The following is a 72089-nucleotide window of genomic DNA, read 5'->3' on the forward strand; positions in this document are numbered from 1 at the left end:
TAAGTTTAGGTATTTGATCGATTTTTTAGTTAATTTTGTGTATTGTTGGAATATCTGCTGGATCTATTAGGTTATGGTGTTGTTCAAATTCTCTATTTACTTATTTATCTTTTGTCTGGTTGTTCTACCCTTTATTGAGAGTGGAGTATTGAAGTCTGCAACTATTATTTTAGAAGCATCTATTTCTACTTTTAATTCTATCACTGTTGTCATATATTTTAGGGCTCTATTAAGTACATATATGTTTATAATTATTACATCTTCTTGCTATATCAAGTCTTTTATCAATATATAATGTCCTTCATCTTTGTAAACTATTTTGACTTAAAGTCTATTTTGTCTGACAATGTCGCCACCCAGCTCTCTTTTGCTTACTATTTGCATGGACTACCTTTTTCCATCCTTTTACTTTCAACCTCTCTGTGTCCTTATATCTAAAGTGAGTCTCTTGTAGACAGCATATGTTAATAGATGGATCCTTTTTTTTAATCCAATATGCCAATCTCTGCCTTTTGATGGGAGAGTTTAGTCCATTTACATTTAATGTGATTACTGGATTAATAAGATTTTATTCTGCCATACATGTTTGTTTTCTGTATGTCTTATTTTTTTTGTTCCTCAATTCCTCTATTCTTTGAGATCATTTATGATTTAATATTTTGTCATATATTAACTCCCTTATTTTCTTTTCTGTATATTTAAAAATTATTTTCATAGTGGTTACCTTGGGGATTAAAATTAACATCTTAAACTTATGAAGACCTACTCTGAATAATACCAATTTAACTTCAACAGTCTGCTCCTATACATCTCTGTTCTTTCCTCTTTATATTCCGTTTTCCCCGAAAATAAGACCTAGCCCGGCAATCAGCTCTAATACGTCTTTTGGAGCAAATATTAATGTAAGATCGGGTCTTATCTTAATTTTTGCTTAAAAAGACCCATTAGAGCTGGTTGTCCAGCTAGGTCTTATTTTTGGGGAAACACGGTTGCTATTGTCACAGATTACACCTTTATACATTGTATGTCCATTAACATAGGTTTATAATTATTGTCTTATGTATTTGTCTATCAAATAACATAGGAAAAAGAAAAGCTACAAACCATACCAAAAGTACAATACTGTTTTTTATATTTACCTATGTAGTTAACTTTACCAATATTCTTAATTTTTTTCCTGTCTTTGAGTTACTGTCTAGTATCCTTTCATTTCAGCCTGAATGACTCCCTTTAGCCATTCTTGTAGAGCAGGTCTGCTAGTAATGAATTCCTTAAATTTTTGTTTGCTTGGAAATGTCTTAATTTCTCCTTCAATCTTGAAGGAAAGTTTCGCCAGATACAGAATTATTGGTTGAGTTTTTTCTTTCAGGGTTTAAAATATGTTGTCCCATTACCTTCTGGCCTCCATGGTTTCCAAAGAGAAATTAGCTGTTAATGTTATTGCGGCTTTCTTGTATGAGTCACTTCTTTTTTGATGCTTTCAAAATTCTCCATTTTTCTCTCTTTTGGTTTTGACGATTTGACTATAATGTGTCTTAGTGTAGATCTATTTTGAGTTTATCGAACTTCTTGAATATGTATATTCATGTCTTTACTCAGATTTGGGAAACTTTAACCATCATTTCTTCAAATATTTTTTCTGCACCTTTATGTCTCTTTTCCCCTGGGACTCTTATTTCTGAGACTCCTATAATGCCTATTTTGGTATTTTTTATGGTGTCTCACAGGACTCTAAAGCTGTTCATTTCTCTTCATTCTTTTTTCTTTTTGCTCCTCAGACTGGATAATTTCAGTAGTCTTATTTTTAAGTTCATTGATCTTTTGTGTGCTCAAATTTGATAGTGAATACCTGTAGTGATGTTTTCTTTTCACTTATTTTACTTTACAGCTCCAGAATTTTTTTGGTTCCTTTTTATAATTTATATCTCTTTACTGACATTTGTTCTAGTTTTCCTGATTTCCTTTAGTTCTTTGCCCAGTTTCCTTTAGCTCATTAAACATATTTAAGACAATTGATTTAACTTCTTTAATAATTCCAAAGTCTTGGTTTCCTTAGGGTGGTTTCTATCAAATTATTTTTTTCCCTGTGGTTGGGCTATACTTTCCTGTTTCTGTTTCCTGTAATTTCTATATTGAGGACTAGACATAGTGAGTGTTATGTTGTGATAACTCCAGAACTCTAATTCTCCCACTCTTCAGGGATTGCTAAATCTTGTTTGTTGGGAGCTAGAGCCATATTTGTAACTTTCAAATTATTTTTGTAAAATGTACATTCTTTGTTGTGTTATCATTGAAGTTTCTGTTCTTTTATCTCTGTAGTCAGCCAGTGATCTGACAAAGATTAGTGATTATTACTATCAATAGTAGTAATCATCAACACACAATCCTGATTATTTGGAGGACAAGGTTCTTATTGCCCACTCTGGCTCCAGGAAGCTAGATCAGCCAGGAATGTGGGCCACTGTCTCTCCTCTCAGCTGCCTACTGTGGGGCTGGGAAGTAGGGGATGGTAACCACCATACGAAAGGCTAAAATTCACTAGAATTTACTGAAACTTACCAGCCTCTTCAAGCTCTACGCTAGTCATTCCAAGTGTTCAACTAGCAATACCTACAGAGGTGTGAAATTGATGGACACATTGATGTTTTAATATTAACGCTGCATTCCTGGAATAAACCCTACTTGGTTTAATATTATCTTTTTATATATTATTGGATTCAATTTACTAGTATTTTGTTAAAAGATTTTGCATCTATATTCATGATATTGATCTCTAATTTTTTGTAATGTCTGTCAGGTTTTGGTATAATGGCCTTAACAGTTTCCTCCTCTATTTTCTGAAAAGGTTTGTGTAAGATCAGTGCTATTCTTTCCTTGAATGATTGATAGGGAAACTGACTCGTTTTCTCTTTGGGAAATTTTGATAAATTCTATTTCTTTGAATTCAGATTTCTTGATTTTTGTGTTAATTTTGGTTGTTTATCAATAAATTTACTTCACATTAAGTGGTCAAATTTGTTGGCATAAAGTTGTTTGTGGTACACCTTTATTATCCTTTAATGTCTGTAGGATCTGTGGTGATGACTTTTTTATTCCTGATATTAGTGATTGTTTTCTGTCATTTAAAATAATTTTTTCCATTCCAAAGAATCAGATTTTGGCTTTAATTTTATCTATTGTCTGATTTCCATTTCATTGACTTTGTTCTTTATATTTCTTTTATTTCATTTGGGCATACTTTGCTTTTCTTTCTCTCACTTGTTAAGGTGAAAACTGTTTCCCTCTAAGCCATGACTGTCCTGTAGATCTTTGCAGTGATGGAATATTCTATTTTCTGCTGTCCAATACAATAGCTATGAACCACATGGCGACTGAGCATTTGAAATGTGGCGTGTCTGAGGAACTTTTTAATTAATTTAAATTTAACCACGTGGCTGTGGCGACTGTATTGAGCAGTACATCTCTAAGTACTGCTTTACCTGCATCCACAAATTTTATGATGTAATTTTCACTAAATTTAAAATATTTTCTAATTTCCCTTGTGATTTCTTCTTTGACCCATAAATGTGCTATTTAATCTTCTTTGACCCACAAATGTGCTATTTAATTTCTGACGTTTGGGGGTTTTCTGGTTATCTTTTACTGATTTCTAGCTTAATTCCATTGGTCAGAGAACTCACTATGCATAATTTTAATACTTTTAACTTATTGAGACTTGTTTTACAGCCCAGCATACGGTCTATCTCAATGAATATACCTTGCATACCTGAAAAAACTTACTATTCAATACACTCGCTTCTGCACTTGACCATTAGTATGTGAGTATTTTCAAAAAAGGCATTAACAACTAGTCAAAACAGTTCATTTGGGATAGAATAAGCATTAGGCAGTTTATAGGACAGATGTACCAAATTGCAAAGGCTTTAACTCAAAAGCCTAAGAAGATAAACCCATTGATAGTCACAAGGAAGATATTAGTGTCTAAGGTGTTAAATTCCAAATAAAGGTATATCTTCCAGATAACCAGATTATCTTCAAATATTTGTTTAGCGCTGTCTCCTGGCCCATTACCTTCCACACAGGCACTTCCTTCTGTAGAATACAGCAAATTATTGTCTTGCTCCTTTTTAAGGCTATGCATGTGACTACTAAGTCTGACAGGAGAAAGTTTGGACACAGGTGAAGCAATTAAAAGGCTTCCCAATTGTAGTGGCTGCAATTCCTACAATTATACTGAATACTGGCTGGCATTTGAACCAACAAAATTAAATTGTGTAATGGCTTTTTGGCAATTGCACAGTAGAAAGCCTGTAGAAAAAAACCTTTACCAATTGTGCCTTTTGCTATAGAGCAGCAGTGTCTACTATCCACTAACCATAAGTAATGAAGCATTTGAAATGTGGGTAGCCCAAATTGGGATGTGCTATAAGCACAATCGATTTTGAAGACTTAGTATGAAAAAAAGTAATGTAAAATAGCACAGCAATAATTTTTAATGTGTACATATTGAAATGATAAATGGGATTTATTGAATTAAAATTTATTAAAATTAACTTCACCTGTTTCTTTTTAGTTTCTTCATGTGCTACAAGGACATTTAAAATTACATAGGTAGTTCATATATATTTGGGGGGGATAGTCCTGCTAGAGTATTTTTAACAAAAACTAATGACCAATTGGAATACCCACATGCAAATAAAAAAAAAAAAATGAATCTAGACACAGACCATACACCATTTACAAAAATTAACTCAAAATGGTTCATAGACCTAAATGTAAAATGCATACCTATATAACTCTTAGAAGATAACAGAGGAGAAAATCTAGGTCAGGGTCTGACAATAACTTTTTAGATACAACACCAAAGGCACAATTCATGAAATAAATAATTGATAAGCTGGACTAAGTTGAACTGCATTAAAATTAAAAACTTATACTCTGCAAAAGATAATGCCAAGAAAATGAGTAGACAAGCCACAAATTAAGGGGAAAGTATTTTTAAGATGCATTACCTGATAAAGGACTGTTACCCAAAATACACAAAGAACTCTTAAAACTCAACAAAAAGAAAACAACCCAATTAAAATGGGGCAGATCTGAACACCGGACCAAAGATACACACTTAGTAAATGAGCATAGAAAAAGATGCTCAATATCACATCATCAGTGAGATGTACATTGAGATACCACTACAAAGCTACTAGAATGGCCAAAACCCAGAACGCTGACACCACCCAGTGCTGGCAAGGATGTGGAGTAACAATGACTCATTCATTGCTAGTGGGAATGAAAAATGGCACAGCCACTTTCAGAGAGTCTGGCAGTTTCTTACAAAACTAAACATACTCCTACCATATGATCCAGCAACTGCACCTTTGTATTTACCCAAATGAACTAAAAACATGTCAACATAAAAACCTGTGTGTGTGTGTGTGTGTGTGTAAGCTTATAGCAACTTTATTCATAACTGCCAATATTTGAAGCAACACAGATGTCCTTCAGTAGGTGAATGGCAAATAAACTTACATCCAGATAATGGAATATTATTCAGCACTAAAAAGAAATGAGCTATCAAGCCATGAAAAGACATGGAAGAACCTTAAATGCATATGCTGTGGAAAAAGCCAATCTGAAAAGGCCACATACTGTATGATTCCAACTACATGACATTTTGGAAAAGGCAAAACTATGAAGACAGTAAAAAGAGTGGTTATCAGGGGTTAAGGGGAAGGACAAAGAGACAGAGCACATAGGATTCTCAGGGCAGTAATAAAACAATTGTGTAATGTACTACGGTGGTGGACATGTCATTATACGTTTGTCCAAAGCCATAGAACGTACACCACCAAGAGTGAACTTTATTGTAAATGATGGTCTCGGGGCAATAAGGATGTGTTAACGTAGGCTCACTGACTGTAACAAATGTACCCTCTGGTGGGGAATGTTGATAGTGGGGGAAGACAGGGGGTGGGGTGTGCAGGCAGGGAATGTATGGGAACTCCTTGTACTTTCTGCTCAATTTTCCTGTGAACGTAAAACTGCTCTAAAAAAATAAAATCTGTTAAAAAAAATGTCAACTCAGTGTTCAAGCAGTTTATTAAATCAGATAAGGAATCTCCACATTGTTGCACATACCAGCTTGTATACAATTATAAGGACATTATCACTTGTTTACAAAGATAGAGCTGAGCAGTAGTTTGGTAAGTCTAATAAGCCATCTTCAGCCAAGTAAAATTTCAAGAACATTCAAAGAGGTAACACAGTAACGGTCAGCACACTCATTTTATCCTTTACCTTCAAAATGCAGACAAAAATCTGAAGACCAGCACGTCATCACTAGTCAGATATACACTTTATTCAGGAATATTAAATCTCTTACCACATATTGGCTTGTTTGATTGGAAATCACTTGGAAGAGATTACTGTTGTAAAATGTGTACCCATTATTCATATTATGCCTTGAAGTCACTGAGCTTTTATTAAAGTATGATATTCAAACCAGGAATCCCAGCAATGACCTTTTTACTCAACTACACTAAAATATCAGTTCAAGATAAAACACTTCTGTGAAGACTAAATAGACTGAGTAGTGAAAAAACTCAGTGAGGCTGTAATCTAGATCTATTTTAACTTGAGTACATGACATTAAGTTTAAGAACCTTAAGAGACTCGAAGAATTTTTTCTTAGGTGACAGTATTGAATAGCCCTATAACAGCTAATTATCAGGTTTATAGTGATGGTTGAATAGAAGAAAGTCTTTACTCATGTAGCCTCAAACTTAATTTTTCACATCTACATTTAACTTTTGACCACCATATACTATCAGGTAGGTAGTCAGACATAATCAAAGATCCTTTTGCAAGCTTTGGCTCCCCATAGACTTCCCTCCCCCTCCCCCCACAACTCCTATACAGGTTTCCCCTGCTTTAAGCTAAAAGGTCAGTTCTGGATTCAAATTTGTATAAACTAAGTTTAGAGGAGATAACATGCATATAGGGGATAAAGTTAAATTCATTTGTCAACAGCAAACATTATAAATGTATGCCACTATCCCGCTAAACAGAAGACCCAGAGGAGTCACAAATATAACAAAACACCCCATCAGGTTTAAAAACAACCCTGAATCTATCTTTACGTTTAAATCATGAGATTTAAAAACCTTTGAATCAGCAAGAAGAATCTTGAAGGAAGTAATTTTATTTTACCCGCCAAATGTTTAATGACCACAAAATGTTTCTGCAACTAAAACTAAACGATAGAGAATTATAGGGAGCTGGAAATCCATGTTAGATACTAACGATCTTCAAGCTTTGAAGATGTCATTGCATGAAGAAAATTATGGGAAACACTGTTCCCGATAATTATGTACACCCTTAGTGTAACATATGGAGATCACTGTCTCCGATATAGACACTGTGGTAGGCAAAAACTACCTTGTTCTTTATACATTATGGAAGACACTGCTCCCGATAATGTGAGTTAGGTTTGTGACAAAGGTACTGGAAATTTTGCAAAATTCAAATTCAAGTTACACCTTGGATAAAATGAGCTGTAAAATTTTGCACATGAGCACGATCACAGCCTTTAAGTGACAGTAATTTATAACTTGGTCACAATTCACTGCATTTAGGAAAACTAACATTTTTATTTACTTGGCTAAATAGAAGTCTAACTTGATTAGAAACTCCTAATAAAATTTAATTCTTCTATAATACTTAGCTTTAAAATTTTATTTAGCTTGAGGCTGTTGTCTAAAACCCTCAAGTATTGACCATAAATGCAAAACTTCCAGTATCTGTTGGGTTTTATTAGCAGATGCTGCTTTTATTATTTTAAAAAAAACAAAAACGACAGTATAACTGTCATAATTATGGAAGGCACTGCTTCCGATAATTATCTTCTATAAAAAAAACACCATTTATAGTGAACTCTGTCACTGATAAATAAACAATAAATATCTCAGTGCCAAAATGATAGAAAGCTTTTCCAAAAAATTAACACTTTGGCCAAAATTTGGCAGTGTGTTATTTAAAGTCTGACAAACTGAGTTTGAAATTAAACACCTAAAACTGGTTCTCTTTCGAAATACCTTGGAAAACAACAACAAAACACTAAACAAAGGCTTATGGGGGAGGGGGTAGAGGAAAAAAAAATGTACTAGGTCTTTGGCTTCTGGTCTCCTCTTTTCATAAATGATCTGAGGGTAACTCCTGCAATAAACAGTTGAGCCTTATTTTACCCAGCTAAAGGACCTCTATTTCAGACCTCATTGGCAAAACAAGTCGTATCACTTCTGAAAGTTAACTGTTTCATTCAGGGATGTGGAAACCAGCAAAATCCTTAAAGAAGGCATGTATCTCACTTGGAGGATAAGCTCTTACAACTTGGTATCTCCTATCTAGCATCAAATGAGGATGGAGGATTACACACTTAGCTAAGACTTTAACCTTCAGCAGGTATCACCTTGCTCCTCCCACTCAAAAGATTACCAGTTCATGTCCTAAGGATGTACAGCAATAGGTCACATAACTGGTTCGGACATTTTCATAACTGTAACAGGAAAGAGGCAGTTACCATTATAAAGCACTTAAACTTCTAGAGAAAATGTTCTATGATGAACATTTTTAAGTGGTTATTCACTTTACCTTGAAGTGCAGGTACCTATCCTGTATTAAAAGCTGCTGCTTAGACATCTAGAAGTACCAAGAGGATTGGGTAGAATTTTAACAATACTAGGTTTTGTAGTCCTACTGAATATTGAGCACAACCAGCACAAGTCTAGAAACCATACTACCCTGATTAAGTTATGGGTATATCACATTTAAAACTCATTGTCAATGTCCCAGATGTCACCAGAGAGGGCATTTGCAGCTCCCTGAATGGTCCAAGTTGCTAGAGCCAACTGGTTTTTCAACAGTGTTTGATTAAAAGCACCGTTATTTTTCTGACGCAGCTTCAAGTGCTCTAGTAAGGCTGACAGAGTGTGAGAGCCAGAGCCCCAGAAGATATGTCGGAAAGGAGAATCTCTTGGCGAGACATAGGGCGAGAGGAAATGATATTCCACCTACAAAAACAAAACATACAAGAGAGCTTACAGTGTTATGACTTCTGTTGTGAGGAAAGGACCTGATACAGTAAAACCATTGTCATTCTCCCACTTCAAATGTTAAAATTTTCCTGAATTCAAGAATGTTGAGAGCCAGGCTACTAATCTTCTAATGTTAAAAATTGTAAAGCAAACTGTCAATTCCTTTGTGAAAGTAAACTCTAATGGTATTGGGTTTGTTTCTGGGTTTGGTGTTGGTTGGAGCACATATATGAAGGTTTACAACAAGTTTCTATTGTAACAGTCTTCTAATTCTTCCAAGCAGACTACGATAAAAGCAGGTAAGGGCTAGATTAGACAATAGAAATACAGAAAAAATGACAGCTAAAAATTAATGATCTCTTCTTCAAAATGTTTTTAAAGCCTAAAATAATACTAGGTCAAATGTCTCCTGTATTAACAGTTTAGATATATTGGTTTTAGATTGTGTAAGAGTTAAAAATCTCTGAATTCGAAAGCAGCAAAGGATTCTAGGCTCTTAGAGTTATTACTGTTCTTTTTAGAAATGCAAGATTTCCCAACTAAAAACGAACATGTTTTAGTTCCTCCTTTTCTAAGGGTTTACTTACTTTCATGATACGGTCATTGATTTCTTTCATGACAAATCTGTTTGTTCTCTCAGCATTCTTACTATCTGTTGTTAGTTTGGAAGTAGCACGAAAAAAGTCTCCACGAGCAGAATACAACCACTGTAGATTCAGACCCATCTCCTGAGCAGAAAGACATTACATTCACTGCTAGATGTTATACTTGCAAGGATGTTATTCTATATACCTTTCTAACTTAGGTATAGCAACTAAGATTCTGATAAAAGGGGGTGAACTCACAGATAAGCCCAAGACCCAGAAAAGGCTAGACTTAAGCGCCTTGTAATTATCATTCTTAGTCTCATAAGAAAACTATCTTTGTCAAAAAGTTTAACAACCTACTTAGTCAAAGTATATAATCCTCTGCATTATATTGTTCTCAGTTCAATTTCCCTATTGGGAGAACATAAGGCATTTTGGTTCAGCGAACTTCAGAATCTAATTATTTCCATCTGTTAGGTCCCATTTTCTGATCAGTTAGTTTCAAGTTTCAAGAAAGCCAAAATAGTTAAGATTTGGTTATTAATTGGAAACCACTTTTGATTTTATCAAACATTTGAGTATTAGACACACAGGATCAATACTAAATAAGACTGTAACTCTTGGCTATGTTCTCTCTCCGTCCATGTCATCTCCAAAAGGCATATACAGCCAGACACATAGGTTCATAATCATGGTTGAGTTCTTTAGTCCCCGGGTCTTACACCTCTTTATGGGTTTGCTTGGAATACGTGAACAATAGAAAGCATAGTTCTAGGTTCTGAAATACTTGCTGTCGTCTATCCCAGATCTATAACCCATAGTCTCCCTACTTCCTGGATTTCAAATGAGTTAATGGATTCTAAGCAAAATTATACCTCAGTTCACTTTAAAATGTACGTTGGTTAGCAATCACATCTTTCCCCAGAAACAGCTAAATATCATTCTTCAAACTCCTTAAACTTCAGCAATAAGAACCTGATTTTAATGAGTGCTCACCTTTATGTCTGTTCTAAATTGGTTCATATCCCTCACAAATGAAAGTATCTTGTCATTATACATCTCATAGTTCAGGTTCAATTCAACGCCATAGGTAAGTTTAATCATGAGCTGACCAGCCACTTCTGCTGCTGCACGTGCCATTTTGTTCAAATCAGGAATATTCTTAACCAGTACCTCATAGGTATCCAAGGTAGTACCTAAATAAGGATAATCTGTGTCCTGGAAAACAAAGCTAGGTTAATGTACGCAGATGGGTTACAAGAGTAGGAGCCTCATATTCCAGTTTCACCGCCAAGGTCCTAGTAACCGCAATTCTTCCCTTGCTTCTAATATATTCCTAACCCCAATTTTATCTGTTATCCACCACTTGAAGTCACCACTTTTGCCACTATCTCTGACCCTAACCTACTACAAGAATGACTACTTTCTTCTATCCCTGTTCTATCACATCAGATACTCTGAACAGATTTCTAGCCAAATTCCTTGAGGTTATACCCTTGTTCTCTCTTTGGGAAGTTTGGTCCATATCAATAAGGAAAGAGCATGCATGAAATGTACTTTCAATATAGTGTTACTCTTAGACAAAAATTTACCTTCTTAATCACACAGCACTTGATCCTTTCATACAATGTTCCCTTTCTAACAAGAATGTTTGATGCTCACAACACTTCTTTCACCTTCATTAGACAACTTTAGTAACTATGTCTTCAGCTCAATCCATGGTGGCAATCTCATTGACAACTCCTTGGTCTGATCTCAATTCTTTACTTTCGGACTGTACATTTCTGTATTATTTGTACCTCTGAACTAGCACTGCCAGGTTTTTGACATCTAGGAAGTCATTATGATTTTGAAAAACATAACTTCTGAAGGTCAACAGAAATCATCTACAAATTTCCTCCACCCTAAGATAATGACACACAGTTCTTCCCAATGTACTAAGTAGACACCATGACCAGCTGTTTCAATACAATTCACACTGCTCCTCTAGCAGGTCGAGGGAATTCTAGCTATGTTAATCTCCAAATCCAGACCTTACCGTCCCTGGCTAAAACACCCAGTGATAAGAAGTCTAATAAGGACCTGGCCTCTACTTGATCAACAATTTGATGCCAAAGTCAACAGCTACCATGCTGATCCTAATACTAACTCGAGGATCTCTTCACCCCTTGGAAGAGCCCGCTACAGAGCTGGTTTTCCTACTCCAGCGCTTTAGCACAGAAGCCTTCATCATTCTGTTCACTGCCTTCTAATTGGCTGTTGTACCAAGTTAATCTTGTTTTCCTACAACTTGCTCAGTTCAAAGTTATCTCATCAGTCGTACATCAGTTTGGTTTCTGTGCTTTTACCTATAATCCTTGCATAAGAAACTAACATTTCTGGACAAAAATCTAGGACTGTATTTCAACAGGTATCAAGAACAGCATTGTCCAGTACAACTTTCTGTTTGATGAAAATACTTTGTACCTACACTGTCCAATAGGTAGCCTTGTTATTAAAACTGATACTTAATTGAAGTTTTAGGAAATTAAATGCTAATTAAGCTAATTGAGACAATTCTATGTTAATACTGATTATAAGGTGGTGTGCAATAACTGTATGTGTGTAACTTCTTAAAATATTTTAAGCACTCTAGGTCTCAAAATTGATGAAAGAAGACTTAAGATACAGCACTTTTAGAGTTCTTCAGACTTACCTCACAAAAAGAGAAGGAAATTGCGGGGATTCCAGAATATGCAAGGAAAGGGAAAGCAGCATTATCCAAAGAAAGTTTCTCGCTGTAAGAAAAGCAAGAATGTGTTTTTTAGAAAGTTTTCTAAAGAACAAAACTGTGTTACCATGCAAACTTACCCCTACCTCCAAATAAAGTCTTAAATTGAATCTCTCTAGATATAGGTAAGCTCACTGCAAGGTTATGTTTAAATCTCTACCTAACATAGTAGGTGCTACTAGTTGATTCTGCTTTTCTATTAGCTGTTCATTCACTTTTCTCAACTTACACTTTGTTGATCCAATTGCTGTCCCGATATAGAGACTTCCCAGTAATTGGATGTTTCACCTGTAAAATAAGAAATTAATTTATCATTGAAACAAACTTCTGAAACATGTTTCTCTCTATAAAAATTTATAAAAATATTAAATTTTTATTATACCCTCTTTAAAAAATACAATTAAAACAATCTCAAGTTTCTGAAGTTATTCCTATTAGGCTTCTGCTGTTAATTCCTTTAATCAAGGTGAGAAAAAAAGTTTCCTACTTAACATTTTAAAGGTGGTTTCACCACAATTTTAAAAGCCATTGCCAGCCTTCATAATGTGCCTATCTCATTTCTCGTTTCTTCCTTCTAATACATTTTATACGACTGCCAGCCTAACCTGCAAACACAGTACAGCCTTGTTGGGGACCCTATAGTAATCCCTAGTTTCCCACAGGATCAAGGTCAAGTTCTCTGACCCTGGTTTCCTTCCAATTTTAATTACTCCAATATATAGCCTCTAATTCCATTTAGGCAAATCTTGTTCCTTGCCCATTCAAACTATGGTCATTCATGCATTTGTCTTTATTCATGAATACTGCATCTGGCCTTCTTATTTAAGTCTTAGGTATAGGTTCAAGTCCACTTAGACCTTCCTTAGCATCCTGACTCTACAGACAACCCTCTGTGGGCTCCTACAGTACAGCTTAGGCCTCATGGAATTCTGATATATATATATTCCTAAAAGGACTATGTATTTTTTGAGATCAGAGTCCTTAATATATCACCTCCCTCACATGGTTCAATAGCTGGGGGCGAATAAGCCAAGAGCATGACTTAAATAATGCTGCTATAAAATTTATTCCAATTTCCCATTATTAGTTACTTATAATGGTTTAAATATTAATGTTTTTCACCTTATGTAAATTAGACAAAAAATTAAGTTACACATTTTCATAATTAGGAATACACTCACATCTTGCATCACTTTCTCAATAAGTGAATACAGCAGTGGGCTGCCAGAAACCTTGAAGTTGCTGGTACCTGCAAAGAGATTATTTTAATATTGCCCCTTCTACTAGTCAAGCAGTTTTCACACTGCTACTTCTAAAACTAAAAGTACTTGGCAAAGAGGAAGACAGATCAGTGGCATATACAACAACTACCCTCTTAATGAAGTAGACAAAAATGTGATTTAGGAGTCAAAGTTCCTCAGTGACCGCTAACCTTAATTTGACTCAACTGAAGCTCTTATCCTTGAGTTTCCATACTTTAATGTTTGTGTTTTGGTGCCTTTTAGGTCATCCATGGTAAGGCAGTCATCTGCTATAGTAAGCTTGCTATATTCAATACATTCTGCGGCATAGGTTAAAACGGCAATAATGACAACTCGAATAAAGTTTTCATTTAAGTATAACTCCTTCCTTTTTCTTCCCAATGGAGACGTCTCACTATTCTCAGTTTATCCATTGGCTACACCTGTACTTTTAGTAACATTCAAACTCTTTCAGGAGCTTGCTTTTCTAGTATTTTTATCTAACAAGATATGAAATCAGTCTCTGGAAGTACCATTCTATATGGTTTAGTTCCTTCTGCTGTAAAATATAGTGCAGACTAGTGGTTCTTGTCCAGCTTTAGCGTACCAGAATCACTGGGAATGCTTGTTAGAACAGTTTGCTGGACCTACGCTCCAACTTGACTCAAAAGGTCTGGGACAGGGCCTGCAATGTTGCATTTCTAACAGTTCCCAGGTGATCCCGCTGCTGCTGAACCAGTGCTCTAGAAAAGGCAACCTGCACCCATTCTATAACTTAATCCGCTATGAAGAGACGGCTAAGTCCATTTGATTTGAGTACGGCCAATGTAAACTGTAAAAAATAACAAGTGCTGCTTTAGAATGCTTTCTTCTGCTGTTCTATAAGTAGTTTACTTGAATTCATAGACAGCTAATGAAAAGGACACTTACCAAGAACTGCTTTATCCAGATTAATGTAAGTGAAAGCCTTTAAATGCAAGGAGGAAAGGTATCCCTACAATAGAAGGAAAAAGACTAATGTTATTAATACGTATTAAGCTAATTATCGTATCACATAGAGTAGCTATTGTTAGGGGTTTCTTTCTAAATTTGGATTCTATTGAGACTAAATACAGAAAAGCAAAAATGATATAATCTATCTAAAAGAGCGTGGTTTCTGGAGGACAAATTAGGCCAACAGAAGTTTGGTTACCATTCTGGGTATAGATAATACCTCTAGCCATTCAGTGGCACCAACAGCTCCAAAGTCTCCAGCACTCCAGCTGGCAAAGACAATGCTTCTGCTGGGTTTAAACCCATCTAAAATACAACAGAAAGTTAGTTTTATCTTTGGAAAGTTATAGTTAGACAACTGACTTAAGATAAAATCAGAAACTTCTAATTCAAGACAGAAGATTCAAAAATATTTCTTTCCCTTTTGTTTTGAGGCCCCAGGTAAACACAAAAATAGGAATAAATTTTAAAAGTAATCTACATGATCACATAGTAAGGAAATAAATGTCAAATCACTATGTTACACACCTGAAACTAATGTATTATTGTGTATCAACTATACTTAATAAAAATTAATTTAAAAAATGTTTTAAAGTAATCTAGAAAGAACAGGGGAGGACATCATTTGCAAAGAAAATTTCAAGTTCATAGTAGGGACCAGCTTACTGGAAGTCTCTTATTTTCATCTCCATTCTTTGGGTCCCTTAACTTCTGGACCAAGACATACATGAAATCATAGTGTATCTTGTTTGAGAACATATTTGCTTAGAAGTCACTTAAAACACTGGATTACTTTAAAAACAATTGTTATGAAACAGAATAAAAATTCATAAATTTAAGTTATAGGAAAGAATTTTCAGAAAAATTACATTAGTGACAGCTCCTTTGGAGGATATATGTACCATTGCCCTCCATCCTTCCCCTTTCCAAGGGTACGTATTTTTCTGCATTAATGTACTTTTATATAACGTTAAGCACTGCAATTACCCTATGAACCAAAGATTCAAGAATATGATGCGGGTTTGCATGTGTGGGTGGGTGGGTGTAAAGGAGTGGCAAATATCATGAGAAAGGCTTGAAAGTAAGCCTTTACATATTTATAATATATAAATATATCAAATTATACAATATAAATGTATAACGAAACTGTAAAACATTATTAATACAAAGGTATGCCACTGCTCACTTTCAAATAGATTCCTTAGGGACCATGTTAGATATGCCATATTATTCTGGGTATATCAAACTAAGAATTGGGGCCCAATACAACATTTCCCAGTGTCTCAAAAGAAATTGATGATTCCCAGTGCAATGAAGACACTGCATGGAAAACTGTTTTCAAAGTCAAAGGCGGGATATAATGTACAACATAGGGAATATAGTCAATAATACCATAATAACTTTGTATGGTAACAGATGGTTACTAGACTTATCATGGTAATCACTTCATAAGGTATATAAATATCGAATCACCATGTTGTACATCTGAAACTATTATAATATTGTATGTTAACTATACTTTAATAAAAAAAAAGTTAAAGGCAGATATAACAAAAGACAATCTGATTTATACTTGAGAACTCAGTGTTTAGGAGTGACATAGGCAAAAGTGAGCAAAGCACTTTATATCATTTAGAACTATATGTAGCACACAGATATTTAAGTTCTCAAATTTTGCAGTCTACCTTTCAAGACCATGTCGGAGAACATCTGGGCAAGTTCCAATAGCAAAGCTGTTCCCACACTAGACTTTGCAGCTCCAGGCCCCCAGGCATCTCTCTGGGCCCCTACTACAACATAGTGTTCTTAAAACAAATTTAAAAAAGAAAGAAAAAAGATACATTATTACAATCAGCTCTTAAACTGTTTTCTAATATCAAAATCTAGAATAAGCACATTAGTAGAAGGGTAAAAATATAGTATATGCATTAAGAATAAGAGAGCCTTACTTCAGATCTGACTTAGGACTTTGGGGATACAAATTTTCATATAACAATACAAATCTTTTTCTTTATTAGTATTGCTACCCCTTTTCTACATTACTCACTAAGTTTTCTCATTGACTGCGGAGTCCAAGGGCTTTCCATACTAAAAGATAGGACTACTTGAATGCACTTAAACACACACATGACCTATGCCAGGGATCAGCAAACTACAGTCCACATGGCCATTCATTATGTATCGTCTATGGCTGTTTCCATGCTACAACACCAGAGTTCAATAATTGCAACAGAGACTGCATGGCCTGCAAAATGTTTATTATCTGCCCCCTTAAGTAGAAATTGGCTTAGCGCTGGCTTACTCAATAATTAAAAGCAACTTACTAATCATAATAGTTTCCTAGGACCTTATTACCTCCCAATGAAACTGGCACCTAAAAGGTTTGCTAAACGGCAGAAAAGATTTAGTATTTCACAAAACCAAGCCAAGCCAGCCTTCTTGCACTCCCTTCTCTGGCCACATCATTAAGAGTGAAGAAAACAGAAATACAGATAGACAGACAGACAGATAAAAACTTAAAAAACAAACAAACAAACACAAGGGCCTTTACCTGGTTCTTCAAAGCCTTTAATAACACCAAAGACATTTAAAATTCTTATCTCTTTCAGCACATTTCTCACAGCGAGCTTCACAGTCTTATTCTGTAAGGTTACCATCCTACATGAAGAATCTGTTTTCCAAGTAAAAGGACAGTCTTTTTCCATGTTTCTAGAAGTAAAGAACAGAAGCCAGCATTCCGAGTGGTTACTTTCCCCAGGTTTACAAAATCAGTCCTCCTTAACTGTCCAGTAAAGTTCTAGGTTAAGAGGACATAAGAGAACATACAAAATTTACTCCGTAGGGACTAAACTTTCGTGTCTTACTCTGGTCTGTAGGCAGTCATCTGAAAACAACGAGTTACTTCCTTGCTTAACCAATGTTTTTAAAATTCTCTACCTTCCTCTGCTGATGTGTACCTTTCTGCCAGAGACATAGCTATAGTTTATATTTGAACTAGATACTAGGAGGTCTCAGAATGAAATTCTTATATAAAAGTCCATCAATATAATATATTCTCATATCTCCTCTCTCCACTAACAAGAGTAGTATACAGGCTTACCTCAGTTATAAAAGAATATTCTCATGCTGCTAATAGTTAGGTATCTCCCCCTACCTAGTTCCTTAAATGTTATCCAAACGACGACTGTTCTAAAGGGGCTTGCTTACATAAATACAGTTGATGCTTGTGCAACACGGGTTTGAACTGCATGGGTCCACTTATAAACAGGTCTTTTTCAATCAATATGTACACTACTATAAGTGTATTTTCTCTTCCTCATGATTTTCTTAATATTTCTTTTCTCTAGTTTTATTGTAAGAATATAGTATATAATATATATAATACATATACGTGTAACATACAGAGTATGTGTTAATCAACTGTTTATGTTATCGGTAAGGCTTCCGGTCAACAGTAGGTTCTTAGTAGTTAAATTTGGGGGGAGTCAAAAGTTATACACGGATTTCAACTGTGCAGGGGTGTCAGCGTAGCATCCCTAACCCCACGTTGTTCAAAGATCAATTGTATGTAAAAACATTATTACCCCCCATTACACAAGGATAAGATAGGGGGCTGGCTGCACAGATTAGGTGGTGTGAAGAATCACCTGATTCTAAGTTTGGTATGAGTCAGTAAGAATCGCGTATTACAAATAGCTCCTAGACTTAAACAGTATTATTAATAGTCACATAGTATTTTATAAAGTCCTTACATGTAGATGCTTCTTATTTGAGACCAATCACCCTATTAGGTAGAATATATTTTAGCTATCCAATTAAGTCAAAGAAGCATGATGAGTGGGGTTAGAGTAACTTGCTCTATGTCACACAGAAAATAAATGGTCACCCAAGTGTCTGAAACTAGATCTACATCTATGCTAAGAACAGGTGGGAAATACGTCCAGATGAAGATAAAAATTAATGACATTTACTCCAATCAGACTGGGTTCTGTTTCTAAAGAAGGATATTAAACATTAGGGATATCCAGGAAGACTAATCATGGCCATATAGCACCTGGAATTGCAATGAAAACTGAGAATATTCAAATATGATAAAACTTGAATCGTTCTACAGCTAAAAAGAAAATCCAGAACTAATGGGTGTTACAGGAAAGAAAATTTCAGTTCAACATGAATTCTAACAGATCTTCTCCAATAACTGATTGGATTGCCCAGGCAACAAAGTGCTTTACTACAGGAAGTATTCAAGCAGAAGCTATGCCAGGAATATTACACAAGGACTCCTTGAGTTTATAAATCCAATGTCTATTATTAATATCACTTTATGGAGGAAAAATTTCATTAACAGCTATCCATCCCCTAAATGTTCCAAATGTGGAAATTATAGCCAATTAAAGTTAAATCAACTTAAACAGATTATTTCTCCCTAATCATAAAACCTCATCCTGCAAAACAGTTTTCAGGTAAGAACTTACCGAAACAGCTCTTCTGCACCAGCTCTCGAAATTGTTTGGACAGGTATATTAGGCAATCCTGATGACTGAGATGGGGGAAACTGAGTGTGATTGAAAGAAGGAAACCCTGGTGTATAAGGGTCACCTGTTCCCAGATGAGCCTAGTAAAACAAAAGAGTAATTAGCCCTATCTGGTATTTATTCAATAAATTTCCCTGTAAGATTCAGATTCAGTACGAGGCTATAGCCCAAGCTTAGCACCTTCAAGTCTGAAAGTCTGAGTGCCTCTACTGTATGTGACTCTCATTTTTAATATGGCATATGCCGAATTCTCAGTATGTTCTAAGACCCAGGTGGATTCCTGAATCCGTGGATACTACAAACCCTATGTATATTATGTTTTTTCCTATACATACATACACTTCACAGCTTCTTTTTTGGCATATCTGAATTGCCAGTATCCGCATTCTTGCATTTTGGGGCCATTATTAAGTAAAATACGGCTTACTTGAACACAAGCACTGTGATACCATCAATCTGACAACTGAGAGGGCTACTAAGTGGCTAATGGATGGGTAGTGTATGCAAGGTTGATAGACTAGACAAAAGAATGAATCACGCCTGGACAGGGTGGGATGATGGGAAACTTCATCACACATTAGTCAGAACTAATGAATTGTTTATTTCTAGAATTTTCCATTTAATAGTTTTTGGACCGCACTTGACCGTGGATAACTGAAAACAAAATTACAGATAAGGAGGGGACTACTATACTGATAAAGTACTTTTAGCCATAAGTAATATAACTAGGTCTCAAAGTCATATAATCCATCTTGTTTACTGCTAAAACTCTCAGGAAAAAAGAGTACTTAAGGAGGGCACAGGTCTAGTTCTACCAATGTATATGAAATCTAGCAATAATTTGGAGAACCCGAAAACTCATTTACTCAAGAAATAAGAACTCACATGTCCAAAGACTGGAACATCTGCACTGACAATGGGATATTTATTATGATCCATGTAGATCAAGACACCAATTGCATTTACGCTTTCAGCATTTGCGACCTAAAGAAAAAGGCATAAAGCTCAGAAAATGAATATCTAATAATATAAAATTAGAATAATACGTACTGGACTTTATGCTAAAGGACAAAGGGTCAAAGAGGACTACACTGATACTCACAAATGTTTCAAATAGCTTTCATATTTAGAAAAAATATAAGCCTTAATACTCATTAAGAAGACTTGAAAAGAGAAATAATAAAAACCCATTCAAGACAACCAGTCTTTTGATATGTTCCACACTAGTCCCTTGTTTAGGTTTGACTTTTAATTTTCCTTTTCATAAAACATAGTTATAATTGGATTCTATATATACATAAAACTTGGTTACATAGACACAATTTAAATTGCTTTCATGTGTTTTTGATTAGTGCATTTTCACTGAAAGACAATGGCTACAAAACACTCCAAGTGGATCTACCATAGTTTTGAAGTATCCTATAACTTTAGATAATTGCAACTCATTTGATTTGTTAAGCACTTTAATAAATTAAATTATATTATTAGGTATGAGAGTTTAAGACTGCTGGTTTTCAGAATGAAAGAAAATTAACAATACCATTTTACCTGAAAAATGATAAGATACCAATGTATTTAATAACTCATACTCACCTTTTCAGCAAAAGTGATTTCCCCTGCTCTAACTATCACTAAAGATCCATTCACAAGAGAGCTTAAATCCTCAAAGTCTTTTTTAGTGCCAAAATTAGCATGGACCAGTGTGCCCTAGAATAGAGACAGTAGATTTAGTGAACATTATGATATTACAACAGCCATAGAGTTTAAGACAGAACCGTTTTACAGATCAAACTCAAGAAAGGGTGATAAAAAGAGTCCAAGGCCTACAAAGGATATATGACAGTTCAAAGTCCAAAGTGGTCAGGGTTATCAGGAGTAAAAAGTGAAGACTTCTGGCCTCCTGTATTCATGTCTTTCATTATCTCATGCTGTCTTTAACATACATTGACCTATTTACATTAATTAGTTTGCATTTAATCTATTTTACATTGCTTCATATATCTTGGGGAAAGAGAAAGGGTAATAGGATGTTAAACAGAGGTATATACTAATATAAACATTGTAGGCTAGCCATGGCAGCACCAATGACATGTTCCCACACTGGAACCCCAGACAAGTGAGGACATAAACGAATAGGTGTCAACTGAAAGTTCAGCTAATTTGCCCAAAAATTGTCTATTACAGCAAAGTGACTTACATAAATTTTTAGATGTTTATATAAGCTGTCATCATAATGTTCCTAAATTCCATCCAGTTCAGTTGTACAATTATAAGCTGACATGAACAACCAAATATCGAAATATAGAATATTTGCTGGAGAACTAACACCCTCAATGTTCTTTAACAGAACAATCTACCCACCTCCAAACCCTTGGCTTGTAGGTAGCCAGGGAAAGAGATATAGCACAGGTAAAGCAGGAAGACACATAATAACCATAAAACTTCACCTGGCTCGGAAGTCATCCACTAGATAGCCCTGACATACAAATATGCAGTTTCTAACCTGAAAAATCTAGATGGAGCTATTCTACATAGCTGTTTTATAAATTTCTGTAGTAGTTTGGCCACATTTGCCTAAATTTGATAAGCTCAAGAATTAAAGAACCAAACTAAGACTAGACTCCAGCCAAGATGGTTAGTTCTATCATCTGTCCCCACATAAGCAGGGATCTGATATATGAATTGATTCAACAAATACTACCATGTGTCAAACACTGTCCAAGGCTCTGGGACATAGCAGTAAATGAAACCAGCCCCTAGCCCTTTGTGGAGCTTACATTCCAGTTGTGGAACCAAATGAATAATGTCAGATGCCATAAGCACTACAAAGAAAAGTAAAGCAGGATAAGGGGAAGTGATTAGAGAAAGGACATTTTGATAAGATTATCAAAGAAGAATTCCCTAGGGGGGTAATGTTAGAGAAGAGACTTACACAAAGCGAGGAAAAGAAACCACGTTGGTATTTAGGGAAGAGTGGTCCAGGCAAAGGGAAAGGTAAGTTTTATAAAGGCCTTCAGGTGAGTGTGTGTTTGTATTTGAGTGTTGGAAGAACGACAGAGAGGTTAGAGGGGCCAGAGCAGCGAGAGGAGAGCAGTAGGAGACTTAGGGCCTTGCCAACCAAGACGAAGACTTGGGATTTTATTTTAACGGGCGCACAGGAGGGTTGGGAACAAGAATATCTCACAATCAGTAACATTTTACAAGTAAATTTATACCGTAACACGTAAGAACATTAAAGACAGTGAGTTTTTGAGCTATTCAACAGAGAAAAAAGTCGTGCACTTTGTGCCCCACTTACATTAACTGTGGCGACCTTACTATAGGCCACGTAACCCTCAGGGTTCTCCACCAGGTATACCATGCCCTTCGCATCCATTATGGTCACCGAGTTTTGAACACTGTTAGAAAAGATTAAGTTAAAATGAAGCTAAGACCACAACTGGGCAAAAAGATTAAATGGCTTCAATACAGTTAGAATTTGACTAGCATTATTTACTTAGAAAGAAAATCTTTGCTATTTTCATTGTACCTAAAAATAACTATTTCTATAAAACAAGTTTACCATCTTTCAACATACCCGTTTTTGACCTGAATCTTAACAAAATGTTCATCATGCCAGACTTTGCTGAGTTTAAGTTTACGGAATTGATCTTCAAGGTAAAAAGCAAGGCTTTCATCTTTTTGAGATCCAGCCTCACGAGGAACATAATTTTCATTCAGCCGCCTGAAGGAAAAAAGTCACTGTTAAATGAACTAAAGTTCAATTTAAAATAAATATTATACTCAAATATCAAGCAAATTTTTTTTTTTACTTGAGGTAGCACTGGTTAATAACATTACATAAGTTCCAGGTGTACACTATTATAATTTGATAAGTATATACACTACAGTGTAGTACATACAGAATAATTTCCAATAAGCAAATTGTTTTAAAAGTATAACTCAATACCACACATCAGCGTTACGATAAATAACTGTGACCCAAAACTTCTGGATGACCAGATAGAGACAAACTTAGAAGAAAAAGAATCGTGCCCAATATCTGAAGAAATTTGTAACTTCAATCTTACTAAAACCTCTTTAAAACACCCCACCCCAATACAATATATCTGCTTAGGGTAGTTTTCAGGGAAATGAGCAGTTTCCAGGAGATTCGCTATGAGCAAAATGAGAGAGCATTAGTGTTGATGAACTCAAAATTACAGCTTCAATTTTCACCTACTTTGAAGCATTGTGAATCCCCTGAAAGCAATTTTGATCTTCCATGGCTCTTTAGAAATATACACAGCATATTAGTTTTTTGATCTTTTGGGGGGAGGGGTAGACGATACTCTCACTTTATCCATAACTCCTGGTGTATTGTATACACAAAAGTATTCAAGAGATAAAGTAAAAAAATGGCCAGATTTCTAATTTAAGACTAAAATAATTATTGTACCATTGAAACTACAGGGAGCTAGCAAAAGGTAAAAGATGAATTTGCTCTTTACAGTTAGATTAAGTGTCTAAGGAAGATCTTAAAAATCTAAGGCTAGAAACCTTAAGGACACTTTTTAGGGCATGGATTAATGAGTGAGAACCAGAAGAAATCCAGGAATAATAGAGACATATGAAGTTGGGCAATCAAGTTAGTCCTGACCTAGAGGATTAAGAAGGCTACTGAAGCCCTTGTGGAGTAGCAGAGCTCAGCATAACTTACAAGGGGTTAAGATGGAAAATCTGAGCAGAAGAAAATCTGACAGCAAGCAACAAGCTACAAAGAACCAGGTGACAGAAAGATCAAGGACCTGTGAAACTTTTTTAAGAAAAAAGAAGAGTCCCCACAAAAGTTCTAAATTTTCCCCCTATCAACATCATTTGCATTCTTTACTGACTCCTTACCTTCTAACCAAACAAGGAAATCTCCCCTACTTTTAAAAGCCTTTCTTCCAGACTGTCACCTTCGTTTTATTCCACTGCACTTAACAATCAATATTTGTTTAGGTGGTGAGGTTGAACTTCTGAAGCAGCTTCAAGCTTACCTGATGGTACTGAGGAACTCTACGTTATTCAGTTTCTCTGACAACATTGCTTTGAGGTCTGGCCAAAATAAGCGGGAAGGTATTTCAGGGAAGTACTCCTCCGCTTCGGAAGACTCTGTTTCCCCACATTCAACTTTTGGTTCCACACGTCTACAATAGCCCAGGTAGCCAATCATAAACCCTAAAGGGTAAAAAGTTTCAGAACTAAATTCACAGAATTTCATTTATACTCTATTCCTATAGGAATTGTTAACATTTTCAGCTAAGTCTTGAAAATACTGGTTTTAATCCAATTTTAAGCCGTTTGAAAGTAAATAATGCATCTCAGGTTTATGTATTTCAAAATATTCAATGTAATAAATTATATAGTAACTTTATTTTAAGCAGGTACCTTTTCAAACTGGGAATCCCCTGAAAGAAAAACTGCTTATTTTGATCTTCCATGGCCCTTTATAAATATACACAGCATCTTTTCTTCCCAGAAGCCTTCCTTGAATCCTTAGGCCAAGCTTCTACACTACAAATATCCTGCGCTTATTTCTAGCATAACATCTGCATGTTACGCTGAAATGATTTATGTCTCTCTTCTCCCACCAGACTAAACTCAAAAACAGGTATAGAATCTTAATCACTGGATTCCCAGTGCCTAGCTCAATGGCACACAACAGAGTACAGCATAAATGTTTGCTGAGCTGAATTAACAAACTTCGTACAGTTGGTGACAAGGAACATTTAAGTTTTGAACGGCCACTTACCAATCAAGAAAAAGATGATTACAGCAATAGCCGCATAGCAGATACATCCATTAAACCTTTTTGGTTTTGCAACCTTGGCACGATGACCCCCCATGTTATTGTCTATGTTTTCTTCTTCGTCTACAGCTAGTTTCATCTCCACATGACTATTATCTCCGTCTACTTGCCGAGCCAGACTAAACCGGGTATATGACAATGGTTCTCCACCAAACTGAGATTTTCAAAAAAGACAGAAAGAAAAAGAAGGTAGTAGACACTATTACAAAAAGTTTGGTCAGGTGCTATACTTATTATCGGGGCCATTACTATGACTTTCTACGTATTCTTAAGGAAAAAGAGGTTCCCCTTTCAAATCAACATTCCTCCCTGGGCCCAGCTCTGTCAATGGCCGGTGAGGACTACATCATGCACTGGCCTTCTTCATCTCATTCAGCCTTTTCTTTCAGGGTTTCAGTTATATATATTTACCCACATTCGTTTTGATCTGTGCTTTCTTTGAATTCATCTTACCTTCTTGACAGTCCCCCTCCACCACACCCCACATACCCTGAAACTTCTTACAAGCCTTTCCGTAATGAACTCTACTCAAGACTAAATATATTCTTCTTTTGTGGGATCAGTTCCAACTCGAGACCACCACATCAAATGGAAATGAATACCTGATGATAGCTTTGGGTATTATTTCATGCTTACTTGGTAAGTCATTCTTGTAGATTTCATGTTTGCAAACTGGTGACAGAAAAATATAACTTAAAATATCTCACCAAGTTGGAGAATGCTGATCTGGCTTGATCCATCATTCTGGGCTGCCACACAGAAGAGCCTAGTAAAAACGTAAGAGAATTTTATGAGATAGATGCCATTGTATCAGGTTAGTGAAGGCTTTTCATTATCCCACTAGATTATTATATATCAAATTTACTTCTATTTTTAAATATATTATCGCCTTTCTAGAAAGGGTCTTTAACCAAGATATTTAGTTTACATGACAACTAAATTTAGTGTAATCCTTGATTAGATCCTGAACTGAGGTAAGGTGGGGTAGGTGTAAGGACAAGTTCAAGGACATTATTGGGAGAAATAAGAAATTTGAACATAGATTATATACTGGATAACAGTATTGTATCAATGTTAGATTTGGGGAGTGTGATAAGGGTATTGTGTTTTTGAAGAATGCCCTTCTTAGATTAATGGTTAAGAATTGAAGGATGAAGTATGATGTCTGTAACTTACTTTCAAATAATTCAGCTTAAAATAACATATAAGAAATAAAGTGAATGTGGCAAACTTAACAATTGGTGAATCTAGGTAAAGGGTACATGGATATACACATTACTATTATTTCAATTTTTTCTTGGAGGTTTGAAGTTTTTCAAAATCAAAAATGCGGGGAAAACTAGTTAGGATGTCATCCATAGAAGCAGATTTAAGTAACTGAATTTAGTAGTCAAAGAAAAGGAATAAATACAAACGACAATAATGACATTGGAAGAAAAAAATCCAAACCAAAGGAGAACTAAGTCAAGACTGGTCATGCCATATACATAGAGACCGGCAACAAAGCATCTCCAATAAAAAAGGAGAGAAAAATGGGATCCTTCTAATTAAATGAACAGTTCCTACAAATGACCTGATAGAGTTCTGATGCAAAAAGAATAACAGAGTATGCTACTTCACAGATGAAGAGGCTAATTATCTGAGATGGGTTAAGTGACTTGTTCAAGGCTGAAAACCTGATTATCTAAAAATGCAGTTCAATGATTTACTGGATTATAGAAATTGTCTTCTCATCTCCAGAAATATTAAGAAATTAATCTTAACTTTTTTCAAAGCGAAACACACCTCTGTAACCAACAGAGAGTGCCATGTCAAGTTAAAGCACAGGTATTAACTGAAATCTGGATTTTTCTAATTAATTTGGTTTGAATGGATCTAGATGCTTGAAAGTGATATTATGTTGAGCTCTATAACATAGACATTTCATATTATTTATTTTAAGGCTTTTCCTATACAAGGACACTTAACAGCACATGTAACACCCACGTGGCACAACGCAAGCTGAGATATATACAGCTTGTAAAACAACCCATTACATAAACTGGAATTAGAAAAGTCTATGAAAACCTATTAACAAAAAAAATTGTCTTTAATTCACAAGTTTTAAAGACCAGAGCCAATAACCAATAAATAGACCATATTCCTAGGACAATCTCTTGCCCCATGTTGTACAAAACTCTTATCACTACCACAGCACCTGAACCATACAAACCCAATCACTAGAGCCAGAACTAGAAGGCCCCGCCCTGAACCAGTTTTAATCACCCTTTTCTAGGAAAAAGCAGTTTACAAGTTTAATTCTCATCTCAATCAGCCATTCCTCAAGGTTTCTAGTTTTAAATTAATTTTAACACTAAAGTGGTAACATTTGAATAAATGATCTAAATAAAGGATTTAAATAAATGAGATTAAATAACTGCAAGTCTACAGAAACATATAATACAATATGTAATTAGGATTTTGTATAATTAAAATCTAGGTACATTTTTTACTGAGAAAAATAGATGTTATTCCTGTAATATTTCAACCCCCAGACACAAAGTTGACTATAATATAAAAGAAATCAAGTTAGAGGAAAAAAAGTGTGACCTGGGCAATTCCTATTTTAACCTCATCATTTAACCTTGGATCTGTGAAGAACACGATGATTCTACGATATCCACACAAGTTATTCCCTAAGTTTTATATATAACAAAGAAAACAAACAGCATCTTCATTCCCATTCAGCTTTCTGAAAAAAGATTGCCCCACTGGAAGGTCCGGACCACTCGCAGTCATTGCAGTCCATTTGTGTAGTGCTTATCCGCAAGGGCATACAGAAGGCACACGCACAGAAGAGTTCCAAAAGTCCTCAGAGGATCATTTGTAACTAGCTCTCACTGTGGTCAGATTCAAATTTAGCTGGGAACCTGGCTCTATTACAGATTAAGTATATTATCAGAGGCAAATAACTGCCTCACTTAGGGCAGTTAGCCAAGGTGCTTGCGTGTCCAACAATCTTCCGCACAGTCTAGAAGCACACCATTACTTAACAAGAACATTCCATCAAAAACAAGTCAAAGGGTGCTATGCTACGTGTGCATATAGACTTTGAAAATATTTTATATGTATGAAAAAAAAAATTTTAATTCTGGATTTTCTTGTGAAGTATATTGAGTTTATTATAACCCCCAACTAAGAAAAAAATAGCAGGGCCAACAAGTCCTTAGCCTAAACTTAATTTTCACTGTAAAAAAACAACTTCTGAAAATCACATTAAATGTCGTCGTCAATAAGGTCAAACTCCCCAGCTCAGTGACAAATGAATCAGCATCTAATATTCCAAATTCATTATTTAAGACGAGAATAAAGGTATCAGGTATCCAAATACCTCTGTTCCAGGACAACTATTTCCAACTTCAATCCTGTAAACCGCCGCCCCCCCCACACACCAAAAAAAAAAAAAAAAACCCAACAAAAAAAAGTAGCAGCAATCAAGTTTTCTGATACCGGTATACTCAAGGTCGTTACAAACAGGGAGCAAAGCGAAAATGTTAACCGAAAAGAGTTCAGTCACACGATACTACTTTCTTACCCACTCTCCCTACTACCACCTTAGCGAGCTGTCCCACCAGCGAGTGACACAATAGGCCTCGAAGGCGTTTGTCAATACAGCACAGCCCTTTGACCGAATCGCTAATGTCCTGGAGGTACAAGCCGATTCCAATCCAAATAGCCTTTACTTAGCCTTTAGACCACAGCTTTCACAAAGCGTCTAATTCCATGGTCTCCCGCCTTACTGTGAAGAGAGCCTAGCCAGCCGAAACCCTTAACGTGCTCACTGCCGGATTCTGTCTTGGGAAACCCGAGAATCCATACACAGAGCCAAGAGGCAGCATGCGGCAAGCCACACCAGGTTCTACCCGAGCTCCCACACACGGCTCACAGAACCCCCGTCTAAATACCCAGGACACACGTGCCATCGAATCCAGGACGGCTTTCTCTCTTTCAGCACTGAGACCAGGGCCCGGGGCGAGCCCCGAGGAAGCGAAAGGCCACGAGCTCAAGGTCACCCACGCACCCCGACAGCCATTCCCTGGGGACACTTCCTAGAGCAGCCACGTGCTCGCAGCAGAGCTGGCCGGTGCTGCGGCAGCGACGCGTGCCCCGCGCTGGGCGGACGACCGGCTTCAGAGCCAGCACCTAGGGCTGTCCCAAGAGGACCAGCACCTTTTAGGGGCGAGCCACTGAGGCCGAGGGATCGGGGTGGCCCGAGGAGCCGGAAGCAGAATGGCGGGACGCGGAGCGACAGTTGGTGACCCCTCACTGAGCCCTCACGGGAAAACCATTCGCCGCTCAGGGACCGAGACCAGCAGGGCACAAAAAGGAAGAGAAGGGAAGGACAGCTCCTCTCTGCACGGCCGCCCCAGCCCGCGGCACCTGCAGCCCGCTCGGGGCCCCCTTTCCCACCCGCACGCGGGCCCCGCTCCGTCCCGCCCGCCCCACCCGGAGGCGCAGCAGCCTCCTTGCGGGTCCCCAAGCTGCTGAACAGCACCGAGTGGGGTTGCACCGCAGACCATCGGGACCCGCCCCGCAGGACGAGGGGAGGACAGGAGGGTCGGCGGTGTCCTAGCAGTGGCACGTCACTCACGCGGGCGCCTCCTCAGTCCACCGTTACCCAAGCCTCCACCGGCCGATGCTAACACCCTTTCAAGGTATGGCCTTCCCCCGCCAGCTGTTTATAGCCTGGCCGCTGCTTTTTCGACCCGCCCCCGCGGGCTTACGTCACATCCGGCGTCACGTACACCTAAGAGGTGCTCAGGAATTGGATCGCTCCGGGCGAAGGGTGCGCACGCACCCGGACGAGTGCCCACCTCAAAAAGGAGGGCAGGACCAGGGGAAAGGCGCCAAGACTGCAGGTGCGGGGGGTGGGGGAGTGGGGGTGGGCGGAGCGCGTGATTGGCACACAGTGTTCCGCCTCGCTGCTACCCGCTGGGGTGCGGTCCGCGGCCCTGCCACACGGAGCCCTCAGTCTAACCTTAACCGTTCACCGGGCTTTGCAATGAAAGGTCAAACGGTGTTGGCGATTATTTCTAAATGTTGGATTCTTACACTATAATCATTCCTTAAAGCGTATGTCCTTGATGGAATATTAGGTAACCATTAAAGGCATATTGTGCATATATATTTTGCAGTCTCCGAAATACTGAGGATAAGCAAAAGGAAAAAGTTAAAAACAAAATGCAAATTTGTGTTTAGGATGTGGAAAAAGCTGCACACGAACCAAGACCGACTGGCACAGTGCTTCGCCTAATGTTTAATGCATCAGGGAATGGAGGGGAAAATAGAAGTGATTTATTAGAACGATAGAATTGTAGATGAACTTTCATGTTCATTGCCATTATTACTATATAGCATTGTGCCATACGTAATAAATAAAATTGAGTTCTTGTCACTTTTTAAACCCTTTCCAAACATTCACACCCTCTCCCTGCCTCTGGCCTGTAACCTACGGTCCAGTAGGAGATTAGACAAGTTTACAAATAGCTACAAAGGGAGGAAACAACCCGGGCCATGAAAGGGTTACAGATAAAGAGCTTTCAAGGTCAGAGCCTGGAGGGATGCAGAACAGTACTTTAAAATGCAAATCCTCTCGCTCTTTCCCTTATTCTGCTTTCAAATAGAGGAAATAGTAGGGTCTACCCACTCCCTTCGTTTACCCCCATTGTTTAAAATCTCTCCCTAAGGAGAACTATTATAAAAACTTATAAGCAGGAGCATCTCTGCACCTTAGTGGGCCTACACAGGAAAAAGTTAAAGGGAAGAATGTGATGGATATGGATTAGTTCTTGAGGGGCCGCCTTGAAATTCAGACAATAGGCCTGCTGAGGCTCCTCTCCCTTTCCTTGACTGATGGGATCTTAAAAAACAAACAATGCTAGTATCGAGGTGAAAATCTTACAAGCAAGTGGAAAAGACAGGTTTAGAAGATGGAGGTCAGGATGCAACCTCTGAAAACCCAAATAAAAAAATTACCTTCACTGAAGTGAAACAATAAAGAAGACACTGCCTTAAACAGTGTGTCAATTCTATTTTTATGTTCATGCTTTTAGTAGTAATAACGACACTATGCAATTAAATTGCTTTACTATCCCTTTCTCCCCAGAAGTTTTGCAGGATCTCCCTCCGTTGCAATTTCAAGTAGATTAAAATTAATTTGTCTTGCTTTGTTGAAGAATCTGTACATTCTGAGAGGCAATTTTGCTTTGTCTGGAATTCCATACAAATGTTATATTGAACAGAAAAAACACAGGCCCAAAATGTTGTCACTCATGCTAAAGGCCCATGATGCCAAACCTAGATTTAATACCTCATCTAACTGCAGTGTCAACCTCTCCCAGAAATGTAATCCTAATCAACTAGTATGGAGTAATCTGTCACATGGGCCCTCTCTATTTCCTCCCATATAAAGAAGAGGCAACCTGCATGGTAAAACTCTTCTGGTCTAGTATCCCACCCCCCACCCCCCCCCCAAAAAAAGATGTCCCATCCCAAAATATTTTTTTCTTTTAATAGCTTTCTTGCCCACACTTCTTCCTACAAAAACTTTCCGTTTTGCACAACCCCTCAGGATACCCTTCTAGTTCCTAGCTGGGATACTTCCCAATTCAGGAATTGCTTTAAAAAGCCAATTCGATTTTCAAATTTACTCTGTTGAATTTTGTTTTTTAACAGTTCGAAGATTTTATTTTTTTAACTTGATTTTCATTGTCATTGTTGCATTATTACATAACATTTGCTCCCACTTCTGCCTGACTCCCCTTACTGTAGTCGTCATCATGCTTGCAGTGAAATAAGTTTTTGGTAACCTTTATTTAAACTATAACTAAAATGGATATTCAAATTCCAACCTTCCACAGACTGTTACATAAGACTTCAATTACATTGGAACTAAAATTCTTGCAGTTCTTCCAAAAGGTACACAGAAATTTTTTTAAATGTTAAAGTCATGTACACCAAAATTTTGCCTAAAAAAAATTGGAGGTGGGAGAGGAATGAACAGAAGCAAAAAAGAAGAAGAAGAAAATAAAAACCAGAAACCTTGAGGTCTGGGGAAAGAGCACAAAGCCCGCAGTCTAGAAACTGAAATTCTCAACTTTCTTGAGCCTGGGTTATATCTGCTCTAACATGGGAATAAAAATACCTGCCTTGCAGAATTTCTGTGAGTTCAAATAAGATAAGGCGAGTGCGACCTCCTAAAAAACACACAGTAAACTGGCACATAGTAGACTCTTGGTGAGCATTGGTTGAGTCAGTCTAGGTAGATGATGCAGGGTTAGTCAGGAAAGTAACATGGAAGACATCTATAGGCCAGTGCAGGTATTCCCCAATTTTAGAAAGTTTGCCTTCTGCCGCTTGGCTTTTATGGAAGACCTACATTAGTGTCTGTTTTTGAAGGAAATCCGAAGATGATTTTTGCTTTTACGAACAAAGGTGGAAAGGCAGGTGGGGAGTTGGGGGGGATGTGATCAGCATTTATTTTGCAGCAACAAGCCAATACAGAGGCAGCGTGCACCCCAGCAGCAAGAGTGGCCCCACCAAGCTCCTGCCCTGGGAGCTACACTCAGCATCTCAGCATTAAGCCGCTATGGCTTTGAACTGTGTCTTTATTTGTGCTTTATCTGAACTTATTTTTTGCATCATTAGCAAGATGTGTCCTAAGGCATCAGAAAAGCTTTAAGAGAGCTCATAAGGGTGCTATACTTCATGTAAATCTAGACGTTTGGTAGGTTGTTTTTTGGGTCTGGGAACATCCCCAATTTTTTCCATACAAATTAAAAGTAATTTCTTTTTTTTTTCCTTTTTTTTTTTTTTACGCTATTTCGGCTTATGAAAGGTTTCATAGGAACGCTCTACTTTTGGATAGTGGGGGAAAGCTGTGTAGGGATTTAGGCAGATGAAGAGGAAGAAAGAAGACATTCAGCTATAAGAGAAAGGCTTACTTGAAGACTGAAGTGAGAATGAGCCTGTGGCATGTTAATTCTACTATCCCGAAATACCTGACAGCTACTTCAGGGGAATTATTGGTGGAAGAGAGGGTGTGGGAGTCATCAGCTGCAAAATTCTCCTTTCCTCTCATTTTTCTTCACCTGGAGATGAAAGCAGGAGTCTGGCTATTTGGTGAGGGAGGGATAGCAAGAAAAAGCAAACCAGAGAAGCCACTGATGTAGTGAAAGCAGCCTAGAAGTCAGCACTGATTCCAGTGCTGTTACTAACTGTGCTGCAGAACCATGAGCAGAGTAGCTCTGTGCCTCAGTTACCCCATTGGCCACATGGAGGTAACATCCCTTCATTTCCTTCACCAGTGAACTAAAAGTAGAGAAGCTGCTTTAACTACACGGTTATACAAATATAAGGTGCTGCTAGTTCAGAGCCCAAGCCAAGTGAGTAAATGAGGGGGAGAAGCCTGAAAACTGAAAAGTTCTAAGCAATTAACCATGTGGTTATTGCTCATGAAAAGGAACGTTATCTTCATTGGCTTTTGAACGACCTGATTCCAGAAAAAAATAACTCAGTCATTGATAATGGCTGAGAAGAAAAGATGATTAATTACCCTCATTACTGACATTTATTGAGTAGTGTTGTTTGTGGGGCAAAGACATGTACAGAGAAATGAAACACGTCTATACCCCTGATAAAGGAAAGAGTGTCACTAGGGAAACAACTTATACTTAAAGGACAAACAACAAGGATGCAAATATTAAATACAAGCAAAAATAAAAGTGGGTCAAGGTCTGTGACAGCCAAATGCCCAGATCTGAAAAAGAGAGGTAGGGCTTTGGTTATGCTCACCAAGACACACTTGGAGTTCTCTACATCTTGTTCCAAGTTATATGCCCATCTAGATTCTAGTTCATCTTTATGCTTACCTGTATTTTTTTTAAATAATCTATTTCTGATGAAAAAAGACAATTGAGTGTAAATTGTATTCTTCTACCTCAGTAACAAGCACAAGAAGGAACTTCTGCTCCTTGCCCCATAAGATCAAAGCCAAAACATACACCTCTTACCTTTAGTTACAGGCCAAGAACCCAGGAGGAAAAATAGGGAGTGGCAGGGGAAGCATTGTAAACCCAAACCTACAAGATGATGCAAGTTGGGAGCGGGAGGTTTTCGTTTTTAGACAAAAGTATTTAGTATTTTGTCTCTTACATTTAAAACATGAATATGTTTAAGCTATATATATTTTATCAGAATTAAAAAAAATATGTTAGCTCAGTAATGGAAGATCCAAAACCATTTGCTCTTTCTGTGTTCCAATCTATGGCGTGAATGCTAAATGGGGTCTCTTAAGTCAGCATTTCTCAAATATTTTTGACTGCGTTCCATGGTTTAACATCCATTTTCCTTCACAACTCAGTAGACACATGAAACAAAAGTTTCATGGAATAATACCCTCGCTGTGTGCAAAGCAGTCTGGGATTCTCTATTTAATTTTTAAAATGATGATTTTAACCTATTCAATTGATTATGGGCTGTGACCTGTATTTGAAAACCACAGTCCTAGGTCCTCTTCTTTCTCAGAGCACAAGTCTTTTTAGCGAACAGGACAAATGACTTGCTCGAAGTTAAATTTCAACTTCCAAGGTTTCTCCCTGTTACTTTGCCCACTGTTTTAACTTTCTACCACCCTTCAACTTCAATATTGATTGAGGTTTTATGAGTTGGGAGGCAGTTAGAAGACATAGATAAAGTTTTTTCAAATGCTTTCAAATGCTGGCATACACTTTGGTCAATCCTGGCATAACTGCCTGTCATACAGTAGAGACTCATAGCAATCTCTACAGAAGCCACTCGAACCTACATTCAGCTCTGACCACAGCTCCAATGGACAAGCTGTATCCATTTTCTTTACCTTGGAATCCTAAGCCTCAGGCATCACTTTAGGACTAGAATCATAAAATAAAAATGTGGAGCTCTGCATATTGGAACAGGATACCCTTCAGAGAATGGAGGTGGACTCTCAGCTCATGTATTTGGGGTTGGTACTATTTTCCGTTTTATTTTGCATTTTTTTCTTCTTAAAAAATGTACTTGGAAACCTTCAGTATCCTGTCCTAATACTGCTGACTAAATTATTTTTTGTTTCTCCTGTGCTAAAAGGAAGCTCACATGGAGAACATGGAACAGGAGCAATATCCAGGTTAATATGGAGGAGTTTTGCCCCTACTCTGTAGCAAGTGACAAAGGTGACTGGGGGCAAGGAAAGGAGAATAATTTATTTTAAAATTAATTACAGTGATATTTATGGCAACGAGTATAGGGTCTAGTTAGAGTTTTAAGCAGGATATCAGATTCTATTTAGTCCTATCTGGGTGAAATAGAACTCGTTTCATAACAGAATTTCAAGTTTGGGAGGAACCTTAACTCACGTACTATTAATATCACTGGCCTACATTAGATGTTCAATAAATGTATGTTGAGTTCATTGAACAAAATCTCACTACTTCACTCCATCAAACAGTTATCCAACATTTCCTTAGCCTTTACAATGAGAGCAAATCTATCACTTCCGAAAGGAGAGAGCCTTGGATACTTCAGACTATTAGAAAGTTTTTAACTGTATTAAATTGAATTCTCTCTCTTTCTACTTTCTATAAATTGGTTATTGCTTGAAGAATCCTTTCATGTCCACAGCTATTTTCTCTTCTTCAGACTAAATATCCCAACCCCTTCCAAGGAACATCACAGGGCACAATTCCATGTCTCCCACCCACTGATCACTTTTTGAGGCATGGTTTGACCAGTCCAGATGGAGCAGAGCCACCATTTTTCTGTTTTAGAGGCAATGGCTTTTACGAATCCCATCTGTCTGCCATCACACTCACTACTTTAACAATCACTGAACATTGTCAGCTCATGTTGAGCTTTTAGCAGGGTTCAATGGGAACAGATTGGCCTCGGAGCAGAGACATCTGGGTTCAAAATCTAGTTTCGCCATGTACAGGCTAATTGTAGTAGTATTCCATATTTCTCTCTTTTCCATGGATACTATGACAGCCACATATTGTTGCAGTTTAATTCACTATATGTAGACTGTCCCAGTTCATCACCAGTCTAGTCAGCTAATGATGGAAAAGAGCTTAGTCTATTTGGCTAGGAATATCCTTGCTATTAAAGCTGAATGACAACAGCTAAGATTTATTGAGCAGCTATTGTATGCTGAGAACAATTCTAACTCTTTATAGTATTGGCTCATATAATCCTCATCACAATCCTTAAAAATAAAAATTAATATTATCCCCATTTTCCAGGTGTGAAAACTGGCATTATAAAAAGTTAAGGAACTTGTCCCAGGTTGTGTAGCTAATAAATGGTGACAACCACAATTCAAACCTAGGCAATCTGGCTTCTGAACCCAGCCCTAAACAATGCCACCATACTGCCTCTTTACAAATCTAACTACGACACGGACTGACTGCGTAGACAGCTCCACAGACTTCTCCCCAAGGCAGAAATCTTATTAAAGAGGTTCAGGGGCCATCCAAGTGGGACAAGTTGAGAAGATTCAGTATTTGGGGGATCCATTTATTTTTCATTTCAGATTTAATTTCATTTCAAAATTTGGATTGATACTTATGTTGAGGATGAAATCTTAGATACTTCTAAAAATAAGACTGTAACTCCAGAAATTGAAGTACATGTTTGACAGAATTGCAGCACATTCATATTGTCCCTATAAGATAGCTGATTTCCTTAAATTCTCAGAATGTGTACCTACCTTTGATAAGGAGAGTTACTGAATTAAAAGAATTATGTTAACTTTGTTTCCAAAATATCAGTGAGTCACTTTGGTTTTCCTTGTTTTTGTCTTCCTCCTTTCAACATCTGTAGCTGGCAACTCTTTTGCTTATATCTGAGTTTCCCTTCCTCAATGGTGTAAATCTGGCATCTTAAAATCTAATGAACTGTGTGCCATATGGCCAAATACTGCCTAAGTTGAAGGCTTAAAAAAGAAAAAAAAAAAGGAAAGGCTAAAAAAGAAGACTTCTAAAGAACATTGTGAAGTGCTGGGTTCCTGCGGATGTAAATGGGAAAAATGACCAAATGTGTAAAGAAAAAACTTGCAAACAGATAATTAAATCTAAATCCCAAGTCAGCAAATCCAGTGTTCAGGAAAAATACCATATCATCAGAAAACTTTGGTTTCTTCAGCTTAATATACCCAAGTAGACAAATTTCCCTTGGTTTGGAAAATGACACTGCCAAAAGTTTTATTTCTCATACGTGGAAATGTGATCAAGGGGGCAACTGTTTGGTGGTTACATCTGTGAGGGCTGGCCTGGCTCCCCCTGATTCATCTCAGATAGTTCCTAAATGGCAGGGAAAGCCACAAGGTTTCCAGGTGTCAGTCTACCAACACTCACTGAGCCCTGACCCTGGAGAATTACTGAATGCTTGTGCTGTGTCATCTTATATTCACCTCTCAACAATTCTGTGAAATAGGTATCATGCCCATTTTATAGATGAATAGTGGAAGTGCAACAAATACAAAATAATTGGCTCCAAGTGGCAGAACTTTTAAATGGCATAGCCTAGCTTCATATCTTTGAGATCTTTTATCTTAAAACCACCTTTTTCTACATCTCAAGTGTTGAAATATTGAAACACTGTCCAGCAGGCAGATACTTGAAATTCTGTGCCCAAAGAAAAATGACTTACCGCCAGGCTGCAGCCTGGACCTTATCATCATGACCGTCTTAGGAAGGTGTGAATCCATTTTATAATTGAATCTGATGCCACAGACACAAAATAAAAGACCCCAAACTATAAAGATAAAGTCACTAGGTGTAGTGTGCCTGGGATAACTATCTCCCAGAAATGCTTCCTAGAAGTAACCTGTGCTAAAGTGAGATTTGGAATTTACTTAACTGATGAGAGAAAGGTCCACAGCCCCCCAACCGGGTAATTGGAAAACAGCCAACCTAAAATGGAATCATGATAAATCACCTGTAAACATCATAAGATTCATTACTGCTTCTGAGATTGGGGTCAAACAAGGAAGCATTTGAAGAGACCCACTGGCTTCTGTCATCAAGTCAAACACAGGACTTAGGGTTGGCAATGGCAACAGAGCTCCAAAGGGAAAGAGAATCCGGGAACAGGAGGCAGTCCTGTTGAGCCCTGTTGGGCCTCTCTGCCCCCAACTCATTTCAGGCTGGAGCGTCAAGTCCCACGTTGACTTTATTAAGGCACAGGCAGGGTTTCCTGCAGGTGTTGAGATGATTCAAGCCTAAGTGGATTTTGAGATCCACATCGAGCCTAGACTCCAGCCCAGAGCTTCTTAAATTTTAATGTGCACTGAGAATAGTATCCTGCGGATGTGTTCAAGTACAGATTCTGACTCAGAAGATGTGGGTGGGGGCCCATGACTCTGCATTTCTAACAAGATCCCTGGTGATACCAGGGCTGCAGGTCTTTAGAGCACATGTGAGTCCTTTTTAGAAGGAGAAGTTTTTACTAGCTGTTTTTTCAGCACTCCCCACAGAGAAGGTCACTGTGGCCAGCTGGCGTGAAAGTGGTTTCTGCCTGGCAGCTATTTTTATGCAGCTGTAGTGGCCTATTATTCTACAAAGCTTTTCAGCAGACAAAAGCAATTCATGACCCATCACAGCTTAAGTAAAAAAGCCCTTACAGCCATCCAGCTCCTTTGCCAAATAAACCACTTATCCTAATTCTTGAGAAGATTTTCCCTCCTGAGAAGACACTAGATTTGGCCTAGACAGCAATTCTCTTGCTCCACATAAATTAATAAACAGGCTTTATGAATCAGTGTTTTGTGCCTTTGGGTAGCAGATTACCTGATGACCCCGGATGAACTGATAAAATTAAGTTTCTGAAACTGAAGCAGAAGAACAACCTAGACTTGTTGTGAACCTCACAAGGAACCTGGGAAGACCAGCTGAACAGCCAGTCCCTGCAGACTCTGCGCTGGAACCTCTCCTGCAGATGGGGCCAGAGCAGAAGCAAGGGTAGGATTTTTTGAAAACAATCAACCACCACCAACCACCCACAAACAAACAAGCAGACAAAATTTCTTACTGAGGAACCAAATACTAAATCACCACCCCTACCCACCCACTCACACTCTCACAAGACATGAAACAAACAGATCACAGGATGTGCATTTGGGAATCTAATTTTGGAGTCTCATGAAAGGTCAGCTTGAGTGGGTCACCAGCTTTGACGTGCTCTCTCTTCTCTACCTCTCTGAGTTTGATCAGAGAGGTAGATTCCGGGCAAAGACACTCATCCTCGGGACTGGAGGGTCGGTGCCGACAGAGGGCCGGCGAGAGTGTTGATCCTTGCCTGGGAATGGTCTGTCAAGTCTCTCTTTCGGCCCAGGGTAGCCCTGACCTGAGGCGCCCCTGGCCCACTCAGGCCCTCCCCTGGAGACTGAGCCTCGGGTGAGGATGGCACTGACCTATGCAGCCCCTGATTTCTCTGCTGAGGCTTTGTCTCTCTGAGCTGAGCCTGCAGACACCACTCCAGCCTGTCCGAATAGCTGAGTAGTTAACTCCTGGAAGGCCAGCCCTTGCCCTGACCCATTTCTCTCTGGCCGCTTAGCACAGTCAGTGAGCTGGGTCATGCGTGACCCTAACCCAGCATCCTGAAGCAGAGACACCGACCTGGTGTTTGTCTGCGTGGCATCAGTTCCCTCTGCCAGAGTGACTGCATTACCTCGTCCTGTTTCTCGGCCTGAGCCTGCTTTGGGGTCATCTGTTAAGACCCTACTCCCTGTCTGAGGGCTACCTTTGATTTTCCACATGTGCACTGAATAAGGACACTGAGTCTGAATTAATGAGCCTTTATGGGTTCGTAGTCCCATTCTTCTCACTTTTCCCGAGGATATTTTCCAAATGCTGACAGGGATCTACTGTGTCAGGTGCTGTGTTGAGCCCTGGCAATAAAGAGCTGCCTCAGAAGACTTCTCTTGGGTTCTCTCTAGTGACTTATCTGTCTTCCAGAAGCCTGCCATTCTACTTCTACGGCATCAAAATCCTTTGAAACATTAAGATAAGCATCCTTGCTTCATGTTTAGATATCACTTTAAACAGACAAATGGCCAGCACAGAGTGTCCATAGGAGTGTTCCACTGTTATCTATTTCCAAGAATTTTTGTAAAAAACAGCAAGGCAACAGATGTGCAAATGCCATGAATTATCTGAGAGAAGGTACGTGATGAATTAAAGGTCAATACCCACATGCTCCCATCTGTATCTCTACAACAGGATTCCTTCAGCTCGCGGTACAAATACCAATTTGTATTCTTATTCTCTCTCTCTCTCTCCATCAGATCTTTATTCTGAGCGCCTGCTGGACACTTCCACTTGGATGATTCTTTCAAGTCCAACCAGTCCCACAGAGAACCCAACCTCGCCCTCCCCAAAGCTGATGCTCCTGCCTCCCATTTTCCCTGCTCCATGACACTGTGCTTTACAGAATCCGGGGATCGTCCTGACACTCCTGGGGACTCTCCCCATAGCCACCTGGTAGGTGCTCAATAAATGTTTATTGGCTGGAGATCCTTTGGCAGCAATTTGTTCCTGGGCTCAGATGAAACCAGCTCATTTAATGAGTAACTTCTGCTTTCAGTTAGAGAGAACCACAAAGTTATATGCTGCTGGTGACTAGCATCTAACAGATTCCAGCATCTCCATTTTTATGGATGTGTAATGTCAGACAATTAAGTTCGTGAACTCATCCTAGAAAAAGGGCTACATGCCTCATTGCTAAATATCACTATCATCACCTTCGAAGTGCTCCCCTTGGGAAACTACGCACTGATGCCAGCGCCTAGTCCACCCTTCAAAGCAATTTTGGAACTCTTTTTCTGGAATGACCATCAGAGCTGTCGTCATATTACCCTTGATGTCCTGAGTGTCATCAAAACGTCTTCCTTTCAATATTTCCTTTATCTTCAGGTAAAGAAAGAACCCACTGAGGGCCAGATCAGGTGAGTAAGGAGGGTGTTCCAATGCAGTTATGTGTTTACTGGCTAAAACCTCCCTCACAGACAGTGCCCTGTGAGCTGGTGCTTTGTCGTGATGCAAGAGCAATGAATTGTTGGCAAAAAGTTCAGGTCATCTAACTTTTTCACGCAGCCTTTTCAGCACTTCCCGATAGTAAACTTGGTTAATTGTTTGTTCAGTTGGTACAAATTCATAATGAATAATCCCTCTGATACCAAAAATGGTTAGCAACATTATTGCAACAAGTTCGCGAACTTAATTGTCAGACTTCGTATGTATGTATGTATGTCTTTAATCAGAGTACACTCTTGAGAGGATTTCAAGTTTCTACAAGGAAGGAAAGGAGATATTGAAACATCCTGTCATTCTGGATGAAGAGTGAGAACTTCACTACGGTCAGCTTCCCCCTGACTTGGCCTGTATTAAGGGACAGTTTCTTAGCACCGAGCTAAGCTCTGAGGAGGAGACTGAGACATACACGACAAAACTGTGTTTCTAGAAGAGTGTGATGTGTATATAAGTGCATAGACATGGAAGGAGACACATCACACTAACAGGTAATAATATAGGAAACTGAGTTTGGGGGATAGATGGGAACTCTGTACTATCTTCACAATGTACCTATACATCTAAAGCTATTCTAAAAACGTTTATTTAAAAAGAAAAAAAATATTAGGAAAAAACCTGACATAAAAATTGTGTGGTTAAAAGTTCCGGAGTTGCATAATAAATGTGAAAGCTGAAACTTAAGGCAAAGGTGTTTGCTGGGCAGTCATTAGACAAGGACTTCTGGGAGTTTGGAGGAGGGAAGACTGTGATCAGGAAGATCTGGGGGGCTCCTGGAAGAAACAAGACCTGGGGAGTCTTGAAGGTATAATCTAGGCAGGGTGTGAGCACTTCGATACCTTACCACCGATGCGTAAGTATTCAAAAGAGCTCATAGACACAAAGAAGACAGCTTTGGACCCAAATGAATCTAGGTTGGAATCTCAACTTAAACTCTCTAAGATCTTAGCGATACATATCTCTAAGTATCTTCAGCTCTCTAAATCTCAATGATCTCTTATCTGTAAAATGGGAATAATAATATTCACAGCATAGGTTTAAATGAGATAATACATGTAAAGTGTTTAGTATGGTGTGGTCACCTTAGAAGGGCTCAAAGCATGTTAGCTGTTGCTGATGCTGCTGTCAAAACTTCAGGTCAGAATGACTCTGAAACTAATTACACCCCTGGTTTCTTCTCCCTAAGTCTCTTACTCTCAGCCCCTATTCAGACCAGATGGTATTTGCCCTCCTCTCCCGACTTTCTAGCCTGACTTCCGGAACGCTTTTCCCTCTCAGCATCCTCCATTCAAGCCCCTAGGTCTCTCTACCATGGTGATCAAGCACCCTTGCCATGGATCCTTTCCCTCTTTCCAGATAGGTTCTTATTCTTTTTGTCTCTCCCCATCATTGATAATGGCTTCCTGACCCCTTTTCCTACACTTGTCTTAATACCTGTCAGTCCCTCTGGGTTTTGTTAAAACCAGCACTCCTAATGCCATGTTTATTTCCCCCATCACAGCTATATCTTAAGATTCATTTCCAACTGGAATTCAAAATTAATAAGAAAGGGACGATCTTGTCCTCTAACACTTCAACGTGAACGTGTAGTTTTCCTGCTATAAACAACAAAATCAAAAGGGATAGTTAAGCATTTTCTGACAAATATAATATCTGTAGTATCCTATAGAATGGTGCCATCTGGATTTTTGGAAAGGGATGCAAAATATGCATGGCCTAGGGGTAAAATCACAAGGGATGTTTTAAGATTATCAGTTTAGTAAGGAAAGACCCCTTCCTCTGTGTGACATAGTCCTTTACTATTAGCAGAATGAGATGTACTTGGACATCTGGAGTTTATAAGGTTAGCCATTGGCCAGGAAACTGATAAAATTAATCAAAAGGTTTGTATCTCTCTCCCAGGCACACCCTTACTTTCCTGTGTTTTCCCAGGGCCCTAGATCTATCAGAGCAGTAAAGAGCAAGATTAGTAGAGGCCATAAATTTAGAGCCTGGGTCATTTAGCTGAAAAGTCCTCTGTCATAGTGTGTACGAACTCTCATTCATTGCCGGTGGGAATGCCAAATGGTAGAGCCACTCTGGAAGAGAGGTTGACAGTTTCTTACAAAGTTAAAATTGTTTTACCATACAATCCAGCAATCATACTAGGTACTTACACAATTGATTTGAAAACTTATGTCCACACAGAAATCCACATGTGAATGTTCAGAACGGCTTTATTCATAACCTCCAAAAACTAAAGGTGACCAAGATGGTTTTCAAAAGGTGAATGTGGCAAGTTACGAAAATTAGATTTACCTAGAGCTACTCTGTTTTTACCTAAAGCTACTAGAAGCAAAAACACTTGGGTACAATGATCACACCCAGTACTCAGATCTTCATTTCGAGTACCATTTTTTAATAAGAAGAAACCAGACTTTTTGGAGAAATGGCTGTGGCAGGGACTATACAAGATGAGTCTGGAGCATCTGTTAGTGCCAGAAAGTAAGGAAGTGCTCAAAGAATAAAATGATGGAATATGTCTATGGCATAGGAGCTGACTAAAGGATCTCCCAACAGCCAAAGCTGGGACAATTTGAGCAACAAAATAAATAGCATAATAATGGATTATAACCGAAAGTATAAAACAAATGTCCACCAGATCCTACTGATATAAATAAATGATAGACAAAATAAATAGGTGAGAAAGAATATTCTAATGTACAGAAGAATTGTAAATAATATACAGTATGTAGATGTTGTTCCATTAAGGAGATGGAGCATAACTCCATACTTCTAAAGTATGGGCTGTGCGTAATGACTTCCTTCCAAAATAATACAGTATGAAAAAGGGAGAAAAAAGAAAACTTTACAAATAGTACCTCAACTAGGTGATGAAAGTCAACAGAAATAGTGATAAGTCATGTTGATAATACCTTTGATATAATGTGATGAAAATGGCACTTCTTTGATTTTCCCTGCCAAACCCATAACACTAATCTAATTGTGACAAAAACTTCAGACAAATCTTAGTTGAAGGAAATTCTACAAAATACCAAAAACAAGAAAAATCTGAGAAACTCTTACATTCTAGAGGAGTTTAAGGAGACATAATGACTACATGTAATGTGGTACCCTGAATGAAATCCTAGAACAGAAATGGAACATTAGGTAAAAACAAAAAAATCCAAATTAAGTATGGACTTTAGTTAAGATTAATGCATCAATCTTAGTTCATTAGTTGTGATAAATGTACCATAGTAATGTAAGATAACAGTAGGAGAAATTGCGTGTGGGGTATATGGGAACTCTCTGTATTATTATTGTAATTTTTCTGTAAATCAAAAAATATTTTAAAGTAAAAAATTTGTCTTAAATCATATATATGGATGACATAGGTGAAGGGGGTCAAAAGGTACAAACTTCCAGTTATAAAATAAATAAGTCATGAGAATGTAATGTATAACATGGTGATTACAGTTAGTAATACTGTACTATATATTTGAAAGTTTCTCAAAAACTATACACACATATTATATATACACATATATATCACATAGTTATAAAAAAGGAATAGAAGAAAAATACCAAAAATGTTAATAACAGATAATTTTTAAAACTTTTTTCTTTTTTGTTAAATGTTCCTTAATGAATATGTATTACTTGGAACATTAAAAAATCTTTGTGTGTTTTTTTTCTAACCTTACTGAAGTATAGTTGACAATTGAAAATTGCGTATATTTAAAGTGTACAACTTGATATACATATACATTGTGAAATATTCACCACAATCAAGCTACTTCACATTATCTATCACCTCACATAGTTACCATTTTATTCTTGTTGTGAGAAGATCTTAAGATCTTAAGACCTACCTCTTAGTAGCAAATTTCAAGTATACGATATAGTCTTGTTAACTATAGTCATATTGTTGTACATTAGATCTCCAGAACTTATTCATCTTGAATAAGTGAAACATACCCCTCAACCAACATCTCCCTATTTTTCCTCTCCCACAACTTTTTTTAACATAAAAAAAAAGATTATTTGTTTAAAAACTAATTCTGGCTCTCTCATTACTGCTATCTCTACTTCTATTACATAATAGAAAACACATCTTTCTTCTATGCTAAACATGATACAGATAATAGATTCATGTGGATAGCTAACTCAGACTGAGTACATACAGTGTGCCATGAATAATGTACTTAGTGTGTCAATCAATTCTCATGAACCATTGAAGTGGGTACTAATGTAATTATCACACCCATTTTACAGCTTAGAAAACTTTGAGGGGTTAGGAACTTGCCCACCTAGTAAGAAGTAGAATCAGAATTTGAAACCAGGTCAGTTGATTCTGGAGACCATGTTGACCTGTGCTACGATGAAACCCGCAGCCTGAGGGCTGGCTGGTGTTGGGTAATAATAGTCAAAGTTCAGTGTGATGGCAGAAGAGTAGGTTAGCAGGTCCTGAGCATCTCTGCCTGGCAGCCACACAGACCACAACCCCTTTTGGGCTTCCTGGTTCCCCCCAGAGCCCAGCCACCATTCCAGTCATGAAGGTAGGGTGGAGTCTTTCCCTCCTTCCTCAGCAATAAGCCCCCTTCTTCCCAGGAGAGAGAGTAAGGGGAAATGGGGCCATTGTTGACAGAGTCACTACATCGCACAACGTTCACAGTTGTGAGTGGTGCTCCCTGGAGCTGTGCAATGCAGAGGTCTGATGGCTGGTGACTTTCCGTGAGGCGAGAGGAGCCATTTCAAGTAAGGGAGCAGAAGGGATGCCAGTCTCTGCGACCTGACCTCGAGTGCGACAAGAACCCCGGTTTCCCAGTCACTGAAACCCCTGTGCCCTCAATGTGTGTACACTAACGCCTTCCCTGTGGCAGTAGGTTGGAGCCAGAGACACAGGGCAGCCCCATACACAGAGAGCTGAGAGAGCAGTCCCACTCGGGAACCCTCACTAATGCTGTGAGTGCCAATTTAATGATAAGGGAAGAACACAAAGCTCTGACTTGGGACCCCACTGTTGGCATCTCAAGCCTTCACGAAATTCTTCTTTCGCATCATGCCATCTGCCTTCACTGAGGGACAATAATGAAAAGTCACACGAAACTCAATAGTGAGCTTATCGTAGGAGCTGTTAAGGAAGATGGCCATCACCACATCACGCAGTGCCCCTCTCAGGAGGCTCTGGGAAGTTTTATAAGGTTTCAGTACCAGAAAAGGCTGCCCTCCTGATCAATTGGGTTGTTTCATTTTTGACACAATTTTGACAACTTTGTGTTACTGAAGTAAATACATATAACATACGCGTACTAAAGCACACAAGCCTTAAGTGTACAACTTTTGAAATGTTCATACATGCTTGCAACTGTATCACCACCTGCTGGCTTACAATGTAGAATGTTACTAGCACCCAGGAGCCTCCCTCTTGCCCCTCTCAGTCAATAACCTTCCAAAAGAAGTCACCATGATTCTAACTCCTATCCTCACGGATTTGCTTTTACTGCAGAGGTACTTCTGTGAATCTTGTTCCTGATTGTGTTTCTTTCTCGGCTGTAGCCCCAGGAAGTCAGAATCAATTCTGGGGCCCTATTCCAGCAACTGTGCAGGACTTTGGGGTGTGCATTTTTGAGATAGGGGCCCTACCCACCTGGTTTTATCTTATATTCCTATCATCTTCAATAGGACCGAATAGTTCAAACAGACCTGGAGTCAGTCCAACCTTCTGCATTGCCATTCACCAACTGTGTGACCTAAGGCAAAATGCTTTGCCTCGTTGAGTCTGTATGCTTATCTATTAGTACCTGCCTCACACAGTTCTTCTGAAGATTGATAAAATAATCTACATAAAATAATTAACCTAGTACACAGGCTTATAGTAGTACTCAATAAATGGTAGCCGATATGAGAATTTAAGTTGTATTTCTTTCTGTTGCTACGTCAAAGCTTCTTTTGGAATGATGTAGGGGTAAAAACAAGTATAGAAATGAAATTCTTGGTTATTGCAGACTTTTCCCATACACCTGTGTAGGACAGTCTTGTCCTATCAGACAAACACAAAGGAAACAGAAATGTAATCAGAGCGGTGCCTAGTAGAATGGATTTAGGACAAGGGAATTCTCCCTCTGGAGATTTGTCTGAGGCTGAAGAGACCTGCCTCACCCAAGGTCATGCCTTCCCATGGAAAGCTTATCCCGGCTCAAGAGCTTCCTGTTGTAGGATCAGCTGAGGCCTGTGTTATTTGCCACCTGTGCCAACCTCTCCAAAACCTGCTGCCCTCCCTCCTGGTACGTGTAGATTCTGAAGGCATCTGTAATCAACTTCCCGATGCACATCTTGCTCCTGGTCTGTTTCCCAGACACTCTATCTGCAACCGTTGTAAGCTTTGATTATTGAATGGTCCCGTCTCTGATAGTGTAACGTGTTTGTCTCTATAGTGGGTATGTACCCTCGTAGTCCTCATGACAGGGCACTGCCTCTTCAGGGAAGCCCCTAGACTTGGTCATCTGTGAAAGCTCACCAAAGTTAGGGTCTGGGAGAAAATAGAGAAATTCTAATATTTCCTCTACTCTTACCCAATCGAAAAACAAAATTAAATAATCCCACAAACCACTAAAGAGGAACAATCCAAATCATACTTCTCAGAAGTACTTGGCATTGAAGTTGCTTCACTGGGAAAGGCTCTCAAGTAAAAACAGAGTTTTTTCTTTCTCCCCTACCGTCTCAAGTTAAACAAAACGGAAAAACCTGCTATTTGCTCTGGGTGAGAAAATATACAAAAATCTTCAAGGCTAATGAAGATTTTACATTTTACATTTTAATAATGATGACTTTCTTTTTTTAATTTATTGGGGTGACAATTGTTAGTGAAATTACATAGATTTCAGGTGTACAATTCTGTATTACATCATCTATAAATCCCATTGTGTGTTCACCACCCAGAGTCAGTTCTCCTTCCATCACCATATATTTGATCCCCTTTACCCTCATCTACCACCCCTCTCCCCCCTTACCCTCTGGTAACCACTAAACTATTATCTGTGTCTATGAGTTTTTGTTTCTCATTTGTTTGTCTTGTTCTTTTGCTGTTTTTGGTTTATATACCACATATCAGTGAAATCATATGTTTCTCTGCTTTTTCTGTCTGACTTATTTTGCTTAGCATTATAATCTCAAGATCCATCCATGTTGTCACAAATGCTCCTATATCATCTTTTCTTACCGCCGAATAGTATTCCATTGTGTGTATATATCACAACTTCTTTATCCATTCATCTATTGAAGGACATTTTGGTTGTTTCCATGTCTTGGCCACTGTAAACAAAGCTGCAATGAACATTGGAGCACACGTGTCTTTATGGATAAATGTCTTCAGATTCTTTGGGTAGATACCCAGGAGAGGGATTCCTGGGTCATATGGTGATTCTATTCGTAATTTTTTGAGGAACCTCCACACTGCCTTCCATAGCGGCTGCACCAGTCTGCATTCCCACTAACAGTGTATGAGGGTTCCTTTTTCTCCACAGCCTCTCCAACACTTGTTACTATTTGTCTTGTTGATGATAGCCATTCTAACTGAGGTGAGGTGGTATCTCATTGTGGTTTTTATTTGCATTTCTCTGATGATTAGTGATGTTGAGCATTTTTTCATATGTCTATTTGCCATTTGTAAGTCCTCTTTGGAGAAATGTCTCTTCAGGTCCTCTGCCCATTTTTCCATTGGGTTGTTTGTTTTGTTGTTGTTGAGTTTCATGAGTTCCTTGTATATTTTGGATATTAACCCCTTATCCGAGGCACTGTTTACAAAAATCTTCTCCCGTTCAGTTGGTTGCCTCTTTATTTTGTTGATGGTTTCTTTTGCTGTGCAGAAGCTTTTAAGTTTCATATAGTCCCATTCGTTTATTTTAGCTTTTACTTCCATTGCCTTTGGAGTCAAATTCATAAAATGCTCTTTGAACCCAAGGTCCATAAGTTTAGTACCTATGTTTTCTTCTATGCTTAATTAATTTGATCCATTTTGAATTAATTTTGGTACATGGTGACAGATAGCAGTCCAGTTTCATTCTTTTGCACGTGGCTATCCAATTCTCCCAGCACCATTTATTGAAGAGGCTGTCTTTCCTCTATTGTATGTTTTTAGCTTCTTTGTCAAAAATTATCTGTCCATATTTATGTGGTTTTATTTCTGGTTCTCAATTCTACTCCATTGGTCTATGTGTCTGTTTTTCTGCCAATACCATGCTGTTTTGATTATTGTAGCCCTGTAGTACAAACTAAACTCAGGGAGTGTGATACCTCCAGTATTGTTCTTTTTTCTTAAGATTGCTTTGGCTATTCAGGGTCTTTTGTGGTTCCAAACAAATCTCATGATTTTTTGTGTTATTTCTTTAAAAAATGCCATTGGGATTTTGATGGGGATTTTATTAAATCTGTACATTGCTTTGGGGAATATGGCCATTTAAACTATGTTGATTCTTCCAATCCATGAGCATGGAATGTCTTTCCATTTTTTTGTGTCTTCTTCAATTTCTTTCAAAAGTATCTTATAGTTTTCAGCATATAGGTCCTTCACATCCTTGGTTAAGTTTATTCCTAGGTATTTTATTCTTTTTGCTGCAATTGCAAAAGGAATTGTTTTTTCTATCTCTTTTTCTGAGATTTCATTGTTGGTATATAGGAAAGCAATGGACTTTTGTACGTTGATTTTGTAGCCAGCAACTTTACTGTATTCGTTGATTGTTTCTAATAGCTTTTTGGTGGAGTCTTTAGGGTTTTCTATATATAGCATCATGTCACCTGCAAAGAGTGATAATTTAACTTCTTCATTCCCAATTTGGATGCCTTTTATTTATTTCTGTTGCCTGATTGCTCTGGCAAGGACTTTCAACACTATGTTGAAAAGCAGAGGTGATAGGGGGACAGCTCTGTCGTGTTCCTGAACCTAGAGCAAGGGGCTTCAGCTTTTCACCATTAATTATGAGATTAGCTGAGGGCTTGTCGTATATGGCCTTTATTATGTTATGTTTTTATTATATTATGTTATGTTATGTTTTATATATATGTACATATATATGTATATGTTATGTTTTCCTTCTATACCTATTTTATTAAGTGTTTTAATCATAAATGGATGTTGTATCTTGTCAAATGCTTTTTCTGCATCAATTGATATAATCATATGATTTTTGTCCTTTAATTTATTTTGTTTATGTGATGTATCACATTGATGAATTTGCGGATGTTGAACCATCCTTGTGCCCTGGGGATGAACCCCACTTGGTCGTGATGAATAATCTTTTTAATGCATTGTTGCATTCGATTTGCATTCGATTTAATGCATTCGATTTGCTAGAATTTTGTTTAGGATGTTTGCATCTGTATTCATCAGAGATATTGGTCTGCAGTTTTCTTTTTTTTGTGTTGTCCTTACCAGGTTTTGGTATCTGGGTAATGTTGGCCTCATAAAATGAGTTAGGGAGTACTGTCTTTTCTTCTATTTTTTGGAAGAGTTTGAGCAGGATTGGTATTAGATCCTGTTTGAAGGTTTGGTAGAATTCACTAGTGAAGCCATCTGGTCCCGGACTTTTGCTTTTGGGAAGGTTTTGGATGACTGATGCAATTTCGTTACTGGTGATTGGTCTGTTTAGATTTTCCAGTTCTTCATGGTTCAGCCTTGGAAGGCAATATGTTTCTAAGAACTTATCCATTTCTTCTGAATTTGGTGGCATATAGTCCATATAGTATTCTTGGATGATCCTTTGCATTTCTGTGGTGTCCATGATAACTTCCCCTTTTTCATTTCTGATTTTGTTTATTAGTGTCTTCTCTCTTTTTATCTTAGTGAGCCTAGCCAAGGGTTTGTCAGTTTTGTTAATCTTTTCAAAGAACCAGCTTTGTCACATTAATTTTTTCTATTGTCTTTTTGTTCTCTATTTCATTTAGTTCTACTCTGATTTTTGTTATTTTCTTTCTTCTGCTGACCTTGAGTTGCACTTGTTCTTCTTTTTCTAGTTCTTTAAGGTGTAACATGAGGTTATTTATTTGGGATTTTTCTTGTTTCTTGAGATAGGCCTGTAAATATAAATTTCCCTCTTAAAACTGCTTTTGATGCATCCCAAAAATTTTGGTAGGATGTATTTTCATTGTCATTTGTTTCTATGTATCTTTTGATCTCTCCTCTAATTTCTTCTTTGACCCAGTCGTTCTTTAAAAGTATGTTGTTTAATCTCCATGTATTTGTGTTTTTTCCTGCTTTCTTTTTGCAGTTGATATCCAATTTCAAAGCCTTGTGATCAGAGAATATGCTTGGTATGATTTCAATCTTCTTAAATTTGCCGAGGCTGATTTTATGTCCCAATATATGGTCTATCCTAGAGAATGTTCCATGTACACTAGAAAAGAATGTATAGTCTGATGTTTTAGGATGAAGTGCTCTATATATGTCCATTTCATCTAATATGTCATTTAGGGCTGCTATTTTGTTATTTATTTTCTGTTTGGATGAACATAGCTGTCAATGATGTATTTAAGTCCCCTAGTATAATTGTATTTTGGTCAATTTGTCCCTTTACTTCTGTTAGTACTTGCTTGGTGTATTTCAGTGCTCCCTGATTGGGGGCATAAATATTGATGACTGTTATGTCTTCTTGTTGTATAGTCCCCTTTACCATTATGAAATGTCCATCTTTGTCTCTTGTTATCTTTTTCACCCTGAAGTCTGTTTCATCTGATATCATTATGGCTACACCTGATTTTCTCTGGGTACCATTTGCTTGGAGTGTCAATTTCCACCCTTTCACTTTGAGTCTATGCTTGTCCTTGTAGCTGAGATGTGTCTCTTGGAGACAGCATATGGTTGGGTTTAGTTTTTTGATCCAATCTGCTACTCTGTGTCTCTTTATTGGTGAGTTCAGTCCATTTACATTTAGGGTGATTATTGATACATGAGGATTTCCTGTCATTCTATCTTTAGTTTTCTGGTAAGGCTGTGTCTCCATTGTTTCTTTGCCTTTTTGTTGTTGTCTATTATTTCTGTGTGGTGGTATTCTATGATGTTTCCCTCTGTTTCTTCTTTTATTACTGTGTATATTTTAGTTCTGAATTTTTTTTGAGTTGTTACCCTTAAGTTTATGTAAAAGAAAGTTTGATATTTAGAGTATTCCATTTTTTTCAGCACGCTTACTTTCTCCATTCCCATATTCTGGTTCAGGCCTTTACTCTCCCCCTTTTTATGTTCAGTTGCCACAAATTGTCCCTGTTGATCGTGGTCAAATAGCCTCGTTTAGTATTTCTTGTAGTGCAGGTCATATATTAGAAAATTTCCTCAGCTTCTGTATGTCTGGAAAGGTCTTTATTCCTCCTTCATATCTAAAGGATATTTTTGCTGGATATATTATTCTTGGCTCATAATTTCTTTCTTTCAATAGTTTGAATATTTGGTTCCACTCCCTCCTGGCTTGTAGAGTTTCTGCTGAAAAATCTGATGATAATCTAATGGGCTTTCCTTTGTAGATTACCGTCTTCTTTTCCCTGGCTGCCTTGAGGATTCTTTCTTTGTCATTGATTTTAGACAGCTTCAATACAATGTGCCTTGGTGAAGGCCTGTTGGGATTGAGGTAATTAGGTGTTCTATTTGCTTCTTGGATTCGAGGATCCAGTTCTGTCCACAACTTTGGGAAGTTCTCATCAACAATTTGAATATATTCTCTGTTCCCTTCTCTCTTTCTTCTCCTTCTGGTATGCCAATTATTCTTATATTGCTCTTTCAGATGGAGTCAGAAAGTTCTTGTAGAGTTCTTTCATTTCTTTTAAGTCTCAAGTATCTTTCTTCTTCCATCTGTGTAATTTCCAGGTTTCTATCTTCGATGTCACTGATTCTTTCCTCCATCTGGTCAACTCTACTACCTAAGCTGGTTATTTCATTCTTACTTTCTTCTATTGAGTTCTTAATCTCCAGAAATTGTATTTGGTTCTTTTTAAAGATTTCAATCTCTTTCATAAAATGCTCATGTTGTTCTTTGATTGTGTTTCTGAGTTCACTAAACTGCCTTTCTGTGTTTTCTTGCATCTCGTTGAGTTTTTTCAGAACTGCAATCTTGAATTCTCTGTCATTTCAGTCACATATTTCCATATCTTTAAGTTCCTTTTCTGGAGACTTTTCACTTTCTTTCTGAGCTGTCTTGTTGCCTTAGTTATTCATGGCAACTACCGATTTATTATTTCTCTTCCTAGACATCTACAGGAGTGGCTTCTGCAACAGGTTGATAGGAAGAGGTCTTTCCTTTGTTTTCCAGTAACTGTTGGTAGAATATTTTATTTTCTCTCTGACTGCAGCCTTTTTTTTCCTCTCTCACACAGTAGTGCTATGTCTTCTCTGCACTATTCCAGCTTCTCACACAATGGGGGGATTCCCTGGGAGACTCTATTAATAGTTCTCCTCTGTTAATAGTTCTCCTCTGTTAATAGTTCACCTGGGTCACAGGGCACAGTGTTGGTGTGGGTATGGGAAGAGCTTTTGGAGTTCCAAAGCTCTTCCTGCACCAGATTCAGAGCCCGTATGTTTCAGCAGTTCTGTTTACTCCTGCAGGGATCCACCCAGATAGGTGGGGCCAGGGTTGGGGTGAGTTGTGAGAGGTGGCCCAGAGCAATGGTGGCGACCACCACCACAGCCGATCCTGCTTCCACAGCTCCCTCCCCTTTGCCGGAACTAGTTGTGCTGCGAATCTGTGTCTGTGGTCCACAGTTCTCAGAACAGTAAATATTCTGTTATTTTAATCTCACACTGCTACTTTATCGCTTCTAGCACTGGGCAGGTGGGGGCGGGGTGAGCTCTGGGAAGGTAAGGAGGGGGTGGCTAGTCTCAGTGCCTAAGGCTTCCATTCTCTGCTCAGCAGTGAGGGCTTAAACCACCATTTTCAGCCTTCTTCCCTCAGTCTTTTCTCCGAGGTCTCTGCCATGAGCGTTGGGTTCAGCCGTGTTATATATTGCCCCCTCAGCCCTGTGGGCTATAAGCGGAGCCCTAGCAGTCCGAGTCCTTCCCTCTCCCGCAGCTGCTGTAATTCCGGAATGCAGCGAGCTCGGAGCACTGAGCTAGGTCTGCGTCCTGCAATCGCCCAAGCGGCTCTGTCTCCCACTTCTCCCTTCCCTCTTCCCTGGCTCGCGTGATTCGCCCACCTGTAGGTGAATTCAGTAGTGGGCCTCTTCGTCTTGCTTGTCTGCTGTGCAGGGAGTCCTTTGTGGAGTTATTATTGTTTGATTGATTGTAAATTCCAGAGGAGCTTTACAGAGGCTCACCTCACGCCACCATTTTGATGACATCTAATGATGACTTTCTTAATGGAGCTCTAACTACAGAGATTTGAGCATAAAGGGACCACACACAGAGGTTGGGAATGAAGTTTAACACCTCAAAACACAACATGAAGTAATGCCTGTTCTCCTGGGTAACTTACAGGTCACTGATTCAGCTGTAGATGTTTAAAAGAATGCAGGTTACTGATCCAGCTATAGAGGTTAAAAAGAATGTGTCTGTATTGCTTCAGGTGAGAGGGGCTGGGTAGTAGGAAATCTTACGGGACTCAGGGGCAACTATTCTAGATTTCTAAAGAGGGTCCTCAGTAGCCCTTGACACAATTTATAACTGTGTACACATAAAGTGTGAATGTGTCTTTAAATATATATTTTATCACTTTTCTGGGGCACCATAGTCATAATAATAGTTACTTAACTCGGCAAAATTTTCTCCAGTATATTATTGGGGTCCAGAGCAGGTGCTGGTAAGTGGAGGAGCACGTAAGAAAAGCTCTCCTCTCTGTGGAAATGGTCCACTTCTCCCTAGTCTACATTGCCAATTTTAGGTTTGTCTACTTTTAGAAGAACCTGGTCTTGGATCTATTGACCAAGCTCATCATGATTATCATTGTCAGATAAGAAATATTCTGATTGCCAACTGATACCATGTGGGTTGGACACCGGATTTCACACATAAAACTGCTCTAGCTACCAAGATTATATTGGCATTATTTTGGTATAACTTAATTTTTTATAGGACTTTATTGGGGAACAGTGTGTACTTCCAGGACTTTTTTTCCAAGTCAAGTTGTCCTTTCAATCTTAGTTGTGGAAGGCACAGCTCAGCTCCAGGTCCAGTTGCCATTGCTAGTTGCAGGGGGCACAGCCCACCATCCCTAGTGGGAGTTGAACTGGCAACCTTGTGGTTGAGAGCCCACTGGCCCATGTAGGAATCGAACCGGCAGCCTTCGGAGTTAGGAGCATGGAGCTCCAACCGCCTGAGCCACCGGACCGGCCCGATATAACTTAATTTTAATATTTGCTTCCACTCCCATCAGGATCACATATTTGTTCACTTTTCTTGTATGTGATCTGGAATGTGCGTACTGAAGTAGTATATCATATTAGCCATTCCTCGGTACTATATATTTTATTAAATATCAAAGTAGCTTTTCTTTTTTAAAGATTTATTGGTCTGCTGTGCCTCTACCCCAGTTCCTTTTGTTGATTATTTCCTTTTTTTTTTCCCCGGTACAGGACCTACTTCTAGATAGGCCCACAGTGGGTACTAGAAAAAATCTTGTAAAACTGAATGGAAAGAAGTAAGCTTTGTTTGTGTAGTTCCTGTGTGAGTTGAGAGAGCATACACATTGTCTGTAACTTAGTAAAATAGAAAGAACTAGCAACCTACCTTACATCATGCTCCAATGAATAAATAAATAAACTAGGTGGTTTAAAGATATAAAGGTAAAAGACCAAACTAAAAAAACAATATAGAAAAACATCTTTATGACTTTGGAATTGGAAATGATTTTTAAAATAAGCTATAAAAAGTGCAAACCATAAAAGAAAATACTGATAAATTCTATTCCATTAAAATTAAGAATTAGTTTTTGTTAAAATATTTCATAACAAAAGCAAAAAACAAGTTACAAACCTATTTCTATGTAAGCAACAAATTATTTGTATATAAACTATATTATTATTCATTAACCATTTATATAATGTTATGTATACTATTTTGAGACTATATATATATATATATATATATATATATATATATATATATTTTTTTTTTTTTTTTACAGTAAAAAAATCAAGAAAGACAAAATCTGGATTTGGAGCTGAAGTGAACCTGTCCTGTGACTAAGTTACTGAATCTCTCCAACATCAGATTTTTTTTTTTTAATTAATTTTATTGGGGTGACAATTGTTAGTAAATTTACATGGATTTCAGGTGTACAATTCTGTATTACATCGTCTATAAATCCCATTGTGTGTTCACCACCCAGAGTCAGTTCTCCTTCCATCACCATATATTTGATCCCCTTTACCCTCATCACCCACCCCCCACCCCCTTACCCTCTGGTAACCACTAAATTATTGTCTGTGTCTATGAGAACATCAGATTTTTTATGTTATTGTACATCACCTTAATAATAGTTCCTCATAGGGCTCTCAGAGTTTTAAATGACTGTAGCTATGTGTAAACACCCTGACACATGGCAAGAGCACAACAAATGGATAATGGTTATAATTTTGAATAAATAGTATCAGCAGGATCAGAATCAAATTCAGTTCCTTAAATCCAGATCTAAAACAAGCTTGTTCCCAGAACACTGGCTGCAGTTAGATGGCCTTGGCTGTGGAGGGAAGGGGCAAGTGGCATTGATGGACGGAACTTATTCAGTAGGCTGACTCTTACATAGTCAATGACATAGGTTCCAAGGTATTGCTCCTCTTCTTCCCATTCACTGGCTCTGAGACAGGAGCTATTTACTCCAAAGAATACCTCCCACAATAAGTCCCTGCACCACCAGTGGGCCTGGCCTGGGTGGGGTGGTGTGGTGGGGAAACTGGATTCTGGGAGTGGACACCTGGAAGGAGAAACCATCTCAACATAAACACCATCCTGAAACAAACTTCCATCCCCGAGGCCGTTAGCCTCTCTTATCAGCAAAATTATTTCTTAATGGTGAATCCCTATGTTATGTTTTTAAAGAGGAGAAACCAATTTCTAAAACTCACTAGGCCCTGACTCGGAAGCACTGAAACCAAGAACTCTTACTCTGAACAGTTTAGCTTCTGAGAAATTCTCCTAAATTCTTGGCCATTCTGAAATTGTCTACTTTGTTCATACTCACACTTAGAAATATCAAGTAAGATAAAAATACAAAAATGAAAGCCAAGGGACTAACAACAATAACAACAACAAAAAGAATGGTGATAATGAGACTGGTTTCAATCCTGATGCCTGACACCATCAGAGCCAGACCAGTCAAGAAAGCCCCAGGCTCCAGGGAGCACTTCTACATGGAGGGACCAGAATAAAAAGTGCGCCCCCCTCCCCTTGTTTGGACTGTAAAGTCAGGAGTACCCCCTCTGGAGCCTTTTTATAAAAAGCTCAACTGAGAAGGGGGAGGAGATACAAGATGGCAGAGTAGGTAAATATTGTGCTTGCCTCATCTTGTGAACGCATCAAAATTGCAACTAAATTATAGAACAGTCAGGCTGGAGAACCATCTGAAGTCTAGCTGAACATAAGTTTTACAACTAAGGATATAAAAAAGAAGCCACGTTGAGACTGGTAGGAGGGGTGGAGACATAAAACCTTCTGGTTCCACACCCACGTATGACAGTTGGAAAGTGGGAAAGAATCTTGGCCACAGAGGTTCCCTACAAGGGAGAGAGGGACCCCAGTCCCCCACACCAGGCTCCCCAGCATGAAGTATTGGTGCCTGGAAGAGGAGCTCCCACAACTTCTGGCTGTGATAAAGAGTAGGGATTCCAACTGTCCAAGTGGGATGGAAGGGTGTGAGAAACTCAGAGAGCCTCTTAAAGGACTTTTACAGGCATTCACCCTGGGTTCCAGTGGAAGGATGGTGGCTCTGGGGGCATTGGAGATGTAAGGGTGGTATAACTGAGTTTTATAACTTCAGAATAAGGACCGGAGGGACAGTTCCCATTTTCCCTATGTGGGGGCCTTCTCCTGTGCTGTTGGCAGGAGAGCACCATCTTTCCTGTGTTGAACCTGCCCCAAAAGGCCAAATCTGAATCTGATTTGCCTGGTGAGCAACACTGCTCCACCCCACTAACTCACTGAACAGCTGAACCTTACAGAGCTGGCAGGTGGCAGCAGGCCTCGGAGTGTCCTGGCTTTTTGTGGAGCTACCCTAAACCTAGTATTGGTGGTAGCATTCATATGTTCAAAGTGTGGCCTCTCTCATGCACCTCCAGATACAGCACAGGCTGCAACCAACTGTGGATCACTTTGTAGCTCCTACCAGGTACTCCCCAACAAGTCACAGGCAGTGGCTGACCTGGGCCTGCACTGGCTCCCCTCCCAAGAGGCTCCAGAACCAATATACTTGCAGGTTGGCTTCAGACCACAGCAGCGCACCAGCCAATTAGCCCCATACTCAGCACATACAAAGGGCTGTCTCAAAAGGCACCAGAGCCTTCTGGGGTGAATCCTGCTCCATGGGTTAAACCCCCTACACAGCAGCCCATAAGCTGTGGACATGGCCAAAGCCCACAGCCAGTTAGCCTGAGGGTCAATACCATCTACTGACATGCCAACAGCAATCAAAGCTCAACTATAACAGAAGGTCACTCACAACCCACACAAGGGACACTCCTGGAGAACCCAGCTTAGGTAACCAGGGAAACTGCCACTGAGTCCCATAGGACCCCTACTACTTAAGGCCACCTGGCAAGACTGAGAGACATAGCGGCCTTACTTAATACATAGAAACAAACTCAGAGAGGCAGCCAAAAATGAGGAAACAAAGAAATATATTCCAAATGAAAGAACAGGAGAAAACTCCAGAAAAAGAACTAAACAAAATGGAGACAAGAAACCTACCAGATACAGAGTTCAAAACAATGGTTATAAGGATGCTCGATGAACTTAGTGAGAACTTCAACAAAGAGATAGCAAGCATAAAAAAAGGACATAGAAACCATAAAAGCGAACCAGTCAGAAGAGAAGAATAAGATAACTGAAATGAAGAATGCACTAGAAGGAATCACCAGCAGACTAGATGCAGAGGATCAAATCAGCGATTTGAAAGAAAAGATAGCAAAAAACATCCAATTAGAATAGCAAAAAGGAAAAAAGAATCCAATAAAATGAGGATAGTTTAAGAGACCTCTGGGACAACCTCAGAAGTAATAGCATTCACCTCATAGGGGCACCAGGAGAAGAAAGCAAGGGATTGATAATCTATTTGGAGAAATAATGACTGAAAACTTTCCTAACCTGGTGAAGAAAATAGACATATAAGCTCAGGATGCTTATATGGGAGAGTCCCAAACAGGATGAACCCAAACAGGCCCACACCAAGACACATTATAATTAAAATGGCAAAGGTTAAAGACAAAGAGAGAATCCTAAAAGCAGCCAGAGAAAAGCAGTTAGTTACCTACAAGGGAGCTCCCTTAAGACTGTTGGCTGATTTCTCAACAGAAACTTTGCAGAAACTTTGCCAGAGGGATTGACACAAAATATTCAAAGTGATGAAAAGCAAGGATCTATGACCAAGACTCCTCTACCCAGCAAGGCTATCATTTAAAATTGAAAAACAGATAAAGAGCTTCCCAGACAAGAAAATGCTAAAGGACTTCATCACCACTAAACCAGTATTACAAGGAATGTTAGAGGGACTTCTTTAAGATGGAAAAAAAAAAAGACCAAAAATATGAATAATAAAATGTCAATAACTACATTATCCATCAACAGTTGCTTTCAATGTAAGTGGATTAAATGCTCCAATCAAAAACATAGGTGGCTGAATGGATAAGAAAACAAAATCCTTACATATGCTGCCTAAATGAGGCTCACTTCAGATTGAAAACACACACAGACTAAAAGTAGAGGGATGGATAAAGTTATTTCATGAAAATGGAAACAAACAAACAAAAAGCTGACGTAGTCATACTTATACCAGGCAAAATAGACTTTAAAACAAAGGCTATAACAAGAGACAAAGAGGGACTCAATAATCCCACTTCCTGGTGTTTATCTGAAGAAACCCCAAACACTACTTCAAGGGAACATATGGATCCATATGCTCATTGCAGCGTTGTTTCCAATGGCCGAGACGTAGAGGCAGCCTCGGTGTCAGTCGATGGAAGAATGGATAAAGAGGAGGTGGTACATATATACAATGGAATATTGCTCGGCCAGGGAAGGGAATGGGTTCTTGCCATCTGCAGCAGCATAGTTGGACCTGAAGGGTGTTGCGCTGAGTGGAGTATGTCAGACAGAGAAAGACAGATGCAATGTGATGTCACTTACATGTGGAACTAAAGAACAAAACAAACAAACAAAACAGAAACAATCTCATAGATACAGGGAACATTTTGATGGTTGCCAGATGGGAGCGGGGTTGAGGGGGTGAGTGAAAAAGGGGAAGGGATTAAGAAATACAAATTGGTTGTTACAAAGTAGTCATGGGGATGGAGGGTATATCATAAGGAATGTAGTCAATAATATTGTAATAACTATATATAGTATCAGATGGGTACCAGATTTGTTGGGTTGATAGACGTGGGGGTAAGGGGACAGGGTGAAAAGGGTGAAGGGATTAAGAAATCCCTTTTGTAACAAATTGGTAGTTACAAAATAATCATGGGAATGTAAAGCATAGGGAATATAGTCAACAATATGGTAATAACTATGTACAGTGCCAGCTGGGTACTAGACTAGTCAGGGGGCTCACTTCTTAAATTATATAAATGTCTAACCACTATGCTGTACACCTGAGATTAATGTAAAGTTATATTGAATGTCAACTGTAACTGAAAAATTAAAAAGGGGGTGAAAAGGTAAAGGGTAATAAATGGCCCAAATTTCCAGATATAAAACAAATAAGTCTTGGGGATGTAATGTACAATATGGGGAATATAGTCAATAATATTGTGATAGCATAGTACGCTATTAGGTAGTTGCTGGACTTATCATGGTGATCACTTCTTCAGGTATATAAATGTTGAATAACTATTGTGTACACCTGAAACTAATATAATATTGTATGCTAACTATATTTTTAATAAAAATCTTTTTTTAAAAAAAAAGCTCAATGCTCAGTAGCTGGGGTAGCTGGGGGTGGATGGAAAGTGGTGCCCTGTGGAGGTTGGAGCAGATGACCTCCATGGAATGAGCAGAGAAAGCCTTATTCACACCATAAATAAGCCCGTTCTTATCTGATCCTGTGTCCAAATTTTTTATTCCAAAAGTATATCCACCATGTCTCTTTCATTCTAGGGCTTTTTGAGGAGTCGTTTGTTTGTGTAATGAGAGCTGAGGTCAAGCAAGTTTGATTCCTCTCCAAAACACTGATGGAAAAATGAGCTTATTGTAAATGGCCCCAGCAGTTCTGGCCCCAAGGGCATGGCCATACAGTTCTAGAGCCCCGTGGTCCCCAGTGGAGACAGCAGCTCCGTCCACATTGTCTCACTTTCATAGTCAAGGGCTCAGAGAGCTGTATAGGATCAGCAGAACCCAGAGTGGGGGGCACTCTGGATCTGCTGGGCTGCAGCTTGGCATGGGGCTTCAGCTGGACCGTGGGAGGCCCAGAGCCTAAGCTCAAGCAAATGCTCTCCCTCTCTTGTCCCCTTGCAATCTTCACTCTAACTGCCACCTTGTTCCCCAAGCCCCCAGAGCAAGGATGAGACACGTGGGAGGGAGAAGGGGCATCCAGGCCCAGTCTCCCAGGATGGCAGCTGACAGGGAGCCAGAGAGTAAGTCAAGAAGGGAAAGACCCAGTTTCTCAAAATCCACATAGCACATGCCCGTGGGGCTTGTGCAAGGAATTTCATGAGAGGAAGTCAATCCACAGAAGCCTGGGTTGGGCTTGTGCAAGGAATTTCAGGAGAGGAAGTTGATCCACAGAAGCCTGGGTTGGTAAGTTCCTCCTAGGAGTCTCTGCTAACGTTTTGCCTCTCTTCCAGGCTTTGTCTAAACCCCAAAGCATTGCCTCTATGCCAGGGAAAGGATTCACTACATCAGGAAAATTTATTGCAATACCATTCCCATCATTAACACATCTATTTATTTTTGTTTGCAGGAGAGGTTTTTAATTTTTTTAAAATGAAGTATAATTGACATTTATTAGTTTCAGGTGTCACATCTCTTTATTTTAGACCTCTGTTTACGCCAGGTCATTAAAGTAGGACCTGAAGAATTATCCTCACACTCCAGAGACCAGCCTCTAGATCTCAACGAACTGGCCTTAAAACAAACAGTGTTGTGCCCCGAAGACAAAACAATAGGTTCAAACTCTGACATTTGGGGGAAAGTACAGATAAAATCTGGAACTTTCACTTGTATATGTATAGAATTATCCCTCAGATTATTCCCACTGGATTCTTTCTCTGATGGTTAAATTTGGAAGTGACTCCCTCTTCAAGGATAAACTAATCATTCGTTCCATCCCTCTTCTTTTTGAGAACGTAGCTCTGGGGCAGTGTTGTTCAATAAACGTATAATGCAATTCTCATATGTAATTTAAATCTTCTAGTAGACACATTTATAATCTTAAAAAAAACAAGAAGAAACAGGTACAATTAATTTTTAAAAGTGTTTTATTTCATCCAACCTATCGAAAATATTGTATTTTCAACATGTACTTAACATAATAGTAATGAGATATTTTACTTTCTTTTTGTCATACAGTGTCTCAAACTCTGGTGTGTGTTTTATACTTGGTAGCGTGTCTCAGTTCAGAGTAGCCACATCTCAAGTGTTCATTGCCTCATGAGGCTAGTGGTTACCACACTGGACAGTGCGAGTGTAGAGTGTCAAGTCTGAATTTCACAGCTTGGCTTTTCAGGTCCTTGTTAACTTGACCTGCATTTACCAATTTAGGCATATTTACTCTACCTGCTGAACAGAGAGAAGGGATCTTAGAGAACTACCCTCATTTTACATCTAATCCCATGTGACACCTGAGGTCACACAAATATTTAGTGGCCACACCAAGGCTTTCCTGACTTCTAGAGCAAGTGGAACTGTTTGAGCCAGTTAAGTAAAGTACAGCCACTTATAAAAAATGAAACTAGGAGAATTAATGAGTAGATGGTTTCCTCTCTGCTCTGCTGAGGGTTTGTACTTGCCCCAACTTCTCAGAATTAGTCATCCAGCCCCATGACTGTCTGAGTGGCAGGGCAAGCTGACCTTGGATGACAATTGGAGAAGTTCCCTTGAGCTCTACATGCACAGGAATTTGTAGAAGTTCTCCCTTAGGCAAAGCTGGGGGCTCCACAGAAGATGCACTACTAACTCTCTGTTCCAGGTAAACTCAAGACAAGGCCAAGGTCTTCTACGTGTCCCTACTTGTTGGACCCAATCAGAGAAAGGGAAGTGGAAAGTGACATCCAAACATGCAGAAAGCAAGAATCAGGGTGGGGAGTCCGCAGGGCCAAGCATCTCCAGCAAGCAGGAGACAGACAACACAGCACTCTGATGCCCTAGTCTCAGGACCAGGAAGGCCAGCAGGGTCCTGGCTGCAACCAAAGCCCCTCCACTTGGAGATGCCGTCAGTGCTTATTTCAGCAGCCTGTCCGAAAGCTCCTCAAACTTTAGTCCTCGCCCAAATTCCCTGGAAATCTTGTTGGAATGAAAATTCTCCCCAGTAGGGTTGGGGTAAGCCCTCAGATTCAGCCTTCCTAACCATCTCCCAGGTGATGGCTATCACTGGTCCTGAAACCATACTTAATAGCAGGTGAGTGGCCAGTGACTGAGAAGGCCCAGTCAGGCTGGATACAGCCAGGATAGATAGTTCTTCCCACCAAGATTTATGGACCTAATAATGATAGCTAATACTAACCAAGTGTAACCACAGCTATAAGCCCTTACACTAACTCATTTAATCTTTGCAGCAGCCCTATGAGTTGGTGACTATTATTATTGTGCCTATTTCCAGATGAGAAAACCAAAGCACAGAGAGGTAGGTGACTTGTGCACAGCTGGTAGATGATGAAACTGGGATTAGAACCCAAGCTATCTGGGTAGTTCTGCACATTAGGTGAGCAGTCTTGAAACACGCTGAGGCTGGTGTGTGTTGTCTCAGCTAGGTAATGACAAATACGTCTGTGGTATATTAGCAGAATCCTTTCAAACTGTGATGAACTCTCCAAAGTTTGTTTGAAAATACCTGTAAGCCTTCCTGTCACCAACTTTGGCCGATAAAGTATCTTTTATCTTCAAACAACTTCAAAGTTTGTTTGTACATTTTAAAATAAAAGTTTAGTTTCTTAGGAATTCTGAAAGGGTATTAAAAGTAATCAGTGTGGGCTTAAGGAATTTTTTCTTTAACTTCGTCACTCTGGGAGACAGGCCCTGTGCTTCAAACGTTGTTGAAGCAGGGCTGTGTCATCCTGTTGGGCTCAGAGTTTTCTCATTTGTTCTCTTTTTGATCCATGGCCATTTGTTGTTAAGAGAAGAGCTGAGGGGTGGGGCCAAGTACTAGTCCAAGGACGACGCTAACTGGCATCAGTTCCGCTTTGCCTCTAGGTAGCTGTGTGGCCTGGTCAGCTCACAGTACTTCTCAGGGCTAAGTTTCCTCATTTGTGCCATGACGGGACTGGCCTGATTCTCTGAAGAGCTAGCATGTGACATGTTCTTTTGGAGCGTTCCTGATCTTTGTCAGGATTTTCCCAGCACCTATTGATTTTCTGTGTGATTGTTCCCTCCATCAGGGTGATGGTTTCCCATAAAACAAGGAGTCCCAAGAGAAGGCCTAACACAAAGATGAAAAATTCTTCGGTGAAACAGTCTGGATACTGATCCTGGCTCCCTCTCAGTGGTCGGGGTCCCTTTGACTTGTCACCTTTCCTCCTGGAGCCCAATCACATGGATATTTTGGAACCCCTTGACTTCCTACAACTCCCACTTCCAGCCTCTGCTTAAATTCCCTCCTTGGATCCTTATTGCCAACTCAAGCAGGTCCTAGCTCCAGGTCCCTAACAGTTAGCTTATGTTTCTTCCGGATGCCTTCTCTCCTCGCAGCCCTCTGTGAGTGGCCCCCTAACCTGGCATGTTCTTCTTTTCCCCTGACTGTCCTGCAAACTCCTACTTATCCTTTAAGACTCTTCTCATGTGTGTTTTCTGAGTAACCTTATATGACCTACCTGGGTAAAACAAATCATCCATCCTTTGTGTTTCCCAGTATCACATGCTGATCACAACGAGCTTTCATTTGATCAGTTTGGATACATTTAGGTGCAAGTAACAGAACACCTAATAGTGGTTTAAACAATAGAAACATTTCATTCTCTTAGACAACTGATGGTGGACTCTTCAGGGTTGGCTCAGCAGCTCAACTTTATCATAAAGGACCTGGGCGCCTTCCCTGCTGTCGTCCTTAGCCTGTTGGGTGTGTCTTGCCTCATGGCCACAAGGTAAGAGCTGTATGGCTCTAAGCATCACATCATCATACCCCAGCCTCCAAGAAGGAAGACAAGGGGGTAAGGAGAAAATGGGCCTTTTGCTCCTATACTTGCTCTTGGACTGCTGGTGGCTGTCCTTTCCTACCCCTGGTCCCTCTATCAACCTCAACCTGACCAGGCTCCTTTAAATGTCCACATTCAAGACCTGACCCTCTCAAGTACCTGAGGTCAAAGACTTCTTTTGTCCTTCAAAAAACTAAACTAGTAGTCTGAAAATCTTGAAAAGTTTCGACTGTGTGGAAGTTTATTCACTTTTAAAATAGCTCTGTTGTACGTGTGGCTTTTATTGTGAGCCACCTGAAATATGTTTTGGAAGTAGGTGTGGTATAAATAATAAATAAATGAATGAATATCTGGAAGTGTGGCTGTTTTTATTTAATCTTGGGAGAACGCAGTTACCTCTGTGATAAGCCCCTCTGGCTAAGAGTAAACAGGATGGGCTTGCCCCTGTTTAGAATCTAAAAGCTGCAAGCTGATATAGGGGACAGGGCCAGTAGGTGGTGGAAGTGGGGGGGGTGGCATGTGAGACATGAGCTTGCTTTTTGGTGCAGCTGATGGGATGTATAGTGTGTGGATTTCGGAGAGGGATAAGGTCTCCATCACTGACTTCATAGCAACTGCCTGGGTGATGGAAGGGTCCCTCTCTCTGAGTCTGAGTTTCCCAAGTGTATGACAAGGGGTTTGGGCTGGATGTCCTCAAAGGGCCCTTCTCATTTGGCTGATATATATGTATTGGGGGAAGAGGTTCTATGAGGTGCTTCTCAAAGGAATGGAAGTATCTATGGGGTGGGAGGGGAGAGGGGAGGTAGTGGGAACAGGCAGTGATGTCCCTGATCACTTTTCCTCTCAACCACAGTGGTGCTCCCCCCACAGCAGCCAGGAAGAGGATTCACTGACTTCCTGACTGCCTTAGAAGAATGCAGTTCCCACTGTTGAGGCTATTCTCTCCTTGGCAGGAAGATCAATAATAGAGTCTCTGACACTTCTGCTTGGTGCTCTCAGCTTGGGAACTGCCCCTTCCGGGCTCAAGCAGCTCAGGGGCTGCCACTTCCCTACACAGCCTCCACCAGGACAGGGCAGGCAGAGCGGGAGGGAAGGGGTGCAAAGGGGAGAATACCAGGAGCAGCAGATATCTCTCAGGTGCCTGGGGGATGCAAAGGGACTCCTAACTGTAGAGAGAGCAGCAGCAAACACCAAAACCATGGTGCCCTGGGAGGGAAGGAGGGGCTCCCATTTCCCTGGAATGTCTATCTTTGCCTTCTCATCACATACAGCAGGGCCTGGCTAGCTGAAGCAGGAAGAGAAGGGAAGGGCTATCAGAGGTGTCCATCATAAAAGCTCTGTCTCCTAAACTTACCAGCCTCACCTCACCTTCCCTTGGGTGTGACTATCAACAGCGTGGCTTTTCAAGACTGAGACTGCAGGACAGCCCGGAGTGAGTTCCTGACCCTTTCTGACCTGGGTCCTTCCCTTCCCTGCCGCTTTGGCCACAGTCATGATTGGGCCCATTGAGATCATGCAGGACAACCTCCCCATCTCAAGATCTGTAACCTTCATCACGTCTGCAAAGTCACCTTCATAATGTAATATATTAACGTGTTTCCCCGAAAATAAGACCTAGCCAGACAATCAGCTTTCATGCGCCTTTTGGAACAAAAATTAATATAAGACCCGGTCTTATTTTACCATAATATAAGACTGGGTCATTATAGAATAGAATAGAATAGAATAGAATAGAATAGAATAGAATAGAATAGAATAGAATAGAATAGAATAGAATAGAATAGAATAGATATATAATATAATACTGTGTCTTATATTAATTTTTGCTCCAAAAGACACATTAGAGCTGGTTGTCCAGCTAGGTCTTATTTTCAGGGAAACATGGTAATAATACATTCACAGATCTGGGGATTAGGTCATGGGCATCCTACCACAGAGAAATTTCAAAACCTGTCACTCAGCTAGTCAGTGGCAGAGGTGGCAACTGAACCCACAACTTCTGATTACAAAATACAGAGTCTTTCAACCATATTCCAGCGGCCTCAGGAACTTTGGGGGCATCATTTAATTCATCCCATTTCTTTCTAGCAAGACACACCCAATGAGGCCCAGGAAGAAAACACCTCCAGGCCGTCAGTCATCTGGACTGGCACCTCACTCCCTGGGACTGCCTGGAAAGTTCTCTGAGATCAAACCTAATTGGTCCAAGATGGGCCTAAGTCGGGCCCAGGGCATCTCTGCCTGTTAATCTTAGACGTCTTCAGAAGGGCCTCCCATCGCAGGTAGATGTACAGTGTGCACGTGTAGATGCTTCCTTTCACTTCCAGATTGGGCAGAGTAAGAGAATGTGCTGGAAATCCCAAAACAAACTGGGAGCTTGGGCTGTGGTGGACATATTCCACCCTATTTCTGCCTCTGGCCCAAGTCAAAGTACACTTATTCTCCCCCATCAGGAATTTCCTCCTATCAATAAACACTTTGGAGTCTAAATACTTTTCATTCACTCAATCACTACCGTGCACCTCCTTTGCGTGCAGCACCATTCTAGACCCTTGAGATATATTAGTCAACAAAACAGACAGAGAGCCCGCCCACATGGAGCCTACATTCTGGCTGGTAGGCTCTGCGACGGTAAAACGTAGATACGCTAAATGAGTTAATTCTGTAGTACTCGTATGTTAGAAGGTGACGGAGCCATTCGAAAAAGAGAGAGGAGCGAGGGGGGTCAGGAGTGGGAATGAGACTGTAGTATTTAATTTGGGGACAAAGGGGGCCTCATTGAGAAGCTGAGGTTTAAGCAAAGACTTGAAGGAGGTAAGAGAGGTTGCCATATAGACCCCTGAGGTGAGAGCATTCCGGGTAGAAAGGACAGCTGTGCGAAGGCAGAAGAGTGTGTGACACATTGGAGGAACAATATGGAGCCCAGTGGAGTTGGAGAAGATGGCCATTACAAGGGCATGGATTTAACTGTGAGTGAAGTAGGAAACCATTGTGAGGTTTTGATCAAAGGAACAACTTATAAAAATAATTTCCATGGAATGCTGGTGCGGGAGGGCAGTTAGAAAGTAAAGGTTTGGGGATTGTGATGAAAACCCAGAGGCAAATGGCTGGGTTGGAGTAGCGGTTTTATGCTTTGCATAATGTAGCCTTGGGAGAAATGTGGGAAGCTGAGGAAGAAGAACCCGAATCTTGGGCCGGCTCAGAGGGATAAGGGGGTGGATTGCTGGGCCTGTGCAGACCAGGCTGGTGGGGCCCGTCTGGGGGCCTTCATCGTGCTGCATGCCCTGGTAACACTGGGTTATCTCAAGCAGACTGGATCGGGAGGACACAGATGGAGACTCTTCAGGGTCTCACAAGCTGAGCGAGACACATAATCGGCCCAGCATCCAAGCTGGGAGGTGGGACCTCCCTGTTCCCATGTCAGAGAATCAGCAACAGGTCAAGCTTTGTGAGAGGAACCAGTCAGAGCCTTGAGCTTTGTCTGTGTGAGTTACCAGCAAAATCTCAATGGCCTCATTGGAATTGGGAGGGACACTCCAGGAAGTTTGTGCAGAACCAGAGCCAGAGCCAGACAGTGGAAAGGGGCGATACCTGTTATGTGAAATGAAGGAGGTGGTGGCATTACTGCTGTTGCCTTTGGGCAGGGTGCTGTCTTAATACACAGAAACACATGTTATAGGGGCTTTCATAGTCCTAACTCCAATTTGATACCTTTCCCCTCCAAGTGCTCTTCCCCAGGAGAGTTCAGTCTTCAGGTGAGGAAGTCTTCCTTGAGGGTTTTCAGGACAGCACACACTGAGGGGAAGAGGTGCCTTTGACTCGACCGGGCGGGTATCCAGTTAGCACTTTATCAGCATGGGCCAAGCCCTGCCTGACGAGCTAGGCCCATGGGATGAGGCTATGTGGCCTTTCTCTAGGGACCTGGGGAGACTGCATGCCTGATGAATGCTTGAAGAGATCAGGACCTCACAGGGGGACACAGGGTGATGTCAATTATGCCTATGTATATGAATTGAAGTGTAGAAGGAAATCTACTAAAAAAAAAAAAAAGAGTGGTTATATTTCCAGGGATGGGTTTATCAGTGATATTTTTCTTCTTTAGTATTCATATATATTTTAAGTACATATATTTTTATATCTTGCAAGTATTCTGCAATCAGAGGAAAACAATGAAAATATTATATTTTTAATTATGATGGCAGAAAACTTAATTTGATGTAAGGAAGAACTCTCTGAATGGGGATTAACAGAAAAGGGGTCCCAGGGAGGACGCTCTGCCCTCCTTCCATCCCTGTGTGGGTCAGACACCTAGTGCCTAAAAGGGCTGGCACTTGCTTACAGGCCTGGTATGGGTGGTTGAACTCTGCCCTGTACTGCCACCTCTGGAACAGACCCTGTGATCCTGAAATCAAGTTTGCATTCTAATCTCATTATCTCTGCACCTGGCGCCTAAGCCTTGAATGTATTGAATGAACACTAAGCTGATTAGAGTTAGTTGATTGTGTTTCAATACCTTCATGTTCGGGAGGATTTGGTTTCCTCCAAGGGTGGATGGGGGCTGAGGTTTCTGCCCTGGGGATACTGCTCCCTGGAATCACACATACTTTTCCCTTTATTCAACTCACACCTGTCCAGTCATACCCCCTAACTCCTATCTCCAGAGGATAGCCTAGACCTTATTTTCTTTTCGTTTTTATTATCTAAGTTATTTACATTTATTGCAGAAAATCTAAGAAAAAAATGAGCAAAGAAAGAAAAATATCACATGTAGGCCCACCAAGCAGAGATAACCAATATATTTTGTCTCATAGATAGATATAAAATTGTCAAAATGAAATAATATCAAACATACTGTTTGGGAATGTGGTTTTTCATGAAATATACATCGTGAGTGCCTGTTCAAATCTATAAATATGTAGGTCTACATATGCATTTTAATGAGCACATACTAGTCCATCATATGACTCAGTCATCATTTAACCATTCCCCTACGGTTAGACAGGCTTCCACAGCTTTGGTCATTATCAGCAATGGCATGATGAACATCCTTGGACTCATTTTGTCCTCATGTCATCATTATTTGCTTAGGTCAAATTATAGGAGATAAACTGCTAGTTTGAAGGTAATGCAATCTTTTAAAGTATGTCTCTGTAAAACAGGTGAAATCTAAAGCCATGGGTCATTCACTATCTCTGCTGACCTCTTCTCCTGGGCTTGAAGGGTCTTGAGTGTTTTCGTGACCTCTTGCCAAAGAAATACACTTCCTTCCCTTCCCCAAACTGTTGCACATGCATTTTCTCCGCCCCTTCTCCTCCCTCTGAAATCATTGCCACCTCTGCCTGCTCAGCTCAGCATTACAAGTGTCTACCATGGTGCCTGCACCCCTTTCATCTATTCAGATAATTCAGTAAATAGTAAACACGCATAAAGCATTCACTCTGTCCTAAGTGCTGGGAAATACAGAGGTGAACGAGTCAAGTTCTCGTCCTCATGGAACTTATAAATACTAACAGAATTTCAGATAGTGATAAATTATACGAAGAACCAACAGAGAATGGACATGGAGAGACGCTTTACATAACATGGTCCAGTACATCTTCTCTGAGGAGGTGACATTTGAATAGAGAGAGTATTTCAATAAACTTCCCTGTCGATGTGTCTTCCTCCCTTTGTTAGATGGGGACCGTGTCTTGTTATGCGTATCCCAGAGGTAGCACAGTGCCTGGCACATAGAGAGAGCTCAAATGAATGAATAAAAGAACGAGTGAGTCAATGGAGGTTGACTCTGCACTGCTCAGAATCAAGTGGAGCTCTGAGCCCAGATCCAGGGAGGTGATTTCCTCCCCAGGGTGCTTCACCTTGTTATTGAAAAGTGAATAGGAGATTAGAGATGTTAGGGAGCTGGCTCCACTGCCCAGCAAGCCTCGTGGTAAAGCTGCCCTGAGAACCCAGCACAGCAGGGCAGCACAGAGGTTACAAGCAGAGGCTTGAATTTGGCTCTGCTCTTTATCTACTCTGCAACCTTGGGCAAGTTACCCAACTCTCTATGAGTCTGTTTTAAATCTAGAAAATGGAGATAATAGCACCTACCTCCCTGAGTTGTGAGGATTAAATGGAGATAAAGTATGTAAAAGCTTGGCAAGGAGGAGGGCTCAGCAAAGGGGAGCAGCCAGCCTGTTGGCTGTTCTGCAGTGCTCCAGGCGCCAGGGCCTGCTAGGGGCTGAGAGAATGGAGTTTACCTGGCTAGCTCCATCAGAGCACTCTCAGGATGTGGGGCAGCCAGAGTGGGGCAGAAGGCTGGAGGCCTGGACAAAACTTCAGAGGAGAGAGGAGATGCATGTGGGCATATTTTCACAGTATTCCAAATAGCTACTGTTTACCCACATCATAATTTCTCTTTAAAAAGAATTATCGTAAAAAAAAAAATAAAGATATTAAAGGAAATTTAAAAGAAAAAATAAATCGCCTGTGTTCTCAGCATTCTAGCCCAAGGATGTTATTTTTTTTCTGTCTAG

The 72089-nt window shown here is 39.4% G+C and overlaps 1 protein-coding gene and 1 long non-coding RNA gene across 4 annotated transcripts; one reads left to right on the forward strand and one right to left on the reverse strand.

The window, feature by feature from the left end:
• Positions 1-6078: 6078 nt before the first annotated feature.
• Positions 6079-29841, reverse strand: TFRC (transferrin receptor). Of its 3 annotated transcripts, none has more exons than XM_081064720.1 (19): positions 29679-29841; positions 25756-25814; positions 24992-25202; positions 24237-24417; positions 22793-22939; positions 22514-22613; positions 20809-20922; positions 20101-20199; positions 19156-19295; positions 17232-17389; positions 16366-16485; positions 14901-14986; positions 14618-14681; positions 13628-13695; positions 12676-12734; positions 12372-12453; positions 10673-10894; positions 9677-9817; positions 6079-9065 (listed from the first exon to the last, which is right to left on the reverse strand). In XM_081064720.1, exons 2-19 carry the CDS (start codon positions 25789-25791, stop codon positions 8823-8825), a joined length of 2271 nt encoding a protein of 756 aa, XP_080920846.1. In that variant the 5' UTR covers positions 25792-25814; positions 29679-29841; the 3' UTR covers positions 6079-8822. The 3 variants fall into 3 exon arrangements, with proteins under 3 accessions (XP_080920846.1, XP_080920848.1, XP_080920847.1); XM_081064722.1 differs by lacking the exon at positions 29679-29841 and adding an exon at positions 29258-29375; XM_081064721.1 differs by lacking the exon at positions 29679-29841 and adding an exon at positions 29109-29217.
• LOC308504365 lies at positions 29128-60474 on the forward strand. Its single transcript, XR_013994345.1, has 3 exons — positions 29128-29742; positions 40386-40581; positions 56208-60474. It is a non-coding gene; the product is annotated as an uncharacterized lncRNA (long non-coding RNA).
• Positions 60475-72089: the final 11615 nt, after the last annotated feature.

This window comes from Rhinolophus hipposideros (genome assembly GCF_964194185.1).
Source record: "Rhinolophus hipposideros genome assembly, chromosome: 2".
NCBI classification, from domain to species: domain Eukaryota; kingdom Metazoa; phylum Chordata; class Mammalia; order Chiroptera; family Rhinolophidae; genus Rhinolophus; species Rhinolophus hipposideros.

Bases quoted from the DNA above. Each gene is read 5' to 3' on its own strand.
- TFRC (XM_081064720.1), bottom strand. From the start codon at position 25,791: ATGATGGATCAAGCCAGATCAGCATTCTCCAACTTG. The intron at 25,203-25,755 runs GTGAGATATTTT...TGAAAATCTCAG, and splicing joins GATCAGCATTCTCCAACTTG to TTTGGTGGAGAACCATTGTC. The intron at 10,895-12,371 runs GTAAGTCTGAAG...TTTGTTTTCCAG, and splicing joins TTTCCTTCTCTTTTTGTGAG to GACACAGATTATCCTTATTT.